The sequence below is a fragment of the Miscanthus floridulus genome, chromosome 7 (genome assembly GCF_019320115.1).
Source record: "Miscanthus floridulus cultivar M001 chromosome 7, ASM1932011v1, whole genome shotgun sequence".
Taxonomy (NCBI): domain Eukaryota; kingdom Viridiplantae; phylum Streptophyta; class Magnoliopsida; order Poales; family Poaceae; genus Miscanthus; species Miscanthus floridulus.
Window position 1 is genome coordinate 7555224 of NC_089586.1, and position 71635 is coordinate 7626858.

Sequence of the window (71635 nt, forward strand, 5' to 3'; positions counted from 1 at the left end):
GCTAAAGCATGCTACCCTTTCTGCCTGTGAGGCCCTAGAAGTCGAGGGGGTTTAGTCGGGCAGCTCCCTTGGGAGCCGCTTGATTGCGCTGAGCAGCCAGATGCGCGAGCGGCTCTGAGGGGCGCTACACACGGGTGTTAAGCGGGTGATGGCCGTCATCTCCTCTCACTACCTTGGCGTCGACCTCCTGGCCATCAGTGATGGCTATGTTCTGCCTGATGATGACGAGGAGGCCCACGCGGCGGTCGCGAAGCTGCTGGAGGCGGCGGAAGGCCCTGGCACGGCGCTGGCGACGCTCTTTGAAGATGAGGTGGTTCCTCCCCTACCATCTGCCGGTGCTGGAGGCCCTGAGCCTTAATCTAGGCCCTAGGGGCTATGTAAAGATAGAATAGGGGTTATTTTTGTATCATAACGTTTGTGGCCGTCGAGGCCTTTATATTCTGACATATTTGTGCTTCTTAGTCGTTTTTCTCATGTTTCCGAGCCTTTGCCCTCTGTTGCTCCTGATCAGATTTCGTTTGCAAAACACCCCTTTGGAGCCTAAGCCGTCCCTTGAGCGAGAGGTGGTGAGGGAGTGCCGTAGCCCGGGGGCGTAGGTCGTCTCACGACTCTACCGGCCTCTTGCTTAGGAAACAGACCTTGGTTCGAGGAGTCTCTACAAGTGATTCGTCAGAGCTTGCTAGAGTCTTGGCGAAGGAATTTTTGCGAAAAAAACACTAAGGAGTGGTGCGTGGGACCTAGGGGGAGTCCCCCATTTAGCCCCCAAGGGAGGCTTGGTTCTGCCGAGGCATAACCGAGTCTCCCTTATCACCTTTATTGTGCTGCCGAGACCTACGATGGGCCCAGGGGTTTCTCGAAAAATAAGACCAATTAAAGAATGCTTAGTAATTGTATTTCGAGAAATGACATATACAATGCTTGGAAATTTAAGGATAAAAGCGACGTAGCTGTTCTATATTCCAAGCGTTGGTGAAGATTTTGCCCTTCTCATTGGCCAGCTTGTAGGTCCCGGGCTTCAGTACTTGGGCGATGATGTACGGTCCTTCCCATGGTGGGGTCAGCTTGTGGCGACCCTTGTTGCTCTGTGCTAGCCTCAACACCAGGTCGCCAACCTTCAAGTCTCTGCCTCGAACGCGTCGGGCCTGGTAGCGCCTCAGGCTCTGCTGGTACTTGGCCGAGTGTAGTAGCGCGACGTCTCGGGCTTCCTCCAGCTGATCGAGGGCGTCCTCTCGGGTGGTGCGGTTGCTTTGTTCGTTATAGGCTTGCAGCCTCGAGGAACCATATTCCAGGTCGGTGGGGAGGATGGCCTCGGCCCCATAGACTAGGAAGAAAGGCGTGAACCCCGTGGCTCAGCTTGGAGTGTTCCTCAGGCTCCAAATGACTGACGGGAGTTCGGCGAGCCATTTCTTGCCGAACTTTTTCAACCGGCTGTGAATTCTTGGCTTGAGGCCCTGCAGGATCATGCCGTTGGCATGCTCTACTTGGCCGTTGGTCCTTGGGTGTCCTACGGCCGACCAGGCCACACGGATGTGGTGGTCATCGCAAAACGTCAGGAACTTTTTGCCGGTGAACTGCATCCTGTTGTCGGTAATGATGGTGTTGGGGACCCCAAACCGGTGGATAATGTTAGTGAAGAACAGCACTGCCTGCTCGGATTTGATTCGATTAATCGGACGGGCTTCGATCCATTTGGAGAACTTGTCGATTGATACCAGTAGATGGGTGTAGCCCCCGGGGGCCTTTTGCAGAGGCCCGACCATGTCGAGCCCCCACACGGCGAATGGCCATGTGATGGGGATGGTTTGCAAGGCTAGGGCCGGGAGATGTGTCTGCCGAGCGTAGTACTGGCATCCTTCATAGGAGCGTACTAGCTTGGTAGCATCGGCGACCGCCGTCGGCCAGTAGAACCCTTGGCGGAAAGCGTTCCCTATGAGCATCCGAGGCGCCGCATGGTGCCCGTAGGCGCCTGCGTGTAAGTCCCAAAGCAGGGCTTGGCCCGCCTTGGAACTGATGCATCGTTGAAGGACACCTGAGGGACTTCGCCTATATAATTCGCCATTGTAGAGGGTGTAGGTCTTGGCTCGGCGCGCAAGCCATCGTGCTTCAGTTCGGTCGTCGGGAAGCTCACCCCGATCAAGCCAATCGAGGAACGGGGCTCGCCAATCCACGTCCTGATCATTCTGCGGAGGCTCAGCGTTGACTTCCATGACCTCGGGCTCGGTCGAGGGGGTCTCGGCAGCAGAGGGGGTGTCGGGCTTTGCCATGGGTTCCCCAGGTGGGCCCTCCTCTGCTGTCGAGGTGCAGCCAATGGAGGGTTTGTGGAGGTCTCTGGCGAAGACGTTCGGGGGGACCGGGGCCCGTGCCGAGGCCATCTTTGCCAGCTCATTGGCGGCCTCATTGTACTTTCGTGCGATGTGATTTAGTTTGAGGCCGTCGAACTTGTCTTCTAGGCGTCGTACCATCTTGCAGTAAGCCTCCATTTTAGGGTTGAGGTAGTCTGACTCCTTCATCACCTGATCTATGACGAGCCACGAGTCGCCTCGGACATCGAGGCGCCGTGCCCCAAGCTCGATGGCGACTTGTAAGCCATTGACGAGGGCCTCGTATTCGGCCACGTTGTTGGAGGCGGCAAAGTGGAGCCGCACCATGTAGCGCATGTGTACTCCGAGGGGCGAAACGAAGAGCAGACCCGCACCTGCCCTGGTCTTCATCAGGGATCCGTCGAAGTATAGGGTCCAGCACTCCATCTGGATTTGAGCAGGTGGTAGTTGGGTATCTGTCCATTCAGCCACAAAATCAGCCAAGACCTGAGACTTGATCGCTTTTCGAGGTGCAAAGGTCAGGGTTTCCCCCATAAGCTCGACAGCCCACTTGGCTATCCTGCCCGAGGCCTCTCGGTTATGAACTATCTCGCCTAGGGGGAAGGATGATACCACAGTCACTGGGTGCGACTCGAAGTAGTGGCGCAGTTTGCGCTGGGCCAGGACCACGGCGTAGACTAGCTTCTGGATGTGGGGGTAGTGTGCTTTGGTCTCAGAGAGCACCTCACTGATGAAATAGATAGGTCGCTGGGTAGGCAGAGTATGCCCTTCTTCCTGCCTCTCTACTACTACGGCGGCGCTGACCACTTGGGTTGTTGCGGCGACGTAGAGTAAGAGGGCCTCGTCCATGGCCGGGGGTATCAGAACGGGAGGATTGGTGAGCAGCCTCTTGAGTCTATCGAGGGCTTCCTCGGCCTCGGGGGTCCAAGAAAAACACTCGGACTTTCTCAAGAGTTGGTACAGAGGCAAACCTTTTTCGTCAAGGCGCAAGATGAAGCGGCTCAGGGCCGCGAGGCATCCCATGACCCTCTGCACTCCCTTGAGGTCTCTGATTGGTCCCATGCTGGTTATCGCCAAGACCTTCTCTAGGTTGGCCTCAATGCCCCGTTCTGAGACTATGAACCCCAAGAGCATGCCTCGGGGGACCCCAAACACACACTTCTCAGGATTGAGCTTGATGCCCTTCTCTTTAAGGCATTTGAAGGTTACCCTCAAGTCATTCACGAGATTCTCAGTCTTTCTGGTTTTGACCACGATGTCGTCTACGTAGGCCTCGACGGTCTGCCCGATGTTGTCGCCAAAGACCTGGGTCATGCACCGCTGGTACGTGGCACCTGCGTTTCTGAGGCCGAAGGGCATCGTCACGTAGCAGTACATGCTGAACGATGTGATGAAAGAAGTCGCGAGCTGGTCGGACTCTTTCATCTTGATCTGATGGTAGCCGGAGTACGCATCAAGGAAAGACAGGGTCTCGCACCCTGCGGTGGAATCAACGATTTGATCGATTCGAGGTAATGGGAAGGGGACCTTTGGACAGGCTTTGTTCAGACCAGTGTAGTCTACACACATCCTCCATTTCCCATTTTTCTTCTTGACTAAAACGGGGTTAGCCAACCACTCTGGGTGGGACACTTCTTTGATGAACCCGGCTGCCAAGAGTTTCTGCACCTCCTCTCCGATGGCCCTGCGCTTTTCTTCGTCGAAGCGGCGCAGGCGTTGCTTTGCCGGTCTAGATCCGGCCCGGATGTCCAGGGCATGCTCGGCGACCTCCCTTGGTATGCCCGGCATGTCCGAGGGACTCCATGCGAATATGTCGGCGTTCGCACGGAGAAAGTCGATGAGCACGGCTTCCTATTTGATGTTGAGGGTGGCGCTGATCCTCAGCGCCCGGTCGTCGGGGCAGGCGGGGTCGACCGGGATGAGTTTGATGGTCTTAGCGGGCTCGAACGCCCCCACGCGATGCTTGGAGTCAGGCACCTCGCCACTGAGTTGGTCGAGGTGGGCGATGAGGGTCTTGGCCTCCGCAAGAGCCTCAGCGTACTTGATGCACTCGACGTCGCAGTCGTATGCATGTTCGTACGTGGACTCGATCATGATGATACCATTAGGGTCTGGCATCTTGAGCTTGAGGTAGGTATAGTTGGGCACTGCCATGAACTTGGCATAGCACGGTCGCCCTAGAATGGCGTGGTAGGCTCCCCCGAACCCGACGGCCTCGTAGGTGAGGACTTCCTTGCGGTAGTTGGAGGGGGTGCCGAAGCAGACAGGGAGGTCGATGCGCCCGATGGGTCACGTGCGCTTCCCCAGCACGATGCCATGAAAGGGTGCGACGTCGCCTCGGAGCCTCGACCGGTCAATCTCCAAGAGCTCCAGGGTGTTGGCGTAGAGGATGTTGAGGCCACTGCCTCCGTCCATCAACACCTTGGAGAGGCGGGTGTTGCCGATGATCGGGTCGACGACCAGTGGGTACTGCCCGGGATTCGGAATACGGTCGGGGTGATCATCTCAATCAAAGGTGATTGCCTCTCGAGACCAGTCGAGGTACTAGGGGGTGGCCACCTTGACCAAGAAGACCTCTCGACATTCCCTCTTGCGCTGCCACACCATAAGGCATGCTGAGGGCCCACCGAAGATCATGAAAGCGTTGCGTACCTCGGGGAACCCGTCGTCCTTATCTTCGTCCCGACCGCCGGCCCCCTTCTGCTTGGTGTCGTCATCGGGGAGCCCGAGCCTGGCGTAGTAGCGCCGTAGCATGGTGCAATCTTTGAGAGCGTGCCTGACCGGGCTCTGGTGGTAAGGGCAGGGTTTCTTGAGCATGTCGTCGAAGGGCCTAGGGCCTTTGGAGCCTTAGGGATTCTTGTGCTCTGTGGCCACGACCAGATCAGCCTCCAGGACCTCCTGCTTCCTCAGGCACCCCTTTTTCTTTTTCTTAGGGAGGTGGGAGGCTGAGGCCTCAGGGGCCTCCTCCCTCCGCTTACCCTTGGCGTCGGTGTCAGGGAAGATGGCTCCGACAGCCTCTTCGCCCGAGGCGAAGCTGGTGGCAATGTCAAGGAGCGCGGCGGCAGAGCGCGGTACGTTGCGACCTAATTCTCGGACCAAGTCCTGACAAGTGGTGCCAGAGAGGAAAGCCTGGACGATCTCTGAGTCGCCGACGCTGGGTAGCTCAGTGCACTGTTTGGAGAAGCGCCGGATGAAGTCTCGGAGAGACTCGCCCGGCTTCTGGCGATAGCTCTTAAGATCCCAGGAATTCCCAGGGCGCATGTATGTGCCCTGGAAGTTTCCGACGAAGATCCTTACCAAGTCGCGCCAGTCGTGGATTTGAGAGGGAGGGAGATGCTCGAGCCAGGCTCGTGCTGAGTCCGACAAGAGCAAGGGGAGATTACGGATGATGAGCGGGTCATCGTCCGCACTGCCCAGCTGGCAGGCCAGGCGGTAATTAGCGAGCCAGAGTTCCGGGTTGGTTTCACCGCTGTACTTCATGAGATTGGCCGGCTGTCGGAACCGGGCGGGGAAAGGAGCAGCACAGATGGCCCTACTGAAGACCCGAGGGCCTGGCGGCTCAGGGGAAGGACTGCGGTCCTCGCCACTGTCATAGCGACTGCCTCGGTGTGGATGGTAGCCCCGAGCGGGCCCCTCATTGTCGTGGCATCGTCGCCTGCTGACCGCCTCATGGTCTCCTTGCACCTCACGTCGATTGCCGAGGCGGTCCAAGAGCACGGGGACCCTGTGGGCTATTGGCGCTCGGTCGGGCTCGAGACGAGCCGGGGCTTCCCTGTCCTGCCAAGGTGGTGCCGTGAGAAGGTTCGAGGCGCCCCCGTGCCGTCGGGAGGCGGAACTCTTGGCCTGCTGAACCACAGCGGTCTCTAGGAGATCGCGGAGCTCGCCGCAGACCCGTCGCCCTTCCGTGGTAGAAGGCTCGGGCATCGCGCGGACCAGCATTGCCGTAGCTGCGACGTTCTGGCTGGCGCGATTGAAGACCGGGGGTTGCTCGCTCCCTTCGTCGTCATGGATGTGGTGATGCACATCGCAGGCCCTTCGTCGGGCTCCCCCGCCTTCGCCGCGGCCTCGCTGTTCCTATTTGAGAGAGTCTCGAAGCTGCTGCAGAAGGAGTTGGTCTTGTTCGACCTTGGCCTGGAGCTCACGAAGTTGCTCTAGGTCTGGGCGCTGAGGTCGTGCAAGAGCAACATTCTCATTTCGTGCGGCCGGTAGGACATTGCGTGGGGGCATGACGGCGCCTACCCCTGGATGAAGTGGGGAGCGGCTACCTGCCCCCTCATCCTCTTCGCCTGCCCTCGGCATCCTGAGCTCGACGTGGAAGCACTCGCGAGTGGGGTCATAAGTGCCTTCGTCGTCGGAGTCAGAGTAACCGAAGCAGTAGTCGCTTGTGGCCAAGAACTGGCGCAAAGCCCTAGGGTCGCGGAGCCTGGAGAAATCCACTCCGGGCCATGCCTCGTCCTCATCCGTGGAGTCGGCATGGGTGCTTAGGTCAAGACGGAAGCGCTGGCAGCGCTCTGAGGGATCCTCATGAGCGGCAGCGTATGCGTAGGCATAAGAAGTAGCGGCATTTCTCAACCCAAAGGGGTATGGGGATGGTGCCGTCGCCAGATTCTGCTCCGCCGGGGTCGGTTCTTCAGGGAGTGGTGGAACGGAGCTTGACGACTGGGCACCATCGCAAGCCACCGGTGTTTTCCCTTTGTCCAAGCTCAGGCCAGACAGGTCCCCGGCCAAGGACCCCGTACCAACAGCTGGTCGTAGGATATCGGCGGGGAGTGGCATGCCACCCCGGGTTCGCGTAGCGTCGGGGTGGCCTTGCTCGCGTCGTGCCTGACGAGCGCGGCGAGAGCGGCCGCCCAGGCGCCGCCTGCGCCTGGGCTGCTGGTGCATAACTTCATCGTCGAACGGTGGGGCTCAGGGAGTGAGGAGTACCATGTCGTATTCATGCCCTAGAGACATGAATTCTAGGCTCCCGAACCAAACTACGGTGCCGAGACGCAATGGTCGTCCGGGGTCTGCCATCCAGAACCTGCTGGGATGATGAAACTAACACGCAGCGTCCCCTACCTGGCGCGCCAACTGTCGGTGTTCTGGACCGGGGGTCCTCGACCGACTAGTGTATTTGTTCTGCGTGCTCCCGATTCCGGATGGTGATGCAAAGAGACACAAGGTTTATACTGGTTCGGGCAATCGGCGCCCTACGTCCAGTCTGAGAGATCGAACTTGTATTCCTTGCACCGAAGTGCTCGTAGTAGGGGGTTACAAGCTAAGGGAGAGAGGGAACTAGTCCCAGGTCTCGGCAGGGTGTCGTGTGGGCCGTTTGAGACGTTGCTCTCAAGCGGTTGGAATGTGCGTGTGTGTGTGTGTGTGTGTTCCGGTGCCCCCCCCTCCCTAAGTGGCCCAAGTCCTCTCCTTTTATAGTTGAAGGGAGGACGAGGTCAGTACATGTATCACTATGCGGCGTCGTGCTAATAGGAGCGGCACGTCCGAACCCTATGGCCTGTTCCTATTGCGGCGTGGTCGTAGGAGTGATCCGTCCTTGAAGTACGGGGGCGGCGTGGTTGTCCCCATCAGATCCTGTGCGTCGTGGGAGCCCCGGGAATGTCTCAGAGCGGACATGGCGGCGAACGTGCAAGCCATGGTGGACAGATTGTGCGCGAGGCTGAGGCCCGGTCGGTGCTAAGGCTTGTACTGCGGTGGGGGGTCTCGGTAGGCACGAACCCCGAGATTGCCGAGGCCTCGATGTACAGTGCCGAGGCCTTGAGCGGGCGGCGGGTCGTGGGTGCAGCGTTAGGACACAGTGGCCGGTAACCCCGGTCATACCCTGCCCCAGGCGCTGATCGTGGACACAGTGCTGGGACACAGTGGCCGGTAATCCCCGCCGTGCCCTGTCCCGGCCGGTATGGCGCTGATGTGACTTCGGGTCGCGTCGGCCATTCTGTGACATTGAGCCACTATCCGGCTGAGATTGCGGGAGTGGTTGAAAGTATTAATGAGACATGACTCGCTGTCGGGAGGGTCGGCCGAGGCGGGGGGGTGACGGACCGTGGACGAGCCGGCCTCGAGCGATATGGAGAATGAGGCCTCGTGCGAGACGGAGATCAGGCTCCTTACCGAGGCCTCTCGTGAGAGGCCTCACGCGATACGAAGAATGCGCCTCCTGCCGAGGCCTTTCGTGGAGAGCCTCGGGCGAGGCGAAGGCGGTGTTTCCTGTCGAGGCCTTCCCGGGGGGCCTCGCGCGAAGCGGAGTTGGCGTCAGGATGTCGAGGCCTCCTGCTCGAGGCTCGAAGCGAGGAGGGGGAGGACCCAGTGGGCTCGGTCACGGTGGAGGAGGGGCCCACAACTTACCTTCTTGCTTTTATTATTTTTAGATGAGACCTTGGCAACCCGTTTGATGTTTTGCTGGGGGTACCCCATCCTAAGGTACCCGACACTCACCCTCTTCCGATGTCTTGTACTGTATAAAATCATTCCAGTATGGCCTCAACTTCGCGAGCGGACCACTAGTATTGAAATTGGGCGTTAGGTTCTTCTTGATGTATTTCGTGTATAGGGATTTCTTCTAAGTCTAAAATTATGTGGCCATCTTCTTCATAGCCCACTTTCGAACTAGTTCCTTCAATTCATCATCGTTGATAGCATCATAATCATCCGCTTGCAACGTGAAATATTGAAGGATATCATCCCAAATTAAATTCTTATCAAGATCAGAGACAAAACTAACATTAGGCTTGTTGATCTTTTGCTTCCATTCATGAGCACTGATCAGAAGTTTGTCCCTTACAAGGCACCCACAGTGTTGCATGAATTTCCTTGCATGTGGACCAAGTGGTTCGCCTGTCTCAATATTGAATTTCGATATTATGTAGCGCCCCTCCAATGGCTTTTTCGGGCCTCGAATATTTTTGCTTTTTGCTGTTGTGGTCGTCGATCTAGAGGGCTACATATAAAAAAGAATAAATAAATATCATGTGTACACATAATAGATGATAGATATTCAAATATATATATAATATTCAAATATATATATAAATATATATACCTCGCCAGTATTTTTTTGCATAATATTTTCTTGGTTATCTTCAAGAGCCAGGTATTAACTTCCGTCATCTACATCCTGCTGGTCACCATCGGCAAATTGAGTGCCGGTGTTGATAATATCCATCATTTCTTCATCCATGTTGTCTCTCGGGGCAGCCATCTAGCTTTTACACCACTAGATATATCTATAAAAAATAAAAACTATATATATAAAATGGACTCCTGCAGGACGTGCCACCTCGAGGATAGTAACATTTGTAGATAACAATTTTCTAACAATTTTCTAAGTTTTTCATTTCATGAAAAAAATTAATTCAAAAAAATAGAATGCATGATTTCTAAGTATTTCATTTCATGGAAAAATTAATTCTAAGTGACCTGCTCGACATCGCCGAGCTCGCGGGCGTTTCATGGAAAATTAATTCTAAGTGACTTGCTCGACAAAATTGAGAAAAAACACACGCTGTCATGACCTTACACATCTTCTAAGATCACATAAGCTTCCGTACTAGTTGACCTTGCTTACGTGATCATCTCGGCAGGCATTTCTCCACCGGACGGCACCGTACTTAGCCACGGAAGAGCTCCGATTCTACGAGGAATGGAACACTGTCTTCCACGACCATTGCCGCTCTCCCTCGTAGAATCAAAGCTCCTCCTTGATATCCGTTACCGCTCGGTAGAGAACATGCTAGCCGAGATGAACACGGTCCGCAAGTTCAACTAGTATGGATTTTCTATAATTTTCTAACTAGTCCGCGCCAAGGAGGCGGAGGTATGCCCGCCCGAGTACGAGAACTACGTGCCCTGCTACTGCAATGTCACGGACGCCATCGAACGTCTCGGATCTAGGGGCTGGCATCGTCATAACCTACCGTGCAAAAAGGAGGAAACGATGAGACGCCGGGCCGCGCCCGTGCTCCACTGAGCTCGATGGCTCAGCTCAAATTCGCATTACAAGATTGCCGGCACTAGGGCTCGGCACACGCATCCATCCGATTACAAAAGGTTGGAGCAATTAATCCATCATAAACGGATTATATATGGTAGCGGCGGTGGCTCACATCCAAGGTGTCAAACGCGAGGTCTAGCTGCTGCAACCAAAAAACATGTTAGAGACTTAGACTTTACTAAAAAAACATTTTAATTACAGGACTGTGAAGCTTAAACTTTAAATGTAAAAATATATTATTTTTCCAGTATTACGTTTCTTGCATTGGAATGGGATGCACATCCAGGTCTACAGTTCATAACCATTTATTTGCATTGTTTTTGTTCCTTTTTTTTATAACAGGTGATGGGAAGTAAAACAAGGATTTACATTGTGCTGGAGTTTGTTATGGGTGGAGAGCTCCATGATATCATTGTAAGCACTGTCGTATCATTGCCAATGCTTCCTCTGTCATTTGACCTTATTCTTTTCTCATCAATGATAATTTATATAGCATGCTAGTTGCTAGCTGCTTTTCCAGCCTAAACTTTGCATGAAGAGACATTTAACATTCCATGCTTTATATATATAGCACGTTTGCTTCTTTTCTCTACATGACAGTTTGTGATTCACTGTCCAAATTCACAATCAGGCCACAAGTGGAAGATTGAAGGAGGAGGAAGCACGTAGATACTTTCAGCAGTTGATCAATGCTGTAGACTATTGCCACAGTAGGGGTGTATACCACAGAGACTTGAAGGTGCAGTATTGTTCATCCTTGATTCTGCTCTTTGTTTGTATCATCAGCTATGATCAAGGAAATAGTATGAAACTTAAATGTTGATATTTCTCTTATGCAGCTAGAGAATCTGTTACTTGATGTTGCTGGAAACCTCAAGATTTTAGTTTTCGGGTTAAGTGCTTTCTCAGACCAAGTGAAGGTACTATCAGACAAGATACTACAGAAATTATTGTGTTTTATTTCTATCTGTTTCTTTCTTTCTTTTGGTTTCACTACATTTCACTAATTTACACCACAATCTTTAACTAATTCAATGCTAGCAGAATGATGGATTGCTGCATACTACATGTGGAACACCTAACTACACGAGGCCGAGGCGGAGACCGGAGAGGGAGGCAGCGGACGCGGCGAGCATGGCGTTGTTGCGCATGGCCCGGCCACAGGCGCTCGAACATGATCATTACAGGACAGCAAAGGCTACTAGCTAGCACCAAATCGAAGCGATGCATTCATTGTGCAACGGCACTGAACGAGTTGGCCATACAGCAGCAAGAGAGTGCAGAGGAAGAGGGAGACCGGGCCAAACCTGGAGAAGACGTGCCGTAATAGAGATGTTGTGGCCTGCTGCGGATCTTGGAGAAGACTGCGTCTCGCGGATCTAACACAAGAACGAGGGCTAGGGTGGTCGCCTGGGGGCAGCGGCGCTGCTGGATCGGATCGATCTGGTGGAGAAGATGAGGCGACGGAGAAGAAGGCTTGGCGGCTACTGGATCCGGTTGGAGAAGAAGGCGGCGGAGACAGAGAGGAAGAGAACTAAGGGAGAAGGGCGTGGTTTATAAAGGGGGACATGTAGTCCCGGGTGATGGTTAGAACCGGGACTAAAGGTTCTTTAGTCCCGGGTGATGGTTAGAACCGGGACTAAAGGTCCGACCTTTAGTCCCGGGTGTAGCCACGGCCCGGGAGTAAAGGGGATTTTGACGGGCCGCGAAAATGCAGCCCATCTTTAGTAGTCCCGGGTGATGGTTAGAACCGGGACTAAAGGTTCTTTAGTCCCGGGTGATGGTTAGAACCGGGACTAAAGGTCTAACCTTTAGTCCTGGGTGGTTGGTCCACCCGGGAGTAAAGGTGGGCTGCAGTTTGGCTCTCCGCCAGTTTGTAGAAGTTTTTTCCTTTTTTATATATTTCTTTTATATAAATATGCAGAGAGTTGTTAATTGCCTAGTAAATAAAATATTAGCAAAAAAATTACAAAAAGAATTCCAGGACCTGGTTTTGCATTATTGTACATAAGAAAAATATATAACCTAAACTCTTTTGTTTTACCGTATAAATATTTAACATAGTGTAAATAATAATCATAATTTTCACCATGCAAAAATGTACTACTTAATTAAAATCATTAAAACTATTGCTTTTCGACAGAAAATTAGTTTTCACATCTTATTGACGTTGATCATTTATTTTTTCATCACACATTCTCCACAGGAAATCCACCGTCAAGCAGAAAATTCATTTAAATCGTAGAAAATATGAATACACTATATATATCAAGCGGGCACAGTAGTGAACTTCTTCTTAACGTATATCCCTTGGTTATGATCGCGCCGTAACCATGGAGTGTCCATATCATTTAGCTGGATGCTTGGGTCTTTGTTCACTGTGAAGGGTGGAATTCGGTCATCCTTTTCATAATCTTCTGATATGTCTGACTTGTCTTTAATTTCGACGATATTTCTTTTCCTTGAAAGAACTATGTGGCGCTTTGGCTCATTGATTGGGTCGTTGTTGTTTTCCCTCTCTTCGGTTTTGTAGACATGTCCTTGACATAGAACACCTGATTCACATCCTTAGCAAGGACAAACGGTTCATCTTTGTACCCAATATTGTTGAGGTCCACGGTTATCATTCCATACTGGTTGTCGACTGCTACCCCGCCTCCAGTCGCCTTTACCCATTGACACTTGAACAAAGGTACCTTAAAAGTAGGTGCATAGTTTAGTTTGCATATCTCCTCTATGCGGCCATAATATGTTTGCTTATTTCCATTAGGGTCGGTGGCATCTATGCGGACACCACTGTTTTGGTTGGTGCTCCTTTTATCTTGGGCTACTGTGTAAAATGTATTCCCATTTATCTCATACCCTTTGTATGTGAGGATATGCCACGATGGCTGCCTAGCCAACAAATACAGTTGCTCATCAATACTCTCATCACCCTGACATTCTTTTCGGAACCAGTCGCTGAAAGTTTCCATGTGCTGACGTGTAATCCAAGCTTCAGACTTCCCTAGAAACTCGGATCGGAGCAACTCTTTATGTGTCTCGATATACGGATCCACCAAGGAGGAGTTTTGCAGAACTATGTAGTGTTCTTTATTAAAATAATTGTCATGTGTACCAATATATGTTTTCTTCCCTAGTGTCCCCTTTCCACTTAGTCTCCCCTCGTGTCACAATTCAGGAACACCAATCGGGCCAAGGTCAGAAATAAAGTCAACACAAAACTCAATGACCTCCTCTGTTCCATAGTTGAGCACGGTTGTGAACATATTTCTTTAGGACTCCCATGAACCTCTCAAAGGGGAACATGTTGTGCAGAAATACAGGACCGAGAATGCTAATCTCCTTGACTAGGTGAACTAGGAGGTGTGTCATGATATTAAAGAAGGAAGGAGGGAACACCAACTCAAAGCTAACAAGACATTGAACCACATCATTCTGTAGTTTAGCTAGATCCATTGGATCGATTACCTTCTAAGAAATTGCATTGAGGCATGCACATAGCTTCACGGTGGCTAGACGTACATTTGGAGGTAGAATTCCTCTTAATGCAACTGGAAGCAATTGCGTCATGAGCACATGGTAGTCACGGGACTTTAAGTTTAGGAATTTCTTCTCTGGCACATTTATTATACCCTTTATATTCGAGGAGAATCCAGATGGTACCTTGATTCTTGCTAGGCATTCAAACATGCTTTCCTTCTCTTCTTTATTAAGAGTGTAGCTGGCAGGACTTAAGTAATGGCATCCATCATCTGTCTTCTCTGGATGTAGGTTGTCTCGTTCTTTCAAACATCGCAGGTCCTGTCGTGCTTCAAGTGTGTCCTTAGGCTTCCCATACACACCCATGAAGCCTAGCAGGTTCACACAAAGATTCTTCATCAGGTGCATCACGTCGATCGTGCTATGGACCTCTAGGACTTACCAATAGGGTAGCTCCCAAAATATGGACTTCTTCTTCCATATGGGTGCATAACCATCAGCGTCGTTTGGAACAAGTTCGCTGCCATGTGGCTTTCCAAATACTACTTTCACATCCTTGACCATATTGAGTACATCCTCACCAGTCCGGTTGCCTGGCTTGGTCTGGTGGTCTGCCTTAGCTTTAAAATGCTTACCTTTCTTTCTTAGGGGGTGATTCGCAGGAAGAAATCGACGATGGCCAAGGTACACGACCTTTCGACATTTTTTCAAGAATATACCTTTAATGTCATTGAAACAGTGCGTGCATGCATTATATCTCTTGTTTGATTGTCCTGAAAGATTACATAGAGCAGGCCAATCATTGATTGTTACGAACAACAATGCTCATAGGTCAAAGTGCTCCTATTTGTGCTCATCCCACACACATACACCTAGTCTGTTCTACAAAAGTAGAAGTTCTTCAACTAGTGGCCTCAGGTACACATCAATGTCGTTGCTAGGTTGCCTTGGGCCTTGGATGAGCACTGGCATCATAATAAACTTACGCTTCATGCATAACCAGGGAGGAAGGTTGTAGATACATAGAGTAACAGGCCAAGTGCTATGACTACTGCTCTGCTCCACAAAAGGATTCATACCATCCGTACTTAAAGCAAACCTTAAGTTTCTTGCGTCATTTGCAAACTCCGGGAATTCTCTATCGATTGCTCTCCACTTGGACCCATCAGCAGGGATGTCTCAATATATTGTCTACCTTACGGTCTTCTTTGTGCCATCACAATAACTTTGCATGGTCTTTGTTTCTAAATAGACGTTTCAAGTGTGGTATTATAGGAGCATACCACATAATCTTGGCAGGGATTTTCTTTATGGGGCGTTCGCCCTCAACATCGCCAAGGTCATCTCGCCTGATCTTATACCGTGATGCATGACATACCAGCCATGCATCTAACTTCTCGTACTCCTCGCCACGGTAGAGGATGCAGTCATTAGGACATGCATGTATCTTCTAGATTTCTAATCCCAAATGGCAGACTACCTGTTTTGCTTTGTACGTAATGGCGAGCAATTCGTTATCCTTCAGAAGCATCTTCTTTTGGATTTTCAGTAACTCCCCAAATCCCTTATCAGATACACCATTCTTTGCCTTCTATTGCAGTAATTCCAGTGTGGTACCCAACTTTTTCTGTCCCACATCACAAGTTAGGTATAGCAATTTCTTGTGATCCTCTAGCATGCGCTCAAACTTGATCTTCTCCTTTTCACTTTTGCATTCTCTTTGTGCGTCACGAATGGCCTGACCAAGATCATCAACGGGCTCATCTTCTGCCACTACCTCTTCTATAGCTTCCCCCATTGCAGTATCATTGAAGGCACCATATTCAGCAATAATGTCATCATCGTCCCATTGTTCTTCTTCACCTTCTTCCATTACAACCTGGTTTTTCCGTGCTTCGTCCAACAAATATAGTTTGGCATGAAACCCGACTTCAACAAGTGTGAATGAAGACTCCTTGAGCTAGCATATCCCTTCAAATTCTTACATATGGCACATGGGCAGCACATGAAACCATCGTGTTTGTTTGCCTCGGCCACACGTAAGAAAGAATGCACGCCCTCAATGAACTCTTGGGAGCGGCGATCAGCATTGTACATCCAATGCCGGCTCATCTGCATTACATGACATACATATCGTATTAAAACCTAGAACATAATTAGTTAAATACGACATGCATGCCACCACATAAGGTATTAATTTATGAAAGTCTCGTTACAATATAGACAATCCCAACTACCACTAAAAAAACTAAAGCTAAAATGCACTTCGGCAGCATAAGGATTTCGTGACCAATCCCAACTAAAATAGACAGATCATGCGTTTGTTCAACATCTATGGGCTTCTTCCGTAGGATCACTGGCTCATCAGCTGCCGTAGCCGCCTGTGCAAGAGAGTTTTGCACGTGTTCAACATACTCTTCCTCCCAGTACCAGCCTGAACATCCAGTGCCATCCCACTGAAATTAAAACAAAAAATTAGAACTTTAATCACAATCATCATGAAAATAAGTATAAATTAACCATAATCATCAAATGCAATAAAATAACTCACATTGCGATCCGGACACTTGTAGAAGATACGACCCTTGTTGGGACACTTCTTCCTCACCCGGTACTCCATCATAATCTTCTCCTCACACTTGTCGCATGCAATGAGAGGGAGGTCCGACCTCAGTTGCTTTGGAACCCGATGAGAGGCCGAGGACCCGAAAGCAGTTGACATCTACTCTCTATACTCATTTTTAATATAATATAAATTTCTCATTTTATAAACAAATAAAATTAAAAAACTCTAAAATTCTCTATATCTCTAAACCATGAAGTGTGCTATGCATGCTAGAAATAAAAGCTGAATACTAGTTTTGAATAACTACTTTAACCTTTCTTCATCCAAATATGCAAACTTTAAAGTGATTTTGAGCTTAAATGGCTTACAAATAAAAAAATTCACCATAAAAAACCACATATATCTAGTCCACAAAATGAGATATGCTACTGATGAAACATGAGAGTATAAAGTTGGTAACCTTTAGAACCGAAGAATTGATGGAGGAATCGAAGAAATCTTGTGATTACCAGCGACGAGGAAGAAGAGAGGCCGGCGATGAAGCAAGAACATTGAGCTCGAAGTGGCTCAGGCTCGGGGAGGAAGAAGGGCTATATAGGAGGGGACCTTTAGTCCCGGTTGGAGACAGAAACCGGGACTAAAGGTCCCTTTCTAGTCCCGGACGGTGCCTCCAACCAGGAGTAGACTTTTACTCCCGGTTGGAGGGACCAACCGGGAGTAAAAGTTAACCTTTAGTCCCGGTTGGTAGCTCCAACCGGGACTAAAGGTCCCCTGCAGCAAAAGTCTGCCACAGTAGCCGTTGGGCAGGGACCTTTAGTCCCGGTTGAAGCTACAAACCGGGACTAAAGGTCTCTCTAGTCCCGGACGCAAAAAATACCAGGACTAAAGCCAAATTTCGAGCTGGATCAAAGGTCGTTTCTCTACTAGTGAATAGGCCTAAAATGAAATGCAAGTATTTCAACACCTAGTAGCACTAGATGATCGAGTTGTCCGATAAGAGCTCCCCTCTTAATAGTACGACCATCTATGCTAAATGTAATCACATTTGCTATGTGTCTTGATCACCAAACCAAAAAGCTCCTATTAAGTTTCACCTTTGCCTTGAGCTTTTTGTTTTTCTCTTTCTTCTTTTCCAAGTCCAAGCACTTGATCATCATGGTCACCACACCATCATCATGATCTTCGCCATTGCTCCATCACTTGAAATAGTGCTACCTATCTCATGACCACTTTGATAAACTAGGTTAGCACTTAGAGTTTTATCAATTCACCAAAATCAAACTAGAGCTTTCAGGGGGGCACGGCCCCTGCTGGCCCGTGGTACTATATATATGCTTAAGTCAACAACAACGCAAGAAGTATTATTTCCTTGCTTTCAAATGTACTAGATGTTCGAAATATTCTTCTACAAATTAAAATACTATGCTAGCAAAGGAGCACACAAGCTCCTATAACTTCAACTAATAAACGAATCCATAATCTGACCCAACGAATGACAGCCCTGTTTGCTTGAACCTATTAGCCTTGTGTTTTTCCCTCACAACAAATCAGCGAACAGTATTTTTTAGCCTGGCTTTTCAGCGAAACGAATGGGGCCTTAAAAATCCCTTGCCTAGGACATGATTTCCTAGCTCTCATTATGACATCATTCGTCATTGTCAACTGAAACACCAAGCGTGGTGTACTATGTGAGCTAAGATGGTTTTTTTTTTACCCCTAGGGGCATGTGCTCACACTCCATGAAGGCGCATTGGGTGGGAGCACATGCCCCTAAGGGCAGATTTAACTTTTTGAGGCTATGTGGGAAGGAGGACCTGCGTGTGTTGTAGATTTCCTCGTAAACGATTGTAACACTGCTATGCCTAGTTAATAAAGCCTCTCTTTACTCGCAAAAAAGGCGTCAATTGTTGCAATATATATGTCCTAGTATGTTTCACTTTCTTTTTTTAAATCCCATGTTTATTTGGTTTGATTTGAGTTATATTATGTTTTCATGTATATTTTTTTCTAAGATTTCAAATGAACTTTTGACTGAAATTGTCTTCAAAACTAATTAGCTTTCAGGATCATCGGTGTGCCCAAGTCAAAGAGGCTCAACATTTACAAATACAAGCAACAATAGCTTATTATTTAGTGCCAACGAATATTCGGACTTCTGAATATTTTGAACTGAAGCATCGAGTCAAGAAAAGCTGAAGGTATTGTATACATGTCATCCCATGTGCTTTTCTATCTTGACGATATCCGGAAGTACGCATGAATCATGATAGGGTGAGCCCCCTTGCAAGATAACTTATCTTTGTTTGTATATACGTTCTTCCATTCCATCGAGGAAAGCTAGCAGGAAGCACGTACTCCTGGAAGATGTGAAAATCATACTGGAAGAAACAAAATAAAAATTTTACAGAACAAAGCATATATATAGTTTACACATGAAGTTTATCCTTTTATACATGATTTCTATCTTTCAAGAACTAATGTTAGGTTGCATCAATAATAAAACAAATAATATGCCTATCCTTGATCCCTGGTTTTGTCTGCATTTTAGGGGGTTTTAGCCCCACGTGAAACGTCTTTGCATGCATGCAAGATGACGAAGAAGGCAGCAAAAGTCAACTGTGATCGTGCGGGGACCACGCAACCATCAAATGTCAACTCTCCCTGTGCTCTCCACTTATCATCAGATCACATCAGGGCGCCCTTGCTGGGCGAGGAGGGTCAACTCTCTTTGCTTATCAAGTCGAGGTGGTAAGGTTTTGACAAAGAGCAGCAGGGCTAGCTATCGTTATCAGTCATTGGACATTACAGACTCCACACAAAGCATTAATTAATTAAATGGTTTTGCATACTTGAATAACGGCGCTTGCAGCTTGGGCCCTGTTCGTTTCTTTTATAATTCGTTTTTTTCAGCTTGTTTTTTTAGCAGTAACAATATTTTTTCTCACAACAAATCAGCCGAAACAGTGTTTCGGCTGGTTTTTTCAGCGAAGCCAACGTGGCCTTGGTTGTTACTAATTGTCAGTAGACAGTAGTGTCCTGCTGCTAAGTAGAACGAACCTTCTGGTATTATGATTTTATTTATTTACGCGTAGCTATAGTAGGTTACTCCCAATCTCTGATCCGGCGTTACGTTAATCTTTTGATTCCATAGGTTCCTAACCAAAGACAGAGGAGAGCGGCTCCATCAAGAATGAGGCCTAGAGAGACGAACATCGTTCCAAGCCATTGCGTGCTCATGCTAATAAGATCGAAGACCAGAGAGTGAGTGCTAGCCCCACCATTACTAGCCAAAGCTAGGCAACAGATGAACGTGATGCATAATGATGGGCCCTGATTTAATTTGCATTTGATGATCTCAAAAACTTTTTTATTTGGGTGAGATTTCAGCCGAGACTGGTTAACGCCACCATACATATAATATATAAATAGCATCCCTTCGTTCCAAATTATGAGATGCTTTAGCTTTTCTAGATACTATTTTCTGCTTACCCTTGCTGTCCGTACGTACAGCTGGCGTACGTTAGCTGGTTGGGCTGTTGTACCAACCATCCCCTGCTACAAGCACAGGTGATTTATTTATTTCTGATATATTCGATCATACGTATGATGGCAAGCACATTATAATCGGCATGTTCACTTGTTAGTTTCAGTCAGCCAGCCACTCACAACAAACCAGCACCAGTCGAACTTATCAGCCCAGAAACCAACCAACGAACATGTCAATTATAGCAGTATTTGTGTCCTCGAGTCCAATGGGGTAGTTCGTTACAATTCTATATGTTCTATTTTTTATTAGAGATCGATAGCCGCCTATTGTGCAAATGCATACATACATTCAGATATAGGGCTTGTTATGCATACATACATTCAGATATAGGGCTTGTTTGGCAAGGCTCTGGCTCCTCTAAAAATAGCTCCGGCTCTGGTTCCTCTGAAGGAGCAGCTCCTCTGGAGGAGCTGAAGCCGTTCTGGAAAACGTTTGGCAAAATGGCTCCTTCACACTAGACGACGTGAACTCACAGCAAGGAGCCGCGCGAAACTCGTTTTTTAGACTTCTCCTGCGTAGGCAAATAATGGCTCCGGCTCTTGACCGGCTCCCCATGCGGAGCCCTTTCCAAAACAGGCGTTTGACACAGCTCCTGCAGGAGCCAGAGCTGAAGCCCCTGCAGGAGCCCTGCCAAAGAGGCTCATAGAGTAGTTGGGCAGTGCGGGGGTGTGTCCTATGGATATATATTATACTAGACAATATAATATAGGGACCAGTTTAGAAACCCTCCTTGATTGTTGCATCCGTTAATAATTTTGTGCTAAGTCATTTTACTTAATTTTGGGCTACTCTATCCATTTTAGAATGCACGGTCGTTTTATTTTTGCGCTAAGTAAAACTCATCTAGTTTTGATCAAATGTATAGAATACTGTATATAAGCATATATAATATTATCAAATCAAATAAATGAACTATCAAAGTATATTTTATGAACCGTTTTGCATTGCACATAAGAGGAGTCAGAGCTGTTTTTCTGTTTTCTTTGCAAGGCGTCGGAGCTAAGGTTTTAGCTCCATTCGGAAAAGCATCATCTAGAGGAGCCGTACGAAAGAGACACTTAAGATGTTGCCAATGAAAAAGGATAATTTTATACACCGTGGTTGGATCGAAATTATATAAGTACGTACGTACTGGTCATATTAGGGAATAGATAGATGAATTAAATTAAATAAACGCCTACGTGCTGTTGGGCCTGAGACGGACGTCGCTTTCACCTGGTTACCGTTTGCGTGCAATGCGTGGAAAAGTCAGAACTCTGTGGGGGCCACCACCACATGCTGTCGAAAAGTCAACTTTTCCTGCTCGCTATGCTCTACTGCTCTGCATCTGCAGCACTGCTTATCATCACTCAGATCGCTGCTCTCTGCCTATAAGAGCAGCTCCATCGTTTCAGGATCCAAGCACGAGAAGCTCTCGCACCTGCACAGTGCACACACACCGAGACCTAGCTATCAAGCTTAGTTGTGCAACTGAGAGTTTGGTTTTGAAGGTTGAAGAAAGAAAGCAAGAGAGACACACGCACATGGCGAGTGACGCGCCTGGTAGCTCGTTGCACGGGGTGACGGCGCGTGAGTCGGCATTCGCCTTCGCCTTCTCCACCGCGGCGCCGGCGGCAGCGGGCAAGTCGTTCGACCTGCCGGTGGACTCGGAGCACAAGGCCAAGTCCATCCGGCTGCTCTCCTTCGCGAGCCCACACATGCGCACCTTCCACCTCTCCTGGATGTCCTTCTTCACCTGCGTCGTCTCCACCTTCGCGGCGGCGCCGCTGATCCCGATCATCCGGGAGAACCTGGGCCTGACCAAGGCGGACATCGGCAACGCGGGGGTGGCCTCCGTGTCGGGCGCCATCTTCTCGCGCCTGGCCATGGGCGCCGTCTGCGACCTGCTGGGCCCGCGCTACGGCTGCGCCTTCGTCGTCATGCTGGCGGCGCCCGCGGTGTTCTGCATGGCCATCATCGACAGCGCCGCGGGCTATGTCGTGTGCCGGTTCCTCATCGGCTTCTCCCTCGCCACCTTCGTCTCCTGCCAGTACTGGACCAGCACCATGTTCAACATCAAGATCATCGGCACCGTCAACGCGCTGGCGTCCGGGTGGGGCGACATGGGCGGCGGCGCCACGCAGCTCATCATGCCTTTAGTCTACGAGGGCATCCTCCGGTGCGGCGCCACGCCGTTCGCGGCGTGGCGGATCGCCTACTTCGTGCCGGGGCTGATGCACGTCGCCGTGGGCATCCTCGTACTCACCACGGGCCAGGACCTCCCCGACGGCAACCTCCGCAGCCTCCGGAAGCAGCAGCAGGGCGAGGACGGCGCCGGCGCCAGCTGCTGCCGCAGGGACAGCTTCTCTAAGGTGCTCTGGCACGCCGTCTCCAACTACCGCACCTGGGTCTTCGTCTTCGTCTACGGCTACAGCATGGGCGTGCAGCTCACCACCAACAACATCATCGCCGAGTTCTTCTACGACCAGTTCGAGCTCGACATCCGCGTGGCCGGCATCATCGCCGCCTGCTTCGGCATGGCCAACCTCGTGTCGCGCCCGCTGGGCGGCGTGCTCTCCGACGTCGGCGCGCGGTACTGGGGCATGCGCGCGCGCCTCTGGAACATCTGGATCCTCCAGACCGCCGGCGGCGCGTTCTGCCTGTGGCTCGGCCGCGCCAGCTCGCTCCCGGCCTCGGTCACCGCCATGGTGCTCTTCTCGTTCTGCGCGCAGGCCGCCTGTGGCGCCACGTTCGGCGTCATCCCCTTCGTGTCCCGCCGCTCGCTGGGCGTCATCTCGGGGCTCACGGGAGCCGGCGGCAACGTCGGCGCGGGGCTCACGCAGCTGCTCTTCTTCACCACGTCCAGCTACTCCACGGGGAAGGGGATCCAGAACATGGGCATCATGAGCATGGCGTGCACGCTGCCGCTCGTCCTGGTGCACTTCCCGCAGTGGGGCTCCATGCTCCTCCCGCCCAGCGCCGATGCCGACGAGGAGAGCTACTATGCCTCCGAGTGGAGCGAGGAGGAGAAGAGCGTAGGCCGGCACAGCGCCAGCCTCAAGTTCGCCGAGAACTGCCGGTCCGAGCGTGGCAGGCGCAACGCCGTCGCCGTCCTCGCCGCCGCGGCCACGCCGGAGCACGTCTAACATACTTATGTACTTCTAGGCTCCAAGCAAAACTGTGTACTTCACTCTAGCTCCGATCGATACTCCTATATATATAGTACGTACTACGTAGGAGTAGCTTTCAACAAATTAAAATGAAACATAGGTTTGGATGTACGTAGTGTTCTTGTGCAACACAATTCAGTAAATGAACAAACTTTGTTCTTCGAGAACGCCCCATATTTTTCTCCTAAAAACTCAATGTTTGCCAACTCTAAAAGAGTATTGGGAGAAAAAAAGAAGGCCATCTCCAAGTATCACATATTTGACTTCTAAAAAAATTAAATTTTGGTCCCACAATGATTTTTATTTGACGGCTTCTTTTTTTCGCGTGACCTCTTCCGCCGCACCTCGAAACCCTTTACGCCGCCGCCGATTCGCACGTATAGTGCCAACCTTTGGCTTGAGATTGGTCGTAGATGTGTTTATGGCTTGATGATCAATTGTGAACTACGGTAGCTAGCTAGCTAGCTAGCTTCGGCCAAGCCGGCAGCGGTGGCGGCGGCGGCCATCGGGACCGAGAGCGGCATGAGCCAGGCAAAGCAACAAGCCAAACAAATCCGGTGCGTACGTACACAGCGCTGCTGGCCGAATGGGCGCGCGCGCGATCGAGTGCATGCATGCCATGAATCCGACGCCCACCCGTTAGCTAGCTAGGCGCCGGCACGACGTCTCCATCGCTCACAACTCACTCGTCACTCGCAGCTAGAGCTAGCGCGCGGCCGACCGCCAATGGGTGGTAGATCAGATCACCCGGCCAGGTCACGCAGGAGGTGAAACCCGGCGCCCTGCAGGCTCCGGTAGTGCTCCTGCCCGTGCGCTGCCTCGCCGTCGATGCTGGCGCCGCCGAACTGGACGTGCTGATGTTGCCCCGGGTGCACGCCGCCGGCCATTTGATGGCCGGCCGTCGTCGGAGGAGCGAACAGGTACCCACCCGCGGTGCGGCCGTGGTGGTGGTGCGCGGGCGTCGGCGGCGCGCCGAACGCGATGTTGACGCCCCTGCCGGCGTGGTGGCCGCCGCCGCCGTAAGCGTCGAAGTCAAGGTGGTCTGCGGGAAGGAGGGGGCGGCGCGGGAAGCGCCGATGCACGCGATTTATCTCCGCGTATTTTTACGCACGCAGGAGGCCGGTTTGCCTAGTGCGTAAAGATAAGGATGGGATATTAAGAACTCTTAGAGATGGATTTTTTTTTCTTTTTTTCTAAAAAAATATAGATGAAGAAATGATACGAGACACTTTTGGAGATCCTCGAAATGAACAAACTTTGTTCATATATATGCTTTCTTCTTCTTCTTTAGTATGCATTCTTCTGCAAAGTACAAATAAAATCAACTACAAAGGGACAACATAATTAAGCAAGGATCAAAGCTGCGTATACGTGGCGGAAGGAGCAGCTCACTGGGAGGGGAAGCCTACTGGTCGCCGAGGCCCACAGTGCTAACGAGGCCCAGTTGTCCGCTGGGTATTAGCAGCCCGTACACAAATGCGCCCAGTAGTTTACCGAGTGGAGAGAAATGTTATATATAGATATAATAAATAGATAATACTCAACAAAACATGTACTTAATAATTTCCTCAAGAATCTAAGCTAGTAAAGCCTAGGAGGTACAATTATCAAAACCTATGTAAGATATCTATCTAGATCTGTGCACTACGATTTTGCTTTGTGTTAATACTATCTCTGACGAAAAAGAGTTCTGCACACTAGGTTCTAATCCTATCAAGTGACCAAGTAAGATAGACTATGAAGGTAAACATGCAACCAAAGGAATGCATGTAAATATAAAACTCCCGCGATGATGATTTTTTCCCAAGGTATCAAGAAGCTTATGTTCTCCCTAGTTCTCGTTGGAACCCCTTGAAATGATGCCCTTGTAAGGGCCAAGTTCATGGACAGGTAACTCTGTAGATTGCTCTCACGCCTTCCCTACTCGCAAGGGGGTCTCTAAGTTGGCCTCTTCCAAATTGGTCCATACTGTCTTCACTATCGAGCTTTCGGTTCAAACGTCGTGAGCCTCATTTCCTCTGGTACAAGCTAGGCGACCACACCACGAATGCAGTTGGTGCGATCTCTTAAGATTGCAAGCCTCTAATATACAACAATGGAGCGCACAAGAACCGAGTGGCAAGAGATATGCAAAGCTCACTAAACACTGAGCTTAAGCCTAGTGCCAAAATGGTGGCTTAACTAACCTAAGCACTTTGCAAAAACTACGCTAATCTCCTAATATTTATTTAAGCACTAAATAAAGTGGCCCTAGAATAAGTCTGCGGGGGCTACCACCGTTGGAGGCAATAATGCCTTACGGGGGGAAATAGGAAGGTTAGGCCCCTTTCGGTGTCTTATGCAGCTGCCCCAATCTCTCTGTCCTGTTGGTGATCGTGGTGCCTCACCTCCAAAATACCAGATCAAGCCGAGGAGGGACCCTCTCCAGCACTCGAGCCTATACCAGGGCCATCCCATGGGGCATATGCCCCCACTAGCACAAAATTGATTTTAGAAGATAGATGAAAGCTGCCTCAGCTTGCCTTCCACATCATCTCCTACAAGTCATCAGCAGGAAAGTGACCCGAGCCACCTAACGTGAACAACCAAAAAAGAGTTCATGCAATCGCCGACAGGGATCGAAGATATAGAGGATGCCCTTAGTGCGACTAGAGGATCTAGGCATGATGAGACAATACTTCTTTATTTCGTTTTAATTCGGGATTGGTTAAATTTGGAGAAAGTTTCTTATATGCCTGAAGGATCGAAACGGGCGACCAGAGGGGGGTGAATGGTCGCGGAAGCCAAAAATAATTTCTAACCCTTCCTCTAAACACAAAACCTGATTAAATCACGTTTTTCAAATCTGGCCAGAACTCTATGTACCTAATAAACCTGATGTGGACGAAAATCCGTAACTCCGATTGACCTAAAAATTTGTCAGATTAAACTAGATGAAATTACGAAACTAACCCAACTGGAATCACGTCAATCGGACTTACGGATCTTGAGATAAAAATAAAACAAGCAGACTATGTCAGATGCTGACGAGAATTGTAAAGAACCAATCGAGATGCACAAGATCAATCATTATAGATGAAAGATTAAATTGAGTAATTGAACTTACAAAAGTGCATCTAGCCTCCGCCCGAACATCCTCCCTCTCATAATCGGAGAGATCAACAAAAACCTCTCACTAGAATTCAAACCCTAGGCTAGACCGGAGAGAGGAAAACTGAACCAGGAAACCCCGGGGCACGAGTACTGTTCAAGGGTACTGTTCACGCGTGAATAGTAACTCGCCGAGAGTCCAAAACGTTCCGCTCCCTTCTCAACCCTAGGTGCCACATATTTATATCTCCAAAGGGTGGCACGACCTATTTTCACGTAACCCCCTACGCTAAATAAATCCACCGTAGGGGCGTAAATTCCAATTACGTCCTCCATGGCAAATTCCGCGATGTCCGCGATCCCTCCATCTCCGCGATGTGATCCTCGCGATGTCGCCGCACGACCATCCGAAATCGTATCGCGATCGCCAGAATTTCCATCTTCGGCCAATGCACGCCGCACGAGCGTCCCGGTACGATGCCTGGCTTTGTGGCTCAACCAGCGAACCGCGGATTTTGTGGCGTAATCTGGAAACCTCCCTCGACGTCCTCCCACCGTGTAGCCAGGTACAGTAGACGTACACCACACGATCGCCTGTCCCTCGAACGCAAGCCTCGATCCGCCCTTCTCCGCCCCCACGGTTCTTCGGAACGGCATCCTATCCTCGTTCTTCACTCGTCGCCGCATGTACCTTGTCTCCACCTGTCACCTACAACCACAACCTGCCTCGAGATACGTCACACGTACACCATGTTGTCAATCGCTCATCACCAAGGTGCTAGCACACCGGCATCTCAATGCCACTGAAATCTATACTTGTTCCCTTGAATGTCATTGGTTTTGTTTTGTTTCTCCCTTAGTTGCCATTGCCGTTAGATACTATGCAGGATCACCGTAATCTGTTTACAGCCGGCAATTTAACTACGTCCAGAGAGTGCAGGGCCGGCAGAAATTGGTTGTCTACACGAAGCCCAGAACAAGAGAGACTTGACGGACATAATGCTAGACAGACGGACTCTCCCCTTGTGCAACGCGGCCACGCATGCCGTTGCCTAAAATGTGATGTGTTTTCTACCCTTGAGGTACGAAATGGCATTAGAATTGCATTGCAAAAATTGTTAGGAGATGAATCTGTTTTTTTTTATGTGTGTGTCGGCACTGGGATAATAGACAGAGGTATGTAGCTACTAGCTAGCTACTTCTATCTATTTCAATCTCTCCTTTTTCATAGTTTGACGCCTCCTTGACCCTTTTGGACCTGGCTAACAAGCTAGACATGACCATGACCAGAACATCAAGGGAAGCCGTGAAATTGCAACACCGTGTGGAGGGCTTAGCGGTGCATGTGGGAATGAAAAGGCCAAAAATAAAATGTTGATTATTAGCTGTGTGCATACCAACATTTTGCAATAAACACTGAAGTTCATCCAATACTAGTATAATACTCAACAAAAGGTGGATTTATTTCATAATTTCCTCAAGAAGCTAAGCTAAGATCTAGGAGGTTCAACGGGGAGGCAGAGTGCTTGTTTCTTGGGAGGTTTGGAAGGAACGCAATAGAAGGACCTTTGACTCCTCCTGCAAGACACCGACCGAGCTCGTATCTCTTATCCGTCACGAAGCCAACGACTGGATAGCGGCCGGCTTCCGGAGCTTCGCGCCGCTCTTCACGCTCGCTGCCTAGCGGGCTTTCCCTAGCTCTCTGTCGCACAATTAGTCTACCCAGCACTACGACATTGCTGCTCCACCGTTCGAGCCGGTGATCTTTGTATGTGTTCTACCCATCGCGCCTATAGCAACTCGCCAACCGGGCCTTCGGGTTGTGTACCTTGATTTCCACTTCCCTTAATGAAGCACGTGCTAAGCACGCTTTCGAAAAAAAACGGGGAGGCAGAGTGAGAAAGACACAGAATATGCTCTCAGAAGTGTTTTTTCAGTTTGTTCATCTATCTTATAATCCGTACTTTTCAGTTTAATGTTTTTCTCTCACAACAAATCAGCCAACAGTACTTATCATGGCTTATCAGCAAAGCGAACGGAGCCATCCACGTGTATAGAGAAGGGCCCACCGTAACAGTCCCGTGGGCCTTGTTGCCCAGAAGCTATAGCTGTCCAAGTCCAAGACGCGCCTACCGTTAACGAAACACGAATCCCGTCTCTCGAGAAAAAGGCCGAGGCTGATGACCCACAATAACCCAGGCCGCTGAAGAAGCACGCTCATGGCGATCGTTGCATCTTCATCGCTAGAGCTCCAACACCACGACTGAAAATTTTCCGTTTTAATTTTGTTACTACAACCAACATACACCAAATTTGTGAACGAACAGGAGAACAGAAACAGAATTCTATCCAGAGCGCTACTTACAGTCAGAATCGGTGGTGACCCAGTGAGCCATCCTGACGTCGTCGTCATCCTCAGCCGACCACGAGCTGCTGCCACATGAAAGCCGCAGCACGGTAGTGCTGGTCGCCGCCGCCGCCGCCGGACCCGGACAGCTGGTGGCCGCAGACGAGCGGAAGGTGACCTCAGCGGCAGCATCGTCATCCCAGCTGAAGCTGCCGTTGGTGGAGATGGACAACGACGACGACGACGACGCCGAGGCCAGTAGTGCGCCGTCGTCTTCCCGCACAGTGGCCACTCGCTCATGGCCGGCGTCGCACTTGTAGGCTCCCCTCTTCTGGATTCGGCCTACCGCCCTCTGACATGACAGATAAAAAAAACATTGGAAACACGAATGGAAAATTGGAAACGGAATGAAGATCCGGCCGGCCGGTCCTCTGATCTGATAGTGACAGAGGTAGCTTAGGTATAACGTACCTTCCATTTCCTGGCGGTGGCGACGGTGGAGCGGCGGAGCCCGGAGTGCGCTGCCTGCGCGGCGGCGGCCCGGCTGAGCAGCTCCCGCATCCTGGCCACGATGGCCTTCCTGCGCTCCGCCGCCGCCGCCCTCGTCTCCGGTGGTGAGCCGTGCTGGTGGTTCTCCGTCGCCGGCGGCTCCTCCTCCAGAATGACGGGAAGAACTCTGCAGCCTGCTGCTGCTGCTGAGTGGTGGTCAACCATCACTGCCGCAGCACCAGTGCTGCCATGCCCCATAGTACTGTACAAAAACTTGCCTTCTCCTACCTAGTTAGTAGACGATCGGTCGACTAGTAGTGTAAGCAATTCGATCGCTAAAGTAAACACAGCCTAAATAAAAAGCTAATTATTCAGACTTGCGTAATTCTGTGCTCCATGCCTACAGCAGCCATACATGCATGCAAATGGTGGTCTGCTACTTATATATATTATGGATCGATGGATGGTAAGTTAGTGAGACATAACAACTGGTCAATCAGCAGCAGGAACCATATCATTACATTTCCAACCATGCATGCATCATGTTCGATCGTCCTGCAAAGAACGAAAGAATCTCAAGTTTTTGTTTTGGTTATTTAATTAGAACAGATAAATTTGTTACTGCTAGGTGACTGGAGGGCCAGGAACCGAACACGTAGGCTGCCAATCCAAACCTGCACGTCTAGTTTGTCAGCTTGCATTGTTTGTTAGGACCAGCATCAGACTGATGATGATTATTCAGACTACCTAGCTGGATCGCTTAACTGCAGTTGTTGTCGCCAGTCTCCACACTTGGATTAATCAACTGACAGTGGATCTAGCTATCTACAGCAGGGTGCATTGATTAGTACGTACTAATACACTAATAATTAACAATGGGATCGGAGATGCTCTGACAAGAGAGATAGCTAGTAGGGAGATTAAGGGAGAGAGACCAACTAACTAATAACTCATGAAACGCATGCATGCATCTCTTGCATGCTGCGGCTGCGTTGGCCATGTGATGGTGCACATCCACGCACACACATACTACTGACAAACCCGCCGCGCGGCGGGCGGCGGGCGGATCCAATCCGATAAAAACGAACCAGCTCAACGGGCTATATGGGCTTACCTCCAGGCTCCAGGGTCCAGCATGGAGGGCCCAAACAAAGGAAAAACTCATCTACCTCTTTCAACTATCACCATAGTCATTGCTCAAAGAAAAAAAAACTATCACCATAGTCTGATATTTCTGCTTGAACTCTAAAACTAGACATCTTACTCCAATATCACTATGCATGGCCATCCTTGAAGCAACTAGTCTTGTGAAAAATGCTAAAGAAGAAACAACATCTAGTTGTGAAAAATATAGTTTTTTTTTAAACGGTGAAAAATATAGTTTGAACACAAAAAGGAAGGAGAAAAATGACATTACACTTAAGAAAAACAAACGGAATGAGAATATTAGGAAAAAAACATACGGTCTCACTATATATAATAATAGGGCGTGGCTAGCGTCCGGACACCGCCCCCATCCGCCTTCGCCCTGACCTCATCCGCCTTCGCCTCACCCCACGCATGCACTTCGCCCCGTCTCTGCGTACGCCGGTCGCTCGTAACCCCCTCATCTCTCTCCGTGTGGGCAACACCCAGGAGCCGGCATGAGCAGTTGAGGACGAGCACGCCCCAAATGCACCCCGACCGCACCACCACCATCCATCGGCCCCCCTAACGTGCAGCATGCCGAGTCCGCTCTCTCTCGGCTCGCTTCTGGCCATACAACATAAAACACTTGCAACATGAAAAACATTTGAATGCAACATACATCTGAAAGTGGATGAAACATTTGGAACACGCACTCGCAACATGTTTGTGAAAGACACCAAACATCCAGATTTACAACTTGCAATATGAAACCACTTGCTGCAACATAAGACTGAGACAGCTGAAACATTTGGAGCATACTGCTGCAACAAATATGTGAAACATATGCAACATCCAAATAAAAAAAGATTGCAACAGACGTCTAGAAACAGATGAAATATTTTGAACAAACGCTTGCAAAATTCCTCTGAAATACTTGCAACATTTGCATCATCCAACCTACTTTTGCAACATCAAGATGAAATAATTGCAACATACATCTGGAACGTCTGAAACACTTGAAACGTTTCAGCCATCGGGGTGGGAGCCGGTGCCAGCGAGCCGCGGCGCGCGAGCACCACCAGCGCCAGTCACGCTTGTGGGTGCCCTTAGCTCGGACGGGGAAGACCTGAGGCACCATGGCACGTGTGCTCCAGCGACCATGGCAGGATCTGCGGCGCGCCCAACGGCGAAAGGCGACGGACGAACTGCAAGAGAGCAAGTGACGCAGGTGAGCGGCACAGGGAGAGAGGGCGCACGGCGCGGCCAACAATGGGGAAAGGCACGGCGTGGCAGCCCGATGAGCGTGGGCTGGGAAAGGGGCAGATAGATGAGCAGCCACATGCGAGCGATGCAGGTGGCTACCATGCAGGTGAGCAGCGCAGGGAGTGAGGCACACGACGCGGCCAGCAATGGGGAAAGGAAACAACAAGGCAGCCTGACGAGCACACTAGAGAAGGGGCAGACAAATGAGCAGCCACGCTGCTTTGGGGCTGGGCGGATAAGCACAAATAAGTGGGGTATGGGCTCGAAAGGGACGAACGGATAAACACAAGGAATGTGGATTTCTTTTTTGTTTAGAGCCTGCTCCTGAGGAACCGCATCCGAATGCAGAGTCATGGACGGACGTCCTACATGAAGTATTTCCAATCTATACCTTAATAATATAGAGACAAAATTTCTAGCACATAATCTGTTCGTTCGCTAAAAAAGTACCGCTCATAAGACTGACTTGGTTAATGTTTACGTTTTTCGTTTTTATGTCAAGTTTCTTCCAACCAGCTTTTTTTTAGTGCCAAAATACCTCCGCTTTTGTCCATCCGTCCATCTCCATCGTGTGCAGCGTTAGTCCGTGACTTCTATGTGGACACAAAGTTCTATTCTTGAGTCGGATGCCAGTTTCTGTGTGCTTCAATCTGAGGCTTCATAGGTGTGCCTGCCTCCTCTACGGTGTTGGAGCTTGAATCGAAGAAGCGCCGCATCCCCGCGGTCAAGAGAAAATTTGTGCCGAGATCCTGCACATGGACTTGCCCGAGCCAGATTCTATAATAAATTTGTCTCGTGATTTACTGACGAATTCTATTTTATTAGTATCTAAATATCCATGACATCCTTTGATGTGATATCCTAAAAACTTTAGGGCTAGCCGCTTCCCCGCTCCTGTCACATCGCGTGCTTCAACGGGGAAAAAACTTTGTCGGGATGCCCGATGAAGGAGAGAAGATAGTGAATGTTCCAAAAACAATCTATTTTCCTATGCGAAGCCTATTCTAATGTATCCCCTGACAGCACATATAAAATCAAGTCGGAAGAGGCTCCCAACCAGATCCAAGACAATCTCAGGCATTTATTCATCGAGAGCCTGTACAACGACAAAAAAAAGAAATTATCAATTATTCTCCTCCATTATAAATTACGTCTATGAAAAACACATTGTCAGCAAAAGTATCAACTTCAAGCGGATCTGCTAAAACAATGGCCAAAATAGCTACATCCATGATGGTAAGAAAATTCTAAAAAAAATCTCTTCAAATTTCAATAGATTAAACAATATTATAAATATTTATCTTTTAGTTACAATATATGAGTCTTATTACACAGTTCAATAACACGTCATCTGATAAGGTTTATATTCCTACAGCCAAGATTTTGAGAGATAGGAGGTCCGAGCTGGTTTACGAGAATGTATCTTGGTACGATTCTCTCGTATTTTATAGTTTTTTTTTTCTCCCGTTACAAAGCATGAGGCATGTTTGCTAGGAATAATAGCAAGAGAAAAGGGGGAGAAAAAACTAACTCAGCTCAAAGAAATGGAGGTTGAGTAGAGAATGCATTCGATCCAACTCATGAAAGTCGCGGCCCACCAACCAACAACCTCCCAACTAAAGAGAAAGGAAAAAGTCCACTTTTCCTCCCTCAACTTTTGTAAAAAGTCCGCTTTTCCCCCCTTAACTCCAAAACCGGGCAAACTACCTCTCTCAACTTTTGAAACCGTGCGTTTTACCTCCCGGTTATAAGCGGTTTTTAAGGTGGTTTTATCTTTTTCTTTTTTATTTATTTTGGCTAAATCTTTAAAAAATCATAGTAAATCACAGAAAAATCATAAAATAGAAAATCTAATTTTATTAGACTCCACATGAGTATATATATACATAGTGAATATATAATATGGTATGCTTTAGTACAAAGTAATTGCTGTAGATTTTGATCTATTTTTTCTGTAATTAATTGGAATAATTCATAAATGCAGTTTTTATGGTTCAATTGTGGTGAAATTTTTATGGTGTCCTAATTATTGTATGCTTAAAATGTAGTGAAAATTCCATACTCATTGGATCATGTATTACTTAGTTATAGATTTATTTATATTTAATAAGCATAAATCCCACAAACCGCTCCTTGAGACAGTCCCAGACCTCCTTCCCCGTCTTCTTCTTTGCCACTTGCATCGATAGATCATCGGGCAGACATTGAAGGAGATGTGCCCTCGCCTTCTTGTCTTTGGCTGTCCTCGCCGCCACGGCCGCCTGGCCCACCGACGCCGTCTCCGACTCCGTCGATGGCTCTACCACCTCCCAAACACCTTGATCCTCCATAATTGCTTACACCCGGATACTCCAGCTCATGTAATTGGCTCCCGTCAGCTGCGGATATGCAAACCGCTCACCGCCGCCACCGCCAACCCCACCGCCGGAACCAGAGCGTGTCTCGGTCATCGCCGCAAACTATGAAGATCAGGCATGTGATTATGGATCTGATACCAAATGTTGGTTTTAGGACGCACAAATCGCAGCCATATATGCAGTGGCTACCCTAAGAACAAGAGGAAGCACAGATCAAGAACATGCACACACTGGAACACAATATGACGAATGGCAACTGTCGGCTGACAGTGCTATTTTCCACAGATGTTAATGACCAGCGCATACACGATTACAAGGTAGCTTTCGACACACAACACACAACACACACTGATGTCCCGGCTACTTATACCATTAGCTGTACTACACAATGCTGAGCTAAACAACTGCCTAAACACAGATACAAAAGACTGAAAATAAACTGTCAGGCGACGTCGTGGTTGTGGGCGCGCTCACCACGTACTCGGCAACCGCCTGAATTCAAATTGCGGCTTCCCGCTCTCAGCTTGGTCCAGGCACTGACGTGGCTTCACCATGACAGAATTACACCATCAGGCAACCTCAGGACGTTGCAGAAGAAGGGCAACATCAACAAGGACAAGTTCTCCAAGGTGTTGTGGTACGCGGTCAGTCGGTCACCAACTACCGGACCTGGATCTTCGTCCTCCTCTACGGCTACTGCATGGACGTCGAGCTCACCACCGACAACGTCATCGCCGAGTACATGTACGACCGCTTCAACCTCGACCTCCGTGTTGCCGGCACCATCGCCGCCTGCTTTGGCATGGCCAACATCGTCGCACGCCCCATGGGCGGCATCCTCTCCGACATGGGCGCGCGCTACTGGGGCATGTGCGCCCGCCTCTGGAACATCTGGATCCTCCAGACCGCCGCCGGCGCCTTCTGCCTCTGGCTGGGGGGCGCCAGCACGCTCCCCGTCTCCGTCGTCGCCATGGTGCTCTTCTCCTTCTGTGCGCAGGCTGCCTGCGGCGCCATCTTCGGCGTCATCCCCTTCGTCTCGCGTCGCTCCCTCGGCACAATCTCCGGCATGACCGGCGCCGGCGGCAACTTCGGCGCGGGGCTCACGCAGCTGCTCTTCTTCACCTCCTCCACCTACTCCACCGCCAAGGGGCTGGAGTACATGTGCATCATGATCATGGCGTGCACGCTTCGGGTGGTGTTCGTGCACTTCCCGCAGTGGGGGTCCATGTTCTTCCCGGCCAGCGCCACCGCCGATGAGGAGAGCTACTACGGCTCCGAGTGGAACGACGACGAGAAGAGCAAGGGACTCCATAGCGCCAGCCTCAAGTTCGCCGAGAACAGCCGCTCAGAGCGTGGCAAGCGCAACGTCATCGTCCAGGCCGACGCCGACGCCACCGCCACGCCGGAGCACGTCTAAGTTTAAGATCGATCCAGGTTCACTTCCTGTTACCTGTTTGTATGTATATTCCTAGCTTGTTATTACTGTGCACGCATAGCTGTTTTAAATTTACATTCTAGGCCTTGTATCCCGACACTCGTTTCCACCTCAATTGACATGTGTTGAGATGAATACAAGTGTGGCGAAATAAACCCCAAGTGTGGTGAGGCACAAGTATGTACTGGTGAGTACAAGCTAAAATTACATTTTTGTTGTGTATAATAATGTGTATTGTTGCTGGTTATAAGCACAAAATTTATGTTGACATGTTTTTGCAGGCACATTGCCATTCCTTCGGTGTCACTATTTTGTGATGTGTAATGCATGTATTGGCCTTGGCACACTATCCCAAAACCATTGTCGGTTCGAACCGGCTTTCACTACCAAATTTCGAACCGGCAATGGATAATCGACAGTATGGACTTTGGCTTTTCACCCGTCAATGATGTCTATTTTCACAAAAAAAATTGTGCCGTGCATGGCTGCCCCTGCACCCACTACCGTCGCGCTCGCACTAGGGTGAGGCGTGGGGAGGAGGAGAGTCAAGGGGAGAATTTCTGGAGAGAGATGGTCACGCCAGTCGTTGGGACCAAGGAGAGGAGGAGAAAAGAGTAGCTTCACATCACAATAAAGCACTAGTTTGAATTCCATATCTCCAATAACATGATCCTTGGTTGGATATTTGATTTTTTTTTATCAATCTTGTGATCAACAAGTTTTCCTCTTGATCACTTCCCTTGAATTGCTAAGCTCTTGATCAACTCTCTTTCTTTTTATTAGGAATGCTATCTATGTGGCCAAAATAACCAATCTTTGGAATTTCATATGATTCAGGATTACCTCTTGATCATATAACTTTTCCTCCTCTTCATGTGATCTTCTTTTCTTGCCAAAATGTGTCCAAGTAAGCTTATCCATAATATCTTTCAAGACCATAAAGTGCTCGACCGCATTTCTTGATCTTCCAATCTTGATCAAAATATCCACAAGAAGTGATTTCCAAATCTATCTCCAATTCTCCATGCAAGAAAAACAATTTTTTGGGACCATCTTATCTCCATTATATCTTGTCTCTTTGTCACGTAGCATTTGCTTGCATTGCTATTTTTCACTTTGATACGTGACATGAGTTTGATATACTCATTTGCAATTAAACATATCCAAAACTCATCAAACCCATTAATCATTTAATTGTTTTCCCATTCAACCACCAAAAATCACTAGGGGGCCAGGGTGCACTTTCATGCACAATATGCTAATTACACACTCATTGTCATAGAAGGATGCACTAAATAATTATTTTACCTCAATGTTGTACTTAATACTTTTGCTGGCTCTGCACAGCTGAAGATGAATTATGTTAAATTTTGCAAGGCCAATAAATATGCCACGTGAAAAAATGACCAATATTATAGCAACATTTGGTTGCTCTATTGGGTCTATGTGTTTCACCTATCTGAGCATGCCACTTGGTCTAACAAAGCCAACTATTTAGGAACTCTTCTCCTTTACTAAAGATATATGAAGCCAGACTTCTTCTCACATCAAAAGTACTCACACAAGGGGGAGGACTAATGATGGTGAATTTACTTATTTCTTGTTTCCAGCTTCCATGATGTGTACAATGAATTACACAAAACTGTCCTCAAAAGGGTAAATAAATATAGAAAGCATTGCTTATGGCAATGTTCTTTTGCAAGGACTATGACTTCATGACGCGTGCGATCTTCTTCGTCCGTGCGAACTGCCCCCTCTTCATGATTATTAATGTAATTTTAGTTTAAATAATGTGTAAAGTGTGATAGATACTTCAATATTAGTCACGTTACTCATGTTCGATAACACATCAAACAACAATGATGATTGTGAGTGAGAAGTTCGCTACTCTATATTAAATAATATTGTTAAATTAGTATACAGTATATCTCTAAGATGAGAAATTTGGCAGTAAACAACTATGTAAGAATTGGCGAGTAGCTGGCAATTTCAAATTTAGCAGGAAATATTAAGAATTTTAAAAATATTTTTAAGGGCAGTCCCTTTAAATAAGTCGACCTGAAAATTGATTTCTAGGTGTGGCTGAATTAGACAAGCCACCCTAGAAATCATTTTTAATGGATGACTGATTGAATTCAGCCGCACGTGGAAGTTCTTTTCCAGGAGGTTGCTTTGTCAACTGGCCATGTCCGTCCCTGTAAATACCTTCTTCTTTTTTCTATAATCGTGGTAGCATAGGGACGGTTTCAGAAAGCAACCCAGTAAATACATTTTTTTATAGAATTGATAGTGTAGAGGTGGTTTTATAAAGTGTCTCTAATTATAGATTTTGACCATGTCTAAAAAGTATTTAATTTGGCTAGTAGTGAGATAAATGTATTTATGAAATCTTTGGATATTTGAACTGATAATTCAAATGAGCCATTCCAACGTTTCATGCCCCCATTTAATTTGTTCTTGACACTTTTAAGAAAGTTCTTCCTTGTTCAAGTGATCCAAGAGCACACACTTAGAGTATGAGTCCAATTAATTGAAGATTTTTATTTAAAAAAAATCTGAATCTACCTTTGAATTTGTCATAATGTTTCTCCCTGATTCTTTATCATGCACGACCTCTGGTATGGCATTGTTGATGTCCACTTATACTTATCTGCAAACTAGGTATTGGGACACACACATATATGTCGACACAAATTTACTTATCACTGGTGTCGCTCTCACCTATATATAAGCTATACTATATACAATGATCTTGTATTATTGTTCATGCACCCCATAGTTCATTTGACTTTGCCTAATCTGACCACTGCAGCCTCTCTTGTTTGCATGCTTGCTAGCCTCAAACTAGTTGACATTTGATTGGGCCGGGCAATTAATATCTCCAAGTGCACATTTCATCTGGCTCTTCATGTTGCTCAATCGATCATGTCATGACTGATAAGCCACTGGATAGGACATGGATTGATCAGCTCCAACGACAAGATCCTGAGCTGTCCACCCAAGCTGTTTGTTTAATATAATGCCACTCTTCCATGGACTTTGGGCTGCCTCCAATCGTTGCTATCTGAAACGTTTGTTTGAATGATTCTGGTAGTCTACAGTTATACTTAGCTGAATTTTTGTTTTGCCAATTATATATACGCATGTCACAGAATGTGTTAATTAGTTAAGGTCTGGCCAGGTAGTCAAAAATAAACTGAAAGTTAAGTTCCACAGGAGTTTTAGAAGAAAAGCTAGCACCTAGGCCTAACAAAATTATTAAGTGAACACCTGAAATTTTAGTCATTTTATTTCGTTTGTTCCTTCAAAATAAAAACAGCTGGTGGTGGATTTGCTTTAGGAAAAAAATCGTTTTAGTAATGAATCTGTTCGGCTGTCTGTTAAAACAGTTGGTGCTGGCTGTTTTAACAGTATTCTGTGAGTGGAAGCAGCTGCAACAGCAGCAGCCCCAACAGCTGCAAAACTAGTTGAGACTGTCTATTCTATAATTCATCCGATCCGAAAGTTTTTAATCATTGAACCGAAGTTTAGGGCGCCTAGCACGTTGATTTCAGCTAATTAAGTACGTCATGCATCGTGCAACTACAGATTGTTTTGTAAAGAAAACGAATAACACAAGTGAGAATCCATATAAAGTAAATTTCATGCATATAAATTTGAACACGAACACAGGATTGCTTAGCTTCTTGTACGTATAGGAGCGTTTACGTACTGCACATAAGGATGTGGGTTGCATTTGTAATAGAGACAAAAGTTTGGTGCCGCTTACACAAGTCTATTCCGAGTAGATATAACAAGACCAATTTTCAGGCGTTTCATTTTGACTTGGTGATGAGAGCATCTTTAATGCTATTGTCTGTTTTTAATGTATGACATCGTTGATTTTTTCACTCGGTTAACTATTTGTATTTTGTTAGACAAACTTACATACAAGACATGCTCAAGTAGTTTTTTTTATCACAGATCTAGTGCTATCCTTTGGGGTTGTCCCGTTTGAGAAAATTTGCACTACTACTAATCTTGAGCTATTTTATACGGCACTTACTAGTAAAAATGAACAACGGAACAAGTTTTGCCTTACAAATAAAAACATCAACATCACAAGAGTATGTGTATAGAGCATTGCCAACTATATAAAAAAACAATTATAGAAAAAATAACAAATTTTATGCGCTACAACCCAGCTCTCTCTTATTGTCGTTCTAGGCCTTAACCTTCGAACACCAGGCTGCTGCTCAAACTACTGAAAGCACAATAAAACTGAACGAAAGGAACAGAAAGGAACCATGGTAGGGTGAAAGGTATATGTGTATTAATCAAGGAACTAGGGTTCCATCCCCCATACGCTGCTCACATGGAGCCCTATTTATACATGTCCGTATCCTTTACAAGGACCAAAATGCCCTCCTAACTACTCAGATTCTCGAGCATATTCTTTTTTTCCTGTAGGCACTTTTAGTCCATTCCTCTTTCAACCTCCCTCAGTGAGCACCTCCCTTTGTTGCGTCCCCCTCGGTCGGGTCCCATGGCCGATGCTCGGAAAACCCCGCCGAAAGGATGAAGGCCAATGACGACAAAAAACCTGCAAAATGACACACTGTATCGTATCGGTTAGCTTATGGTAATGCGAGAAATATTTCCCCATCATCGCACTTCATTTTGGATCGCTCGCTGGTGCGATGAAAGCTAGCGATGTCTTTCATCATCGGTATCAGCAGAAGACCATCTGTTCTTAGCAAGCGAAAAGGAGGTCGAAAGCTTTTTGCTCTGTTGTAACAGCAAGGTAAAAACTGTCGATATCTTTCACCAAAAGTTTCAACAATGGATCAACTGGTCCCTACGGGCGAAACGCTCGTCGAAAGCTATTATGGGTGTATCGTATATAAATACACCCAAACCAGAGCATTCGTCATAAGCAAAAGAAGCATGAACTTGTATGAGCAATTACATCCTATGGAGACAAACATGAGTAAGGGAGTTGGTGAACATTTTATTTACCTTTGCATACCTAAGTTCTTACCAGCAGCATTTATAGATGGAAGCTTTGAAGCTGCTGCAGGGACGGCTTGTATATAGTCCATCTCAGGTTATCACCAAGGCTAAAAGTCAAGTGCGGGGGAGGATGAAAAAAAAGAAGAAGAGAAAGAAGGAGCATTCTCCTCTTCTAGACCCTTGCCATCACTAAAGCCCATGGTCCATACACACTAGTTGGGTGTGTGACCTAGCCTTGGTGATAACCTGAGATGGACTATATACAAGCCACCCCTGCAGCAGCTTCAAAGGTTCCATCTATAAATGCTACCGGTAAGAACTCAGGTATGCAAAGGTAAATAAAATGTTCACCAACTCCCTTACTCATGTTTGTCTCCATAGGATGCAATTGCCTGCATGGGTCAGAAGAGAACCCACAACTTCTTTCACCGTTGGCTTTGTCAATAGAACATTCGGTTCATGCGGGTGAAACTCTCGTCGAAAGCTATTATGCATTCCCGCGCAAGACAGGTGAAAGCCGATGACTTCTTTCGCTATCGGTTTCGTCAATAGAACATTCGGTTAATGCGGGTGAAACATTAATCGAAAGCTGCTTCTCATAGAAGGGGGGGCCCAAACCTTATGGCATCCCCCAACACTTATCTCCAACCAGTTCTCTTTTATCTCCGAAGCCCAAGCTTAGGATACAAAGTGGGTCCCACATGTCGGATGTCTATAGTTTACGATATGGAGCTGAGTAGTTTTTGTGAAGTTTGGTGGAACAAGATGCCTCTCCCTGGCTCTCGGTTTCATGTTAAATAGCTCGGGGAATAGCCCCCCAGTGGTGGTTTGTGCAAGGAATAATTATACAACAGAATTACAAGATAGATCTTATCATATACAGCTTGGGCTACAATCTAGGAACTACCTAAGTGGTACAATGAACCTAGACTGACACCAGAGACGATATACATCTGTTAACACCCCCACTCAATCTCAGCCACTTACAAGGTTAAGATTGCTCCTAAATTGATCAACTTTAGCAGCTGCAATAGGCTTTGTGAAACCATCTGCAAACTGATCCACAGATGAGATGATCCGGACGTCCAACAACTTCTGAGCTACCCTTTCTCTGACAAAATGAAAGTCAATTTCAATATGCTTAGTACGTGCATGGAAAACTGGATTTGCCGTCAAATAAGTAGCTCCAATATTATCACACCAAAGCCATGCTGCTCGAGGATGTTGAATTCCTAATTCATCAAGCAAACTTTTGAATCCACATCACCTCAGCGGTAGCATTGGCTAAGGCTTTGTATTCTGCTTCTGTGCTGGACCTAGAGATCGTGGCTTGTTTCTTAGCACACCACGACACTAGGTTCGATCCAAGGAACACAGCGAAGCAGCCAGTGGACTTTCGGTCATCATGGCATTCTGCCCAATCCGCATCAAATAATGCACTTATCATCATCGAAGGAGACTACCAAATCTTGAGACCAAAGTCTACAGTACCTTGTAGATACCGCAATATCCGTTTGATAGCACCCAAATGAGTAGTGGTAGGCTCATGAAGGAATTGACACACCTTGTTGACTAAAGCAAATATCCGGTCTGGTTAGAGTCAGATATTGCAATGCCCCCACTATACTTCTGTATCGGACAGCATCTTCTGGTCCCAATTTTTCTCCTTCAGCTACACTCAGCTTCTCTATATTGGAAAGAGGAGTATTGATGGCCTTGCAATTACTCATACCTGCTCTCTTTATAACATCAGTAGCATATCTTTCTTGCGAGAGTTTAAGTCCATCTCTGAGCTGCTTGACTTCTATTCACAAGAAATAGTGAAGATCTCTAAGGTTTTTTAGAGCAAAGTCACGTTCTAGATCCTTTAACAAGGCACGGGTAGCATCCAATGATGAGTTGGCCACAATTATGTCATCGATATATACCAACACAAACATTGTATACTTTCCCTTTTGATAATAAAACAAAGAAGTATCTGCCTTTGATGGAACAAACCCCAGAGCTTCTAGCTTACCACATAGCCGTTGCATACCATGCACGTGGTGCTTGTTTAAGCCCATAGATGGTTTTATCCAACTTGCAAACAAATTCAGGCCTTGACTTATCTGCATAACCAGGCGGCTGCCGCATATATACTTCTTCCTCAAGTACTCCATGAAGAAAGGCATTCTGTACATTGAGTTGTTGAAGAGACCAACCTCTAGAGACAGCTATAGAAAGAATCAAATGCATTGTAGCTTCCTTGACCATTGGGCTGAATGTATCCTCATAATCAATCCCATATCTTTTCTTGTATCCCTTCACAACAAGTCTAGCCTTGTATCTATCGATTGTGTCGTCTGCCTTCCTCTTTACCTTGTATACCCATTTACAATCAATGATATTTTTGCCCTTTGGAGGATGTACCAAATGCAAAGTCTTGTTCCAAAGCAATGCCTGGTGCTCACGTTCCATCGCCATTGCCCAATTTGGGTCTTGAAGAGCCTCAGCTACCGTGGTAGGTTCCTCAGCTGTGGTTGTCGTCATACACCAATGAACCGTGCCATCGGTATACGTCTTGGGCTTGCGGATGCCATGTTCAAGCTGGGTAGTAGGATGCCCGGGGTCATATGTAGGCAGAGCCATGGGATCCCCTCCCACAGATGATCCAGAGGAGAGGATCTCCATGGACTCCGAGATTGCCTAGGAGGACGGCGACACAGAGATTGCCTAGGAGGACAGTGACACACTAGCCCCCTACCACCGGATCAATCTGTGCAACCACAAGGGGAGCGACTGGAGCGGAGTGGGAAGGCGACGAAGTGGCCGGCACAGACAATCCGGTGGGAGCAGATGCGTCGTGTACAGAGAGACCAGCTATGATCCCGAGCTAGATTCGCTAGGCGATACGGCAACGCCAGGCGCATCAACCTCGATCGTCGCACTTGGGTTGTCTCCACCTAGGTAACACATGAAATGACGGCCTCCTAGATCCAAACTGCCATTGGATTTTTGTAGATTTTCACCTCAATCAACAACAGAAACACCAGAACTTGGTGGCACATTAGTAGGGGCAGAGTCAGTAAACAGTTGATCACACAAAATAGCATCCCCAAAAGTAGATGAGGAATTTAGAAGGGCATCAGGAAGTAGGGATAGCTCTGCCCTCAACCGGACACCCGCATTAGGATGAAGCTGAGCAAATGGAAAAACATGCTCATCAAACATAATGTCCCTGGATATATAGACGCGGCCTTCAGAAGGATCTAGACACTTGAACCCTTTGTGAGAGTTGCTATACCCAAGAAATACACAATGCTTAGAATGAAATTGGAGGTTTCTGGTATTGTATGGACGGAGATTGGGCCAACATGCACAACCAAAAGTTCTAAGGAATGTGTAATCGGGTTTCTGACCAAGAAGTCATTCATAGGGTGTGTCATGGTTGATCACTTTGGAAGGGAGGCGATTAATAAGAAAAACGGTGGTATGGAAAGCTTCATCCCAAAATTTTAGAGGCATAGAGGCATAGAGGCATGGGATAGCAGTTATAGGCCAACCTCATGCTTGTGCTCAGCAGAGCCATTCTGTTGATGGGCGTGAGGACATGAAACATGATGAGCAATTCCTACACGTTTGAAAAAAGTATTCAATGTTTGATATTCACCTCCCCAATCGGTTTGGACTGCTAAAATCTTGCGACCAAATTGTCATTCAACAAGATTTTGGAAGTCACAAAAACATGCAAAAACTTCATATTTATGCCGCAACAAATAAATCCAGATAAACTTGCTATAATAATCAATAAAGCTCACATAATAATTGTTTCTCCCAACCGAAGTAGGTGTGGGTCCCCATACATTAGAAAAAATAAGATCCATTGGACTAGCAGACACACTAGAGGATCGTGGGTAGGGCAACTGATGACTCTTGCCCTATTGGCATGCACACAAACAGCATGTTTATTCGAATCTCTTATGAAAGGAAGTTTGTGGTGACTTAGAACTTCCTGGACTATCGAAGTGGAAGCATGTCCTAGCCTTGAGTGCCACAAAGACATAGGCGGCTTGAAAACACCAAGCCCTTGTTTATTGGATTACGACCTAAACTTGAGGGGGTAGAGTCCTCCTTCACATCGGCCTCTGAGGAGAGTCCTCTTGGTCCCCTGTTCCTTGATAGAAAAATGGTTTGGATGAAACTTGGGAAAAAGCATTGTTATCACATGCTAATCGATTAACAGATATGAGGCTTTTACTAGCTTGCGGGACATGAAGAAAATTACTGAGATGAATACTACTATTTGGGGAATGCAAAATGTTGTGACCAATGTGATCGATCTCCATACATGTCCCATTGGCGGCGTGAACTTGCTCATTGTTGGTGTACTTGTCCCGGACTATCAGCTTCTCGAGTCCTCCGGTAATATGGTCGGTGGCGCCGGTATCCATATACCAGTTGGTGTCGACATCGTATGACAAAATTGCAGATGCCGCACTCTTCTGTGGTGGACCAGTGAACGATGCATCGAAACGCTTGAAGCAACGGAGGACCGTATGACCCTCCTTCCCGCAGAGAAGGCAGATGGCACCAGCAGAGGCACTGCCCTGCGGGCATGCACCGCCACGTCCACCACGTCCACGCCCGAAGCCGCTGCGTCCGCCGCTGCCGCCGTGTCCATGGGAGTTGGTGTTGGCGCCGCCATGGTCCCCCTTGGCCGCCATGTTTGCGGAGGATTGGGATCCTCCACCGTGCATCACTTCTTGTGGATATTTTGATCAAGATTGGAAGATCAAGAAATACGGTCAAGCACTTTATGGTCTTGAAAGATATTGTGGATAAGCTTACTTGGACACATTTTGGCAAGAAAAGAAGATCACATGAAGAGGACGAAAAAGTTATATGATCAAGAGGTAATCTTGAATCATATGGAATTCCAAAGATTGGTTATTTTGGCCACATAGATAGCATTCCTAATAAAAAGGAAGAGAGTTGATCAAGAGCTTAGCAATTCAAGGGAAGTGATCAAGAGGAAAACTTGTTGATCACAAGATTGATAAAAAAAATCAAATATCCAACCAAGGATCATGTTATTGGAGATATGGAATTCAAACTAGTGCTTTATTGTGATGTGAAGCTACTCTTTTCTCCTCCTCTCCTTGGTCCCAACGACTGGTGCGACCATCTCTCTCTAGAAATTCTCCCCTCCACTCTCCTCCTCCCCACGCCTCACCCTAGTGCGAGCGCGACGGTAGTGGGTGCAGGGGCAGCCATGCAGGGCTCAATGTTTTTTTTGTGTGAAAATAGACATCACTGACAGGTGAAAAGCCGAAGTCCATACTGTCGATTATCCATTGCCGGTTCAAAATTCGGTAGTGAAAGCCGGTTCGAACCGACAATGGTTTTGGGATAGTGTGCCAAGTCCAATACATGCATTACACATCATAAAATATTTGTGACACCGAAGGAATGGCAATGTGCTTGCAAAAACATGTCAACATAAATTTTGTGCTTATAACCAGCAACAATACACATTATTATACACAACAAAAATGTAATTTTAGCTTGTACTCATCAGTACATACTTGTGCCTCACCACACTTGGGGTTTATTTCGCCACACTTGTATTTATCTCAACACATGTCAATTGAGGTGGAAACGAGTGTCGCGATACAAGGCCTAGAATGTAAATTTAAAACAGCTATGCGCGCACAGTAATAACAAGCTAGGAATATGCATACAAACAGGTAAGAGGAAGTGAACATGGATCGATCTTAAACTCATACGTGCTCCGGCGTGGCGGTGGCGGCGGCGGCGGCCTGGACGATGACATTGCGCTTGCCGCGCTCTGAGCGGCTGTTCTCGGTGAACTTGAGGCTGGCGCTATGGAGCCCCTTGCTCTTCTCGTCGTCGTTCCACTCGGAGCCGTAGTAGCTCTCCTCATCGGCAGTGGCGCTGGCCGGGAAGAACATGGACCCCCACTGCGGGAAGTGCACGAACACCACCACCAGCGTGCACGCCATGATCATGATCAATGGTGAACCTAGTGGGTGGTCAGGGTGGTCCACCGACCACCCTGTAGGCCACCCGTCAACCATACATCATGCCGGCCTTCTACAACACGGGCAATCCGATCGGCCATCATGACCACTGGTAAACGTCGTCTCATGCCATCAAAGGCAGCCGCATCTCTCTGAGAACAGAACACTGAACCGAGCAAGCTCGTGCTGATGCTATGTGTTCCATAATTCCAGCCACGACCAACAACGCGGAAGGCGGCCCACTAATGAACAGGGATGGCTCGGTGTAACACCCTCGGTGTTACGCCTTAATCAAAATATTAAACCATGTCATGAGCATCATGTTTATGTATTATTACATGTGGTAAATGAGAAATTAAATTTTATTGCACTAATTCTCAAATTGAGCTCTAATTTATTCCTTGTCCAAGTTGTCCTTCCAGCACGTCATCTCTCTCCACGTGAGAGCTCCTTAGCCACAAAGTCAAATGATAAATTATTGTCATTCACTAATTATTAGCATACCACTTGGCAAGATTTATATCTCCATCAATCTCGCGACGCGCCACTGTCATCTCTCGTTGTTCTAATTATCCCGCCTTTACTTCGCTTGCTAATCACCTTGCTAAATCATCAGTGCACGACGCGCTACCACTGCCATAGTGTGTCACACACGCTACGCATTAATCTCACTCACAAGTTCGACCGGCGAGCATGCCGCTCACTCACTGCTCTGCAAACGCGGTGCACGCACTCTTTTCTCACGCCAGCCTGTAGCAGCAGGGAGTTTCAACATGTCAGAATGGTACCAGAGCAAACTTCCTCACGTAGCAATGCAGCAGTGAAGTTTTTTCAACACTACAGACTACACCAGCGAAGATTTTCCATACACCGGTACTGCAGCAGTGCAGGAAACACTGTTCACGCGTGGAAATCACTGTTCACGCGCAGAAATTACTGTTCATCCGTGGAAAAACCACCGTGGCCAGTGGAAAATGTTGTTTGTCCATGCAGCACGTCGTTCCCGTGGCGCTTTATTTATCTTTAAGCAAGCTAGTTTAGCCACTAACCTTATAACGCGTCGCTGTCGCGCCTTTGCTTCTTCATTCCTGCGTCTTCTGTCTTTAAAAGGATACGCCGAGCTATTTCGCTCTGCTGCTCACTTGCTTCTCTCGAATCAAGTTTCTCTGTTCTTACCCGTGAGAGCTACATCTATCGATTTCTCCCCGAGCTATAATCAGCTGAGGTAGCTAGTTTACAATTGATCTTCTTATTCTCTAATGTTTCCTTGACCTGTGATCTCCTCATCAATTAATTCCTTGACCTGTATAAATGAACCAGCACCCCACCGCCAAGCACGTTCAGCCCCAAAGCCCATTCCAGTCCTGACATGCTCGTAAGTCCAAGACCACTCAAAGTTCAATCCTTGAATTAATTCTCTCATGACCAAGACCTCACCACCGCACACGGCACGGAGCCAGAGGACAACCCTGCCAACTCGTTTCATGCTTCCTGACTACTCATGACCACCCACGATCAGTGCTATATATGGCTCTGCTCCACTCCACGCAGGGCAAGCATTTGCTAAGCTCCCTGGTGTCTCTCCTCTTGCATTGCCTCCGCACATCGATCACCGTAGGTGGCACTTCATTCAATTCTGAGGTAGCTAGCCTGTAAGAATTCCTTCATTCTTCTTCTTATTTTCTTGACTCGCGGTCTCATCTAGTAATTCTAGACCCACAGTCATGTGCAAGTCAACAAGTCCAATAGCATGATTATCCTCCTCCAATAATATCATTTTCTTCATCTCTAGAGCTCATTTGAATTTATTTATTGATTGTGAAATAAATTTTGTTAGATTCCTAAATTCATGATCTATCTGTTAGTGTAATTAGTTCGTATAGTTCAGTGATACCTTTAGGGTTACTTTATTATTTTGAAATGCTTATTATGGTTATTTAGAGAATGAATTTTTTTGATGCATGGTAGCTAGTGCACCTTGTTTTATTATATATATAGTAAATTGATATTAACAATAAGGATGCCTTTAGTTGCTAAGATAATACATGAAATGTTTCATACTTGTTTAGTGGGAATAATAGGTAACTTTGCGTATTAGTCATTAGAGTTAGCTTAGTAGCTTGGTAGATGTATTTTTATTTTAAGAGTTGCGGTTGCCTATATATTAATTATTGCATCATCATCACTGCATGCATATAGGGGACGAGCCACTGGAGATCGTGACCTTCGGCGAGCAGGAGTACAACGAAGTTGTCGAAGAGTACGAGGAGATCCTCGTGCAGGAGGACGTTCCGGAGCCACCCGTCACTGACTTTGCTGACACCGTGCCTGCCCAAGGCAAGCCCCGGTGCATAACCCCTATTTTTAAATGATCACTGAATATATTTATATGATATGCATTTACGTTACAGGCATTTTTATGGAAGCTACATGCATAAATATATCCACCATGAGTCCTACTAGTATAGGTCGAGTAGCTGCTATGCTCAGGATGTTGGTAGCGTGAGTAACCTGTCGTTACTCACAAATAGGTGTTTAAACTATGATATCATGATGAAATAATGGAAAGGAAAATGGTGACCGGACAGGGATATGGATTTGGTACTGGTGGGTGTGAGGGGTTGTGTCCTGCGGCCAACAGGGCATAGCCCGGTTACACTTTTTCCCTGTCTGTGTCGATTAAGGACCGGTCGTTGCATATGACTCTAGGCAAGTCACAGATTATTGTCCCGAGCACATACATGGGTATGGGCGCAGGGAAGGCTTGCTGCTCTTTTGTCGCGGATCTGGCTCTTTCCGGACCGACTGATGGGAAGAAGAGGTGGTGGAGGTCCTTGCACCGCACTGAGTCCGGGACTCAGGATGTGGGGGCTTGGAGTCCAAGTTTGGACGGGGACCTAGACACCCGGGACAGGAGAGTGGTGGGTTAGTCCTGCTTGTGCCTGGGGTACAAGCGGGGCGTGTGTCTTCGGGGCACCCAGCTGGGCACATTGATTCACGAATCGCCGGGTTATCCGGTATGGCTTGTCTGCGGTTTAGCACCGTAGTAAGAATTGAAAGTTGAAAGGAGAAGAAATAGAACTGATTGCCCAACCCTTGCTTGAAAGTAGAACAGGCTTATATAGATTGACTAGATGAAAACTTAATACGGCTGATGATAATAATGTATCAATAAGGACTCACTATTAGTATTGCTTTTTGCTAAAAGAGAACCAGCAAACCATAAAGCCTAGCATATTCCTTGGAGTCGGGAAAGTATTCCCACTATCGGATAAGTCTTGCGAGTACATTGTGTACTCAGGGTTTATTTACCCCTGTTGCAGGTGACGCTTGAGGAGTTCCTTGTGTGGAGGATCCATCTGGTGGGCTCAGACGGAATCCTCGTTATCTTATCGCTAGATGTTACCTTTTAATATTCCGCTGTTTATTATTTCGCACTCTGTATTTGGTATTGTAATAATGTACTTTTCAAGAAACTCTAATGTATGAGATAGACTTGTGTTGTAACTCGTTTTCATTATTGGATCCTTGGGAAAAATGTGGATCTTTCGGGTTCTCCCTTAGGGTGTGCCCGACGGACACCGCTCGCTGTAGTTACTTTCAGGGTGCTTAGTGTCTGATGGAAGACGAGCGCCTTCGTAAGTACGCTATTTCGGGTGGTTCTGCCACACTCGGTCATGGGGCCCATGGACTACGGCTCGGGCCACATCCGGCCCAAGCACGCGCTGGACCCAGGCCTTGTCTACGACGCGTCGTACCAGGACTACCTGCTCTTCGCGTGCGCCAGCGCCGGCTCCCAGCTCGACCGCTCGGTGCCTCGATGCCATGCCCAGCGCGCCCGTCGCCGCCCTACCAGCTGATCATCGCCCGTCGCTTTACCTGGCCTGGCCTAGAGCCCTGGACTGCCACCATCGCCTGCAAGACTGATCACTAGTCCTTCCTCAGTTCCGTGATACTCCCCGTCTATCCCCATCCTTCCTCAGTTCCAGGTTTCTTCCGATCATTAGTTTTGCTAATTGGCGAGTGTTTTTTCCAGAACTCTTGAGTCTTGAATTATGAAAAGAAACAGAGACATTCGATCCCTTTTTCAGAGAGCAGCAAAGAAGGCGGCTGCTATTGACCCACCTCCAGATGAAAATATTGTGGAAGAGCAGAATCAAGAAGAAGATAGAGTACAAGTTGAAGAAATTGCAGATCATTTGCCCTCGCCCCCGCTAGCATCACCGCCACCACCCGCATCAAAGCCACCGCGTATGACATCAATCGCCTACCATATGATCCAGGTGAAAGGCTGCCCATTGAAGATTATCCTGTTAATGATCAAGATGCAATCCGTAGAGCATATATTACTAAAGGTGCTTGCAAACCTTATATACATGATTTTCCATACCAAAACATTGGAGGCGTACCTCGTCGATTCAGTATACAATGGTTATATAATTATGAGTGGCTTGAATATAGTGTCAAGAAGGATTCTGCATTTTGCTTCATATGCTACTTGTTCAAGAAGGGCAGTGGGTCAAAAACTTTTATTGTTGATGGATGGAATAATTGGAATATAGGAAACACAGCACTTCTCAAACATTCTGGTTCTAGGGCACATAAAGCAGCTCAAGAGAGGTACATTGGTTTTATGAATCCCAAGGTAGCAATTGATTATAAATTGACAAGTGGAGTGAGGAGGAGCTTCGTCTTTACAAGAAAAGATTGACATATTCACTTAGATGTATCAAGTTTCTTTTGCATCAAGGATTGGCATTCCGTGGACATGATGAAAGTGAAGAGTCTAGCAACAGAGGCAACTTCATTGAACTTTTAAAGTTTCTTGTAGGAAATAGTGAAGAAGTGAACAAGTATGTCTTGAACAATGCACCAGGTAATTGCACTTTGACTAGCCTAAAGATACAAAAGCAAATTATTCACTGTTATGCCATAGAAACTAGAAAGAAAATAATTGAGGAACTTGGTGATGAGCCCTATGTAATTTTAGCTAATGAGTCTACTGATATATCACATAAAGAACAACTAGCTCTTTGCTTGCGTTATGTTGATAAACTTGGAAGGCCATGTGAGCACTTTATTGGAGTTGGTCATGTAGATGATACTACCTCTTTGTCACTTAAGAAAGCAATTGAAGTTTTACTTGTTAGTAATGGATTGAGTATGCAGCAGATTAGAGGTCAAGGTTATGATGGGGCTAGCAATATGAAAGGAGATATTAAAGGGCTCAAAACTTTAATCATGCAAGAATCACCTTCTGCTTATTATATTCATTGCTTTGTACATCAACTCCAATTAGTTCTTGTTGCTGTTGCCAAAGGAAATACTGACTGCAAGACTTTTTTTTTATCAAGTATCTATCTTGTTGAACATTGTTGGGGTTTCTTGCAAGCGTCATGATATGCTTCGAAATGCTAGGCTTGAGAATGTCAAGAAAGCACTAGAGTGTGGTGAGCTTGAATCAAGGAGTGGATTAAATCAAGAGATGGGTTTGCCTAGGCCTGGTGATACTCGATGGGGCTCTCATTACAAAACTATATGTAGCATCATCACTATATATTCCTCAATTCATGATGTGCTCATTGAACTTGGTGTTGATAATGCATATAAGGAAGATTGGACAAAGATACATTTTGTGTTTGGAGCATTTGAAACCTTTGAGTTTGTTTTCTTTGTGCACTTAATGTATGTTATTCTTGGATATACAAATGAGTTATCCGAGTGCTTGCAAAGAAGGGATCAAGATATTCTTAATGCAATCTCACTTGTTAATGTGGCAAAGAGCAGAATGCAGGAGTTGAGGTCTAATGGTTGGGATAATTTTCTTCAGAAGGTCACTTCTTTTTTATTAAACATGGTGTTGAAGTTTCTGCTATGGATGGTGCTTATGTGCCTTATGGAAAATTAGCACGGTATGCTCGTGCCCGAAACCAAACAAATGATGACCATTTTCGAAGAGAAGTATACATTGGTGTCATTGATCAAATTAGTCAATAGCTTGATAATCGGTTTGATGAGATCAATATGGAGCTACTCTCTTGTATGTCAGCCTTCAGTCCTTCCAACTCCTTTGCTTCTTTTGATGCACGGAAGGTACGTAGATTGGCTGAATTTTATCCTAAGGACTTCTCCAACAATGATTTGTTAAAACTTGAATTGCAACTTGATAATTATATTGATGACATGCGACAAGATGCTAGCTTCCAAGGTCTAGACAACATTGTTGATCTCTCAGTTAAGCTTGTTGAAACAAAGAGACATAAAGTGTATGATATGGTGTACTTGCTTCTCAAATTGATATTGCTTTTACCAGTGGCAACTGCGAGTGTTGAAAGGGTATTTTCTGCATTGGTTATAGTGAAAACAAAGTCAAGGAATAAGATAGGTGATACTGTTTTGGATGATTGTCTAGTCACATTTATTGAGCGAGATATTTTCTTCCAAGTTAATGAAGATGATAAAATGGAGACATTCATGTCATTGAGAAAGCGGCGGATAAACAAGTAATATTGTAAGTCTCCTATTGTTATATTTCAAAGTATTTGTATTTCATTTGAACAATTTATATTAAAATTTGACGTTGTTTTACCGAATTATAATATGGTTTTACCGAATTATAAATGGTTTACCGAATTGTATAAGAATTTTTTTTGCGGCGCATACCCTATGCAAAAATCCTGGGTCCACCACTGATCATGATGCCATGTACTCCAGCCCCCTGGCGGTGGAGTAGGTGGAGGAGGTGAAGAAGAGCAGCTGCGTGAGCCCCGCGCCGAAGTTGCCACCGGCGCCGGTCATGCCGGAGATGATGCCGAGGGAGCGACGCGAGACGAAGGGGATGACACCGAAGATGGCGCCGCAGGCAGCCTGCGCACAGAAGGAGAAGAGCACCATGGCGACAACAGAGACGGGGAGCGTGCTGGCGCGCCCCAGCCAGAGGCAGAAGGCGCCGCCGGCGGTCTGGAGGATCCAGATGTTCCAGATGCGGGCGCGCATGCCCCAGTAGCGCGCGCCCATGTCGGAGAGGATGCCGCCCATGGGGCGTGCGACGATGTTGGCCATGCCGAACCAGGCGGCGATGGTGCCGGCGACGCGGAGGTCGAGGTCGAAGCGGTCGTACATGTACTCGGCGATGACGTTGTCGGTGGTGAGCTCGACGCCCATGCAGTAGCCGTAGAGGAGGACGAAGATCCAGGTCCGGTAGTTTGTCACCGCGTACCACATGACCTTGGAGAACTTGTCCTTGTTGACGTTGCCCTTCTTCTGCAGCGTCCTGAGGTTGCCGTCGGGGAGGTCCTGCCCGAGCGTGAGCACCAGCACGCCCATGACGACGTGCATGAGCCCGGGGACGAAGTAGGCGAGCCGCCACGCGGTGAAGGGCGTGGCGCCGCACTTGCGGATGACGTCGTACACCAGCGGCATGATGAGCTGCGTGGCGCCGCCGCCCATGTTGCCCCACCCTGCGGCCATCCCGTTGACGGTGCCGATGATCTTGCTGCTGAACATGGTGCTCATCCAGTACTGGCAGGAGACGAACGTCGCCAGCGAGAAGCCGATGAGGAACCGGACGACGATGTAGCCCGCGGCGTCGTCGATGAGCGACATGCAGAACACGGTGGGCGCCGACAGCATGATGAGGAAGGCGCAGCCGTAGCGCGGGCCCAGCAGGTCGCACACGGCTCCCATGGCGAGACGGGAGAAGATGGAGCCCGACACGGAGGCCACCCCGGCGTTGCCGATGTCGGCCTTGGTGAGGTTGAGGTTGTCGCGGATGATGGGGACCAGGGGAGCCGCGGCGAAGGTGGAGACGAAGCAGGTGAAGAAGGAGATCCAGGAGAGGTGGAAGGTGCGCATGTGCGAGTTCGCGAAGGAGAAGAGACGGATGCTCTTCGCCTTGTGCTCCGACCTCCGAGTCCACCGGTAGGTCGAACTTGCTCGCCGCCGCGTCGTCGTCATGCTCGGGCGCCGCCGTGGAGAAGGCGAACGCTGGCTCCCGACCCGTCATCCCGTGCAGCGAGCTCCCCGGCGCTCCAGCAGCCTCCATGCCCGACGCCATTGCTAGTGCTAGTAGAGCTAGAGCGCGCAGGAGACTGGAACGAACTAGCTAGCTGCTTGTGCTTGAGGTTTAGGATGGTCCGGCAATGGCATCGATGGGGTACGTATTTATAGTGAGCTGGGGTGGTTGACATTTTGGGCATCTCGATCACTCTCGAGCCTGGCCTGGGAAAAGGAAAAACGAAAAAGAAAGAAAGATTAAGCTGCCGTGCCGGGTCATGGACATGAAGGGTCATATCAAGCTTCAAGCTCAGCTAAGCTGAATTAACAAGGCAATTATTGTATCTGACGGAGTCATCAGTGCAGCGTTAATCTAAGATTGGAGCTAATAGATAGCTAGCTGGATTGCTGGAAGAGGAAACACGTTGAAAGTTGGAACTGGAACAGGCAAATCAAAGAGATGGGAAGTCGTTATCTGGCATAGATAATTAGCAGAAATGGATTCCTCGGCGCCGCATCACCGGAAGAGGAATATGACCTTGGTGGGCTTGGCCTCATCCCGTGGGATCACCCAAGGATCAGAATCTTGTTATTGGTAGCTAGACTTTTTGGTGATGCGGCGTCCAGAATCCAGCAGCAGCAGACAAAGCGAAATAAAGTAAAAATGCCCATACATACTGCTGGTCAACTCAAGACGACGATCGGCAAAAACTTAAACTGGCTAGCTAGCTGCTATGCCCAACAAGTTTCATTATTCCGCGAGCAGTAGCAGGAGGTGCACAGGGATGCAAGCGGCAAACACGTGCTGGACTGCACCGGCACGAATCCCGCCAACGCGGACACAGTCCGCCACGGCAGCAACGTCTTGTCCATGACCGCCGCACGGTGGCGCGCGACCGCGCACAGCTCCACACCGGGCTGGACCAGCCGACCAAGAACCGTTCGATCATGACGACCGCCTCGGCGTCCGTGTCCATGGCATCGGCGGAATCGAGCAGGGACACGCAGGACTAGAACACCTGGAATGGAACAGGTGCGCGGTGAAGGGCAGCATCGTGTGGTCGTAGCCATGGTCGATGGAGACAGCACCTTCGCGCCAAGCTGCCTGACGAGGCAAAGGATTGTGGCCATGTCGGTTGAGCGGACGACGGGGAGGTGTACAGTGACGGTGTCGCTGCTGTTTAGGTCGACAAGGTCCAGGGTGTCGATGTTGAAGACCGCGAGCTAGAGGAACTTCGTTGCTGGATGCGTCGTTGCCAGAGTTGTCGCTGATGGGCCTCCGGAGCCGCGCGCATGCCCCGTCTCCCTGCACCACGCTGTCGTGACGTCAGCCGCGCTGCACAGCACGGCCGCGCCAGCATGCTGCTCCAGGCTCCAGCAGGTAGCCGCCGCCGCCGCCACCCACGCGCGTAGGGCGAGCCACCTCCGTCGCCGCCACTAGACAGCGACACTCCGCAAAGGCCAGCCGAGCGCGACCATCCACCGCCGCTGGCTGGAACTGCTGTCGCGCGCGATCAAATCAGCAACCGCATTTGTGGCGTAGAGGGACTGACAACTGGGCCAAAGGGCCAAGGTGTCCATGTATGTGGCCACGTCAGCAAAACCAAGGTCTAAAACCACCCCCAAGGGGTTACATACATGGTATGAAAATGTTTAAGGTGTGGAATAGATGGTTTTGTAGGTTAGGGTGTAAAGTAGACCATTTGCCAAATATCGGGGAGTCTATAGACTTTTTTCCTGCAATTATATGTGTCTATATCAGTTGTCGGTTTCCATAATTAGTTACCGTGTGTATGTGTTAAATTTATCTTTTTATAGCATGGTTTTAAATCTCTGGCTATAGCTGTTTGACGCTGATCAAGTTATTTGTGTTGATGTACAACTTAGCGGCTATAGCCCGCTATAGCCTCATTTAGCTCAGCTATAGCTGTTTTAGAGATCATCCGCTAAATACCTTTAGCCGGAGATTTAAAACCTTGTTTTATAGTAACAAGCTAAGGTGAAATCGGTGCTCCTCCAGCTAGCGGCAATCACTGGTACACTGGTGCTTTCTCTTGCGCCACCCTTTTCTTTCATTGGTGATTCAGAAAGAGCAAACGTCATTAGAAATAAAATTATGGGTCTAGATCATAAACCGCCACTGTAAATTCATTTTTATTGGTTGTTTTCTTAAGTTTACCATCAGTAAAAATACATGATTTCTACTGACGGTAGCGTTAAGAAAACAGCCAGTAAAAATGTATTTATAATAGACGTCGAATATTAAAAATTAAGTACTAAAATTTGATTTTTTTTTTAACGACCTTAGATGGAGAAATTACCAAAATAAAAGTTGTAGATCTCGAAAAGTTATAAAACTTTGTTGTTTACAACATTTCCATTTAAAATCATTTGATGTTTTAAAATGTTATTTAAAATTCAATTTTTAAATGGTTGGAGAACTCTTATCTCTCTTTTTAATTTCTGGCTATAACTTGTAACTAGTCTTTCTCCCTCGTAATATCTTCAAATTAATTGATTTTTTTCCTAAAATTTTGTAAAATCATGCTCTATCAATTATTTTGTTCCTACATCTAATATTTTGGTCATCTTTTCACGTGAACATTTCAAAATTTTAGTTTCAAAAAAAGACAACTTCAAACAGTATTTTAAAATATCAAATGATTTCAGCTGAAGAAGTCATGAACATAAAAGTTGTAGAACTCATGAAGATTTACAACTTTTATTCTGGTCATTTCTTCATCCGACAAAATGGTAGTAAACATTGTTCACAAATGGCATATCTCTTATATAGTTTTATAAACTATGTGAGAGATTTATGAATTTATGAACAATGTAAACTATCACTTTATCAGATGAAGAAATGACCAAAATAAATCTTATAGACCTTGATGAGTTCTACAACTTTGTTGTTGATTACTTTTGTAGCCGAAATCATTTGCTATTTCAAAATCTTGTTTGAAGTTCTCATTTTTTTAAATTCAAAATTCAAATTATTCAAACCAAGTCACATAAAAAGATGACCAAAATGAAAGTTGTAGATCTCGATGATTTGTAGAACTTTGTAGTTCATAACATTTTCATTTGAAATTATTTTATCATGCAAAACTACGTTTGAATTTCTCAAATTTAAAATTTGAATTTTTCAAACGACCTCGGATGGACAAACAACCAAAATAAAAGTTATAGATATCAAAAAGTTATGCAATTTTATAGTGACAACTTTTTTATTTGAATTTGTTTAGGGTCTCAAACAATCAATTTAAACTCAGTTGAGGATAATATGAGAAGAAAGAAAATCCATTATAAACACAAGTAAGTGTAAAGTGCAGTGGTTAGAGAAGTATCACGCGAGAGGGAGGTTGCGGGTTCAAATCCTATTGGCCGCGAAGTGCGCGAAAAATATCGTGACTTGTGAATTCGACGGAGCAGGTGAGGGCCTCCCTGGATTAAAAAAAATAGTGGCAGTTTTCTTGAGACAACAACCAGTGTAAATCATTTGTAGTAGCGGCTGTGAAGTTTGCGATTTTTACTGGCCTTTGCCACTGGCGATACTGACAAACGCATGTAGAAATAGCTTTGGAACCGTTAGTAGTGAGCTCTGCTATACTAGTGAATCATGCATCCATCCATGCTAATGAATAGATTTAATAACCATCCAATAAATTCAACACAAGACTTTGATATGCTTGTGATATCTTATCTCAAGCGTTGCTTAGGTAAATTTGTTGGCGTGTTATCCTCTGTCAGAGTTAATGAGAGGATGACGCGCGGTGTACGCGTTTACTTAGCTAGCTTATTACCAGGCGTCGTGAAGTAGACAGCCGGCAACAATTAGAGGGGTTAAGTAGACTTTTTTTCCCCCCAAAAGATCGAGAATAAAGAAGTTGGCGTCAACTTTGCTGTCACTGGAGTTGAGTGATATATGATTTTGATTGAGCTCCCAGCTTCTAGGAATACAGCAGCTGATGCTGATGCTGATGCCTAATAACGATGACAAAAGCCAAAAGGATAAGAAATTGCGGCTGCCTCCATCCAAAAGCCAAAAGATAATCATGTAGCTAGGTACTCTTCTACGAGAATCACGTCAGTAGGGACTGACAGTGTAATTATAGGTTATGGATCCATATATAGGTTACACGCCGGAACGCCATATGTGTCAACCAATTTTTGCTGTTATATGGATGCTTTAGACTAGGATTGGGGTATTTAAAAAGTTTAGGAACCTAAATTTACAATTTCAATAATTTTTTTTTGAAACTTTCAATCATTTTTTTCAGAGACACAAAAGATAATCCGTCACTAGTGAGTATTTGTAGGAATTTGGACATCATTTGTTTGTCTTTCGTAGGGAGAATGGGATATATATATATATATATATATATATATATATATATATATATATATATATATATCAGCAAAGAATTTACAAATTTCACAGTCGACAACGGTGGGCCCTGTCGGCAACGTATTGGCAATACGAAGGCCTGACTGACTGTACAGTGTACACTGCCAACTTGTAACAAGTAAAGATAAAGTACATATATACAAACCTGTCCAACCAAGGTGGTGTTTAAATTTAGGGGTTAAAGTTTAGGAGTGTCACGTGAAGATGTCACATGAGAGTGTTCTCGGATAGTAATAATAAAACAAAATACACAAGTCCTCGGTAATCCGCGAGACGAATTTATTAAGCCTACTTAATCCATCATTAGCATATGTGTTACAGTAGCACCACATTGTCAAATCATGGACTAATTGGGCTTAAAAATTCGTCTCGTAAATTAGTCGTAATTTGTGCAATTAGTTATTTTTTAAACTATTTAATATTCCATGCACGTGTCCAAACATACGATGTGATAGGGACTAAACTTTAGGGGGAACTAAACAAGGCCCAAGTTTATTTGCAAAATTTCATTAGAAAAAGAAGGTTTTGTGAAACTTGGACGAACTAGTTTTGATAGATGTATCATATCATACATAACGACACACAACTGCTAAACAGGATAATTATGAAACATGCATTACATCTCTAATTAATTGGTTGAATCGTCAAATGGAATTGAAAGCAACGACAGCTTGTTAATTTGTAGACGATCGAACCAAGAATCAAGGAAAGGATCATCATTGAGAAGTAGCACTATATAATCATGTAGTAGTGCATGCACTTCGACAGTATTGATCATATATATAATCATGTAGTAAAGGCTCTTGGAGACGGTCTTATAAAACGACGTTTGACAACCCTGATAAGTTAAAAGAGTCACGTAACTACGGAAGTCGGCAGCTAGCGATAGCAAGACATGCATGCATGGTTTGGAATTTCACGATTTTCGATCCTACCGGTGATCCCCGGTAAATATCCACATCGGTAATTTCGTTTTTAACCGGCCGGATGAGATTAGTACGGATTTTCAATCTTTGCTCAAAATTCAACATGAAGTTTTAAAACTTTCAGTGGTTTTCCTTCCTGTGCGTGGGTCATCCCCGGCCCTCCGGTGTTTGTGTCGCTATCACCGAACGCTGGAGCTTCATAGTGCTGATGGTCGTCGTCGTGGTCAGCATGGAGCACGATTACCATCACGTCTGGCTGTAAAAAACTGCAAGAGCCAGCAGAGCTGCAAATAAACGACTTGTGCATTCGTTTAATTGACCCCACCCCCTTGGTGCGTTGTCGCTCCCGATCGATTTTTCACAAGCAAAGCAAACACAAAAATGCAAGTTGGAGAATATATATATAGGTCGATTTGTTGTCCCTCCGGCCGATTGTTCACACGCAGTGAACACAAGAAGCAAAAACTTGCATTGGAGCCGCCCTACTAGTACTATATCATTTCGTTTCTGGCCGTTGCATCGCTGCAAAAGATGGATGGATGCATGAGCTACATATTGGTTTTATTATTAATAGCTGGAATTTGGAATGGATCAAGGAAAAAAGTCGGCCCCGTGTACGATAATTCGATTCGGTCGATCGCCTGCCGTCGCCCCCACCTTACCACCTACTATAAAACTATGTATTCTACCACTGAATCAGTTTTGATACTATTTTTAACGGTGAGATATACTCTCTTTTTGGTGATATTACTTTTACAAATCTAACAAAAAAATTTTAAGTGAACCAACGGTGTTTTTCTCTCACAACATTTCAGTATAGGCATCAGCATAAACCAAATTTCAGTGAAACGAACAGGCCAGAATCCTCAAAATATGAGATATACGTTCTTTGGGGACAAAATTTTTAACTACTGAAATGCGAGATGAGATATACATTCTTTTTAAGATAGAGGGAGTACATCCTATCCATCAGTGCTCCAAATGTCGTGTGCCTGTACCAGCACTGTAACCCCGTCGGCGACTGAACACTTGGGGCCGGCGACTGAACACTCTGACACTTTTGCGCTCGCACATTCGATGATTGGAATGCATCATGATGCAGTCCGGTAACTGATGCACACCATTCCTTTTCTTCAGTCACCAGACCACTAATCGGCAAGTGCCGGCACTACAGAATGACGCCATGGCCATTAACAGGACACTGGAATCCCAGAGCACGATGGTCACAATGTAAACAAGCCCGCACACGATTCACTCAAATGCACACACCCAGACTGCTAGAACGATAAACATGTGGGAACAAATAAACTAATTATTATCAAGGTCGGCTGCGCCAATGCCTTCATTGCTACGTGGATTCATTTCCTAGTTGTTTGCACCACCTACCAACATAAGAGTTCCCCTTTACACATTTATGAAGCTAATAACATACAAGAACAATAACCCTACCCCTCCCTCATTTCTTCATATGCAAGAACGAACTCAGTTGTGCCAAAATGACACGAATATAAGCCCCCACCAGTGCAGCGCACATTTCACAGGCCAGGCAAATCAAGGTTGCCAGAGAATGTACACCGCAATGCAAAGAATCCTCACATTAGGCTCGGCCGCCTCTTGCCGGTGTCAGTCCTCAGTCTCTTGGCAGGCTTTGCCCACTGGATGTCTCCAATGCCGGGTGCAGACGAACTTCCTCCTTGATCCGAATGCGCGCCCCATCCAGCAGAATGCATCGACTGCTGAGATGGGTGTGGATCCCTTTGGAACGGCGTCCTGGCACCTCTGGGTGAGGGGACTGGGCCCGGCCGCCCAGGGTTGGCTGGCGAGAGAGGTCCAGCTCGGCCTGAACTAGAGGGGGACCCAACGCTGCTCCTTGCCCGATCTTGCCTTTTCTTCTTAACGATGAACATATCGCTGGGGTGCAACAACCCAGCACCATCCTGGAGCTGATCCCTGCTGCTGGATCCAGAATGTCTGGGATCTCTCTCTGATCTGGAACTGTGGGGCCGGCTGGGGACCTCGCTGGATTGATTATGCCTGCTATGTCCCGAGCCATGCTGCTCTGCTTCACTGGCACTGGCTCTGCGCTTATGGACTGATGCGGTGTGCTTTGACGATGGGGCAGCAGCACCACTTGCAGCTCCTCCAGGATTCGAAAATGACATCGCGTTCTTAGCTTCGTTGAAGTCTGAATCTGGGAAGGCAATCTTCATTATGTTGAAAAATAAGTTATGGAGGGTCTCAGCCTCTATCCGGACCTGCATCATTTAGTCAGATGGAATAGATTAATATTCTAAGGCTAACACACCAGCCTCGAGTTCCATAACAGGTAGAAGCATAGATGGTAATACAAAATAGATGTAACAGAGATACAATGTTTGATGTAGGGCTACCTCATGCCTATAGCTGAAGTGCTGAACCACACTTTTCAACATCTGTTGCATGTCCGCTATGAACTCAGTTACAGCGCCATACTCGAATCCATCAACTCGCTGTTCAATTTTTTGTAGGTCCAGGGTGCTACCAGCCGGACCTCTGAATGAGGAATTTTCATTCCTCCACCACCAAGAAGATATATTAGGTATGATTTGATGACCTTCTTTGTCAATCCTCCTCCAAAGCTTGCTTATCACATTTTTGCACTGCAGGTATTCAAGTCAAGAGAGCCTTAGTTCAGCCATACGACAAGCCAAAGGAACAAAAGAATACCAGAGAAGACAACATTAGGGGGCAAAGGGCAAACCCAGTGCCGGAGGCTCCCACATGAGTGGGGTCTGGGGAAGGGAAAAACCGAGGCAAGCCTTCCCCCCTGCAAAATCTGCGGAGAGGCTGCTTCGAACCCGCGACCTGGTGACTCAGTGAGACAGCTCTCACCACTGCACCAGGCCTGCCCTTCTCCAGAGAAGACAACATTGATAAAAAAAAAATATATGGCATGCCAAAGGAATATAACAAGCCACAACATAATGTGAAAAACTTCACTTGCAATAAATACAATCAAGATATTGACAATATATGGCATAAGTAGTGACTGAAACTAATTTTTTTGCGATAATTGTGCTTTCAGATGATAAAGGGTTACAATTCTACAAAGAATTGCTCCAGATTTCCCACTCAAATCCTTTTGTTTTTGAAGCGAAGTAAATATTACGAGTCGCACTAAATAAATTAGGGCACAAAGAGCATAAGTCTGTGTGCCTACCTTTCTTTGCATACTGTCAGACATCTTTGTGCCACGGAACTCAGGGGTGGCGGAATCAATGGCCTTACTGTTCCAATTTTCCTTGGAGCGTTCAGCAGATCCCTCACCAGACCCAGACAAGTAAGTCAATTTCCCCGACCTAGAAGCTGGTGAAACCTTCCTAGATGGCATGTTGCGCTTCTGTTTCACTATAGGATGAACTGCATCTTGCTGCCTGGCAGCTGGACAAGTAAAAGCACGGGCATCTAGGTTAGACTTAAATTGTGAATCATAATGACCATCTCCTTGAAATGCAAGATGAGTACCATGCTGAGGGAAGACCCCTTCTCCAGATCTATCTTCCTGCTTTTCTGCATTAGGTTTTGGACGAAGACGAATACTTCGCTTGCGTTTTATTTTTGGTTGCAGTACCTGTTCATCCTCACCGTCATCACGTTCATGATTCCAGCTCCCTGACTGCTGGAGGTCCATATGTGAGTCCCCAGACATTGCAATCTCACCTTCCTCTAGGTCATCCGGCTGCAAATCACCAGTTAAATGCTTGATGATATAGTCAACTGACACAGAAATTCAAGCAAAAAAACAAAACAGATAAATAACAACAATGTGTCAACACATACAGTTCTCTTTGACAAAGAGCCAGGGCGGGCATCTATTGCAGATAGAGACCGCAATTTTTTAGAAGATGAGGAAGGTACAGGTGGTGGTAATCTCCTGCTTCCAGAAGAAGAGCCTGTTGAACCTGCTTCTTCCATCCTATTAGCTTTTCTGCTTCTTAGTCCTTCAGTAAATTCATATACATCATCATTCACAGGCTCTTCTTCCTCTGATTCATCCTTGTTATCAGGTATCGAATCATCATTGTCCTCTTCATCTTCGAATTCCCCTACTTCCCCTTCTTCAGGTAGGGATGCAGTATTCCTCTCCTCAGAATCTTCATCAGATTCTTCAAGATCTTCATCATCGATCTCCCTGTAGATGGAGTACTTGCCAGTACCCTTTGGCCGCCCCCTTCTTTTCTCAGGTGTATCATTAGTGTCTAAAGCAATGCCCCCAGATGACATATTTCTTGACGGCTTTTTGGACAGACTCGCCACCACAGCATCTACTTCAGTGGAGTTAACACGAAGCCACTTTGGAACCTGATGATGCTTCGTCATATCACCTGTCCAATCAAAGTCTTCATCCATCTGATCAAAAAGCTTGACTTCACTTTCAGTCCTAGCAATCATACGGTTTACTTCCTGTAATGAAGGAACATCATGAACAGAATCTTGATATCTCTCTTCATCATGCAGGAGTGTCTCCAAAGTCATCCGCCTTTCCTCATGGGTTGTTCTTTGATCAAAACGACCAGCATTAATGACCTCATCTGCCATATCAATTTTGTATTGTTGGATATTGTTGCGGATGAGACTTTCAATTGATCCCATGTATCTGTCTTTTCCAGCAAGATCATCCTCCAAATCTGCACTCCCTCCATTTCTCAATTCATCCTCTTTCTGATAACTTGATATGTTATCAACAACAGCTTCCATGTAAATAACCTTTACCTCCCTAGTCTGCCCTATACGATGGGCCCTAGCAACTGCTTGATTCTCATTTTGTGGATTTGGATCAGGATCATATATTACAACAGTATCTGCACTCTGAAGATTCAGACCCCTACCAGCAGCACGAATACTAAGCAAGAATATAAAACAATCAGAACCAGGCCTGTTGAAGTCAACAATTGCTGACTCTCGATCTTCCAAGCTTGTTGTTCCATCAATTCGCCTATAAACAAGTCGTCTCCACTGCAAATAGTCCTCCATGATGTCAAGAAGCTTTGTCATGGTGCTAAAAAGGAGTACGCGATGACCTGCCTTGTGAAGCTTAATTAAAATTCTATCAAGATTCCACAACTTCCCACAAGATCTGATCATAAAATCTTTCCCATGATTTAAGAATGGATATGTCAGCAGAGGATGATTACAAACTTTCCTTAGCTCCATGCACTTGTTGTTGAGATTCTTGTAAGTCTTGACCTGGTACATGGGATTCCGTTGTGCACGCCTTTTCTCATCTTCAGGATCAACTCTAATGGTACCAGTAGACTTGATCCAATCATATATAGCTCCTTGTACGGCAGACATTCTGCATCTCAAAACAATGGAATCCTACAACAACATGCCGGATTAATAATGTTATGAAGTTACCAAACAAATTAACCAATGAGATAAGGGAAAAAAGGATAGCACCTTCCGTGGAAGTGATCCTTCAACATCTTCCACACGCCTACGTAGCATGAAAGGTTCCAAAATCTGATGCAACCTGTGAATTATTATTACTTTCTTCTCTGTCTCAAGCCAATCATCTTCTTCACTATGTGTAGGACCATCCCTCTGAAAAGGCTTAGAGAACCAATCTGAAAATGCCTTGCTACTGTCAAATACTTCTGGAAGCAACAAATTCAAGAGGGACCAAAGCTCCTTGAGATCATTCTGTAATCAATTTCCAAAAGCATCAAATAACTACACTATATGACAAAAAGGGTGCAATCCTGACATGATAAATTGGCTATACTGTCAAAAAAGAAAAAGAGAGAGACAAGGGATCCTGGCACCACAGAAAAAGAAAAGGCTGCTTCAAGACAGTAAAGCAATACTGGCAACAGTAGCAATATACACTTATTTAGTTTACCTGTAGAGGAGTACCAGTGAGAAGGAGGCGCCGCTGGCAGCGATAGCGATCAAGATCACGCGCCAGGACGGAGTCTCTGTCCTTCATCCGCTGTGCCTCGTCAATTATAATGTACTTCCAATCAACCCTTGAAAGCTTGGAACGATCAAACATAACAAATTCATATGTTGTTACAAGAACGTTAAATTTCATGGCCATAACCTCCTGCAAGACAAGTCAATAAAAAAATATAAGAAAAATGTCTACAAGAACTAAATGAAGAACATCAACAGGTATCTATACATATCTATAAAGAGCGTGCAACCACCCAACTTCCGTCCCTCTCACAGATCACTGTTACCGGCACAGTCAACGTGCGATGGTTTTCGTGATGAACAATAACGGGTTTCTGTGAACAGTAACGGGTTACTACGAACAGCCCTGACCCATTAAGGTGACCAGTAACGGGGTTTCCTGCGAACAGTAACGGGTTTTTATGAATTTTTTTTAGCGGCGCAATACAAATCTTTTTTCCCCACTATTACCCGCGCAAAGCGCGGGGTCACCTGCTAGTGCTACCAGATAGCTTAGCCATGCAAAATAACAAAAATGTGGTAAGCATTAATTTCAGTCAAGAGATAAACAGCCAAACAGGGATCTATGATAAGAGCAGCCATTCAACTAAGAAAACACTACCCTATGCTGCACAAAACATGTATCTATACAGGAAATTATGTAGACTGATCTAGAAAATCAAAATAGCACTGTGTACAGCACAATTTAATTTATTCCAAACAGTTTTAGAGCGTGTTTGTTGATGCATTTTTTATTTTTTTATTTAGGACATACAGTTGGCATGAAAACAAATCCAACAAAAGACAGGCATTGCATGCAAAATAAAGTTACCGGTACTAATTATAAGCAGGTGGTTCTTCCTTCAAAATCAGAGAGTGCATGGTTATAAGCCTTCCCCTTATAGAATATTTTCAGATTAGGATGGCTGGTCTTGAGTAATCAGGAATGTTTGTGTTTATTCACAACAAATGTATCACGAAATTTTTATTGCTAAAATAAGAAATCATAAGGCCTAACATATGAAAAAATACCCAAAGAAAAAGCAGCTTACTTGAGAGAACAACTTCTGCCTTCGGTCCTTTGCACCAACATAAAAGATGCAAGATGCAGATGGTAACCAATTTAGCAGTTCGCTCTGAACCAAGAGTCAGCAAAAAATATGAGTTTCGGTAACAAATATCTTACCCAAAAAAAAAAGGAAAACTAAAAAAAAAATCAATGCATGAAGGACACAGAAGATGCACCTTCCAATTGACCAAGACAGCATTTGGCACTATTATGAGATGAGGGCCATAATTCCCTTTAAATTCCATCAGGTACGCAATCAATGCCATGACCTATTATAACAAATAGAATAGACATACAAATAAGTTCCTAGCCATTGGATTGAATGAAAAGAGGAAGCATTTATGATAAGAAAAATATCGTGAATAACAGGAGTGCAGCAAGCAAACAAGAATAAGCAAGGGATGACCTGTACAGTCTTGCCAAGACCCATCTCATCAGCCAAAATGCCATTCAACTTATTATTGTACAAAGAAAGCATCCACTGTAGGCCCACCTGCATAACCAACAAAATGAATTGTAAGATCTCCTATGACAGGACAAAACTACATTGAAAATGAATACATATATTACTTCAGTTAAAAGCAGATATCCTACCAGTTGGTAGTCCCTTAAAGTTCCTGCTCGCAACAGTGACGGCTGCTTCGTAACTCTCTCACTTACAGCATGGGCTAAACTATAGTACCTGAAAGTATGCAAGATTTTACCTTATTAAGGGTGAGGAGCATTATTCGAAACCTCTGTTGATCTGACAAACCCTACCTCAAATGTCAAATGAAAAAAAAAATGACTTCAAAAAGGCAACTAAAATTTACTCCAGGTGCATATCTGAACTCTAAAGTAAACAAAATAGCGACAAAGGAAAAAATTCCAATACAACTACATTTCCAATTTAGACACTTTCTTACTTGTTAACAGATGTATTATCCCTTGGCGCATTCATCTCAGAGAATGTGTTCCTTATCATAACCTCCTGACCAGCACATTGTGCAGCAGCCTTCACTTCTTCCTCAGACAGGCCCTGTTAAACAAGCAGCATGTTCATATACAGGACTAGAAAGAAGAAACTTGGTTACATGCAGCAACAATGAACTCGTAATGTAAAACAATGAATATTTGAGCTACAATATACAGAAACCTTGAGTGTCCAATGCTATGAACCCAAAAAGGAAGAGGGCTGGGGACATGCCAGTTTCACTCGTCCCAAGCAAAGAGTGTCAAAATACCTGTGCCCGTGCAGCTGCTGCAGCAGCATTTGCTGCCTCTTCTACTTGTTGCTGACTCTTGGCAGCAGTTATTTTTCCTCCTAGTTTATAAAGGTACTCTTCAGTCTGAGTCAAGAAAGAAGATAGGACATTGTATCTTTGAGCTGCATCCCCAGGAACACTAGTCTGCTGTTCCAACAATATTTGACGGTATCTTTCCACATCATTGTTTTTCAATGCCTCCATTCTTTTGTTCCGATCATCATCTTTCTTCTTTGAGAATTCTCTCAACATCCTTTCATGGTACTTGGCCACCCCTCGATTACGAGTTATTCGAGCATCACGAATGGCCCAATGTGCCTCCAAAAGCTTCTTGCGCCACTGGAAAATGGATTTCAGCTGCTTCTCTCTTGAAGCTCTCTGCGTCTGCTGAACTTGCCTTACAAGCTCAACACGTTGGCGTTCACAATGTCTGACAAATTTTCTGTATATCCTATCTGGCATTGCCATAATTTCTTGTTGTTCATGCTCAACTTCATCCCTTAGACGAGCCTGATGCTCTAGGAGTTTGAGTTTCTTTTCTTCAATCTGTAGCCTCAAGACAAGATCAGGTCGGATTCTTTTCCTCTCTAGATTAATTGCAAGCAAACCGCTTATCTTTTTTAAGTTATCCTCACGTTTCTTACCAAGAACTATCATCCCCTCCTGAGCTAATAAATCTTTCACATCATAACCTAGTGACAGATTGCTGTTGTAATTTGCAGGTCCCATCGAATCGTGTCTCCTAGTGAACGACGGGAAATCGAATAATGGGCCATGGTATTTTCTGGGAACATCTCTTGGAGCTGGGGCGCTGCTTGTGGAGCCAGTCCTTTTTGCCTGCTCAGCATCCGCTGAACCACTTTCTGCTGGTACAGATTTACCCCTCTCAGCATTGTAATCACTTCTCCCAGGTGTTCTCTGGATACTCCGTTCCAGATCCTGCTCAGATTTAATCACAGTAGTGTCACTATGCTCTGGTACAGAAACTGGTCCAATTTTAAGAGGCTCTTTCGGTGAAGCTTTCATCACTTGCATGGGACCAGGACCACTGGCAGAACTAGCTTTGTCTTCTGAAGCAGAAACCTCCACCTTTGGTAAACAGGGTCCCTTCAACAATGCAGGTTTTTCGGGAGCTTTGTCACCACTCTCCATCTGCCTTCCATGTTCATCAGCATTGCTTACACCAGGCTTTTCACGATTATTTGTTGCCTGGGGTCCTGAAACTTGCTGCGGTCCTCCTTGTGAATCAGGAGGGCGACCAGATACAATTAATTCAAGAACTTCAGGCGGGAGTCGATCACCACGCTGATACCAAGATATGCAACCAAAGGAGGAAAAAGGACACATCAACATTAGATTGATCAGCTTGAACCTAAAATTACGGATTTAGTCTCTTGAAAGAAAACAAAAAGACTTTAAGGTTTGTCTTTCTTATACCTTTAAACGCCGGAAAGCTAATATCTGAGCCTTGAGTACATGAAGTTGATTTTTGGTGAAACCCGTTTGCCCTGTTTGTGGCCGAGCACTTGGAGTTGAGACCTGTGATCCTCCTGCTTCACCAGGGGTAGATGTGGGGGCAGCAGCCTGGTTAAGCTGTTGCATCTGTCTGACATGCTGCATCTGCATTGCGTCTGAATTTGCACGCACATTTTTTGGATTGGATTGCTCAGGAACCTTACTCACATGTCCAGAACTTTGGGGGATATGCATCGTTTGTGCACCATTGCCCCCTGTCATAGGTGACCTCACAGCCCTTTCATTTGAACCATCCCTGTTGTGCACAGATAACTGCTGTTGCAACTGCAAGTTGCTCGAATTCACCACCTTAGCCTCTTCCCCACCAGAAACTGAGCTCGGAAGAAGGGGTTGCCGGGGCTTCAGTAGGGCACCCTGGCTTGGAGCATTACCATGCCCTGGGGTATCACTGTTCACCTGAGAGGGCATTGCTTGCTGCTGCGCAGCCATGTTTGCCTCGTTCTGCTTCTGCATGGCTGCCATCCTGCTGTTCTGCCAGATCGGCAGGAGTTGAGAAATTGCACTCATGTTTGCAGGATTGGACAGGTCAAAGTTGCGCTCTTTTGCCCAGGCTTGGATGGCTTGAAACTGCGCTGGTGTTATCAGGCCGCCACCGGCGCTGCCCATGCCCACCTGGCCTTGCATTGGCTGCATGGGCCTGATCATACCCATTGGCGGCAACTGCTGTCCAGGGACTCCTTGAGGAGGCATAGGAGGCCTCATATCACCACTTCTTTGCTCACTACTGCTTGACTGCCCCTGCTCTTTCTGCTCACACTGCCGCTTATACATCTGGGCCTGGGCCTGGGCCTGTTGAAGGGCCATAAGCTCCTGCATCTTGGCAGGGTTGTTAAGCATATCCTGGTCTCTTGAGGATGAACCCGCCATATTCATCTTGGCCTGCTGCTGCTGGAGGAGCATCCCCTGGGCCGCCTTCTGCTGCTGCTGCTGCATCGCAAGCTTCAGGAACTGTTGCTGCATTGCAACCTGGTTGTGCACCTGACCTCCAACCATGCCCTGCGGTCCACCTGACATTGGCAGGTTCCTCTGACCCTGGAACGGTGACACTGGACCGGACGACTGAGGGAAGCTCACGCCCCCTGGCCCCATCATGGCATGGGGCGCACCAGATGGGAAGGCTTGCTGCTGTTCATGGTGATGCATCATTCCCTGCAGCAGAAGGTGATCCGTTCATCAGAAGTCTAGAACCTCACCATCACCAGAACCAGAAACAACAAAACCCACACTAGAGGGGCATATCGACTGCAAGCCGATAAAACGAAACGATTGAAGGGGTCCGATTTTCTAAAAGCAAAGCAAAAATCCGCATCGGCCATCCTAAAGAACAGAGCTTATCCAAATCCAAATCCCTCTTGAGAAAAACGAAAAACCAAATTGAGACCCTATCAGGGTCAGACAACAACGCCGAATTGAAACCGGGGCAAGACGAAATCTCGCGCACCACACACAACACATGTGCGATACTAAAATAATGGAATTCCGACCAGGCGAAGAACAGCAGTGGAGCAAAGACAAGACAACCAAAGGCACTGACACTCCTCCCTCCGTCCCTCCACAGGAGGGAGAAGACTACCGTTAGCGGAAGTCCACGTAAACACGCCGCCTTTTTCGCGAATCCCAAGGCGCGCACGGTTTCCCACCAATCGCGTTGGCCCCAAGTGAAGAAAAAAAAAACACACCACCACCACCAAAATAAATTCGAATCCAGAACGGCAGAACCCAGAGCCACGGTGTGGGACAGACAAGGGAAGGCCTACCTGGCCTCTAAACCCTAGCTGCTGCGCCTGCTGCTGCGCGGACGCCGGGGTCGGCGGCTGCTGCTGCTGGTCCGGGTGCGGCGACGACGCCGGCGAGCCCCGGGAGCTCCCAGAGGGCCCCCCGCTGGGCTGCATGGCGGCAGGCCCGGGGGTCCCTGCGGGAGGAAGGGGTCAGGGAGCTTTTAGATCTGGCCGATTCGGGGCTCCCTCATGCGTCCGCTGCAGATCTAGGTCGGCCGGGCCCGCGCGGCGCCGGATCGCCGCCGGAGACGGGCTGCGGGCGTGGGTGGTCAAGCCCTAATCCGTCTTTGGGAATGGAGATTTCCGTGCCTCGCTCTCTTTTATTTCCTCGTCGGGTTTTTTGGGAAGAAGAAGACGGGGAAGGGGAAGGGGAAGGGGAACGAGAGCGAGGTGAGAATCGTAAATTAGTAGGAGGTGATGGGTTTTTATGTTAAAAGAAGAGACACGGAGAATGGAGACGCTAGAGGGTCATTTGCATGGAAACCCTCATGGTTTCGTGAATTTACGCGTTGGTTCAGTGGCTGTGATCTTCTGTGGACATTGTTGGAATGGCTCGGAATTGGAATTTTGT

The 71635-nt window shown here is 46.8% G+C and overlaps 3 protein-coding genes and 2 pseudogenes across 4 annotated transcripts; 2 read left to right on the forward strand and 3 right to left on the reverse strand.

The window, feature by feature from the left end:
• The first annotated feature begins 21427 nt into the window (after positions 1-21427).
• LOC136466482 (high-affinity nitrate transporter 2.1-like) lies at positions 21428-23029 on the forward strand. Its single transcript, XM_066464912.1, has one exon. It carries the CDS (start codon positions 21428-21430, stop codon positions 23027-23029), a length of 1602 nt encoding a protein of 533 aa, XP_066321009.1.
• A 5357-nt stretch (positions 23030-28386) lies between these two features.
• Positions 28387-29237, reverse strand: LOC136466484 (uncharacterized). Its single transcript, XM_066464913.1, has 3 exons — positions 28962-29237; positions 28509-28842; positions 28387-28406 (listed from the first exon to the last, which is right to left on the reverse strand). Exons 1-3 carry the CDS (start codon positions 29235-29237, stop codon positions 28387-28389), a joined length of 630 nt encoding a protein of 209 aa, XP_066321010.1.
• Positions 29238-31376: 2139 nt separating this feature from the next.
• On the forward strand, positions 31377-35144 carry LOC136464996 (high-affinity nitrate transporter 2.1-like; annotated as a pseudogene).
• A 10769-nt stretch (positions 35145-45913) lies between these two features.
• On the reverse strand, positions 45914-54218 carry LOC136466483 (high-affinity nitrate transporter 2.1-like; annotated as a pseudogene).
• A 6579-nt stretch (positions 54219-60797) lies between these two features.
• Positions 60798-71450, reverse strand: LOC136466481 (ATP-dependent helicase BRM-like). 2 transcript variants are annotated; one of them, XM_066464911.1, is made up of 15 exons: positions 71044-71448; positions 69188-70435; positions 67730-69055; positions 67412-67524; positions 67101-67188; positions 66913-66999; positions 66683-66775; positions 66490-66573; positions 65385-65588; positions 64943-65185; positions 63323-64861; positions 63008-63221; positions 62703-62923; positions 61894-62142; positions 60798-61758 (listed from the first exon to the last, which is right to left on the reverse strand). In XM_066464911.1, the coding sequence occupies exons 1-15, from the start codon at positions 71176-71178 to the stop codon at positions 61096-61098; spliced, it is 6507 nt and encodes a 2168-aa protein (XP_066321008.1). In that variant the 5' UTR covers positions 71179-71448; the 3' UTR covers positions 60798-61095. The 2 variants fall into 2 exon arrangements, with proteins under 2 accessions (XP_066321008.1, XP_066321007.1); XM_066464910.1 differs by having other exon boundaries at positions 62703-63221; positions 71044-71450.
• Between the last annotated feature and the right edge of the window lie 185 nt (positions 71451-71635).

Excerpts from the sequence above, each read along its gene's own strand:
- LOC136466482 (XM_066464912.1), top strand. The coding sequence starts at position 21,428 with ATGGCGAGTGACGCGCCTGGTAGCTCGTTGCACGGGGTGACGGCGCGT.
- LOC136466484 (XM_066464913.1), bottom strand. The coding sequence starts at position 29,237 with ATGGGGCATGGCAGCACTGGTGCTGCGGCAGTGATGGTTGACCACCAC. Across the intron at positions 28,843-28,961 it reads CCACCGCCAGGAAATGGAAG|AGGGCGGTAGGCCGAATCCA; the intron begins GTACGTTATACC and ends CTGTCATGTCAG. Across the intron at positions 28,407-28,508 it reads GGTCACCACCGATTCTGACT|TCGTGGTGTTGGAGCTCTAG; the intron begins GTAAGTAGCGCT and ends GAAAATTTTCAG.
- LOC136466481 (XM_066464910.1), bottom strand. The coding sequence starts at position 71,178 with ATGCAGCCCAGCGGGGGGCCCTCTGGGAGCTCCCGGGGCTCGCCGGCG. Across the intron at positions 66,776-66,912 it reads GTCTTGGCAAGACTGTACAG|GTCATGGCATTGATTGCGTA; the intron begins GTCATCCCTTGC and ends TTGTTATAATAG. Across the intron at positions 63,222-63,322 it reads GCTCTTTGTCAAAGAGAACT|CCGGATGACCTAGAGGAAGG; the intron begins GTATGTGTTGAC and ends GGTGATTTGCAG.